Source organism: Chenopodium album, chromosome 10 (assembly GCF_948465745.1).
Source record: "Chenopodium album chromosome 10, dcCheAlbu1.1, whole genome shotgun sequence".
In the NCBI taxonomy this organism is placed as follows: Eukaryota; Viridiplantae; Streptophyta; class Magnoliopsida; order Caryophyllales; family Amaranthaceae; genus Chenopodium; species Chenopodium album.
In genome coordinates this window covers 60637276-60706579 of record NC_137843.1, presented here as the reverse complement: position 1 = coordinate 60706579, position 69304 = coordinate 60637276, and the positions used below count along the sequence as shown (strand labels likewise).

The window sequence follows — 69304 nt, the reverse complement described above, 5'->3', positions numbered from 1 at the left end:
AATAGACGAGCCTGACACTTAGACATGTGACGAGTAGTAGAGTCTAAATATGTTTATGAAACTGTGAGTGTATAAGCAAATGCCTTCTATTCTTGTGGTTTTGTGGATAAATTTTTTGTTGTGCATACTTTTATTATTGCCGTGTTCCTCCGCCTTAATTATTTCACGAGCCAATTGTAAACATTGAATGAATATAGATTTGAACACAACTTTTTGAATAATACACTATAATTGTCATACATAACTTGCACTGCTTAATTGAACATGTAGTCTTATCTGCCAACTGGTATCCTGAGGTAGACTTCAAGTTTCTTTGTGCCCCTGAAAATTATTAACCTGGCTTTGGAGCTCAAGTGTGATGCTGTTAAATTTTGTATAGTTCTCTGCATGTTTTGCTTATGAAGATAATTTTGTCATTTCAAAAACCTGGGATTTGTTGTACCCGTTTTATTGTTCTGATAAGTGATTACTGTGATAGGACATGATTCCAAGGCTGGTCAGGGCTTCATATCAGGGCAGCATAGAACTGAAAGAGAGGAGATGATTCAATCCCCTAAAAACAAGTTTCAAGGCGACTTTCAGACATTTGATCCCTCTACTACAAGATATGTTCCAGGGCAAGACGGGACCTTGGATTGGTCTAGAACTGATACCGGAAGGCTACATAGGTCAGAGGAACTAACCAATGCATCAACAAATACAGCGATTGCAGCTCAGGCAGGCAAGATTCTTGTTTGACCTTTTTTTTTTCTTTTGCACAAAAAACCGCGATGGAACCTAACATGTTAGCCTCTAGCTAGTTTTGAGACTTGGTTTCTAAAATTGTTTAACCATTGTTATAATTACAGGACATGATTTTGCAACTGCTCATAGTTTCATGCCTGGGCTGCATAGAAGTGAAGTAGATGAAAAAACTAAAAGGGAGGGTGTTATCCATTCCCCGAGAAGAAAGTATCAAGGCGACTTTCAGACATTTGATCCCTCTACTACAAGTTTTATTCCAGGGCAAGAGGATACCTTGGGTTGGTCTAGAACTGATACTGGAAGGCCACATAGGCCAGAGGAACCGTCCCATGCATCAAAGAATATACCGATTGCTGGTAGGATTCTTGTTCGCTTAATTTTCCCAGAAATTACTATATGGAACCCAACATGGCAACATGTTAATAGATATCATATTACGAGTATCATGAATTCATGATAAAACCGAATTTTCTTTGTGTATTGATAAGTGATTTATGTAAATTGTTTTAACTATTGATTTGTTCTTATAAATGATAGGATATGATTCTACAGCTGCTCAGAGCTTCATGCCAGGGCAACATAGAAGTAATTTGGGTGAAAGAACTGAAAGGGATGGGGTTCATCATTCCCCGAAAAGCAAATATCTAGACGACTTTCATACATCTGATCGCTCTACTACAAGTCATGTTCCAGGACAAGAGGAGACCTTGGGTTGGTCTAGAACTGATACTGGAAGGCTACACGGGTCAGAAGAACCGTCCAATGCATCAAAGAATTCACCAATTGCAGCTCATTCAGGTCGAATTCTTGTTTGCCTGCCTTTTTTTTTTTTTTTTTGCACAAAAAAAAAAATTTGAGATGGAATCTAACATGTGTGACTGTTATCTTTAAAAAACCTCTGTTTTTTTTTTTTTTTTTTTTTTTTTCATTCACATACTGTTAAGTTTTTAAATGAGTTAACCTGTTGTTTTATTTTTAAAATTGATAGGAAACGATTCCTCAGATGCTCACATGCCTCAGAGCTTCATGCCAGGTCAACATAGAAGTATACTGGGAGAAAGAACTGCAATGGAAGGAGGGCTTGATGACCCTGAAGACAAGCTTCAAGGTGATCATGTGACCTTTGTTCACACTACTACAAGTTATGTTCCGGGGCAAGAGGAGACCTTGGATTGGTTTAGGCCTGATACCGGAAGGCTAAACGAGTCAGAGGAATTGTCGAATGCATCGAAGAGCAATCCAGTTTCAGCTTACTCGGGTAGAAATCTTGAATGCCTAAATTCTACATATTTTTATTTTATTTTGCACAACTAAGATACTCAAAGCATCTAACATGTGAATTGCTATCTTGATTCTTGAAGACCCTTCAGGTTAATAATGGTTAAGCCACTAGCTAGCATTAGAACTTACTGTGATTTTGTGAAACTGCTTAACCATTGCTTTATTCTTATTATTGATAGGATATGATCCTACAGCTGCTCAAAGCTTCATGCCAGGCAATCAAAGAAGAAGTAAATTGGGTGAAGGCACTGTAATGGAAGGGGTGACTGATGCCCTGGGAAGCAAGTTGCAAGGCGATAGTCTGACCTTTGTTCCTACTACTACAAATTATGTTCCGGGTCAAGAAGAGACCTTGGATTGGTCTAGAACTGATACCGGAAGGCCAAATAGGTTAGAAGAAATGTCCAATGCATCAAAGAATACACCCATTTCTGCTCATACAGTTAGAAATCATCGGATGGGTGCTGATGAAGAGAGAGGCACGGGGAAGTTTGGTGGCCTCCTTGAGAATTCAGGGGAAATGTTGGACAAGGATCCTAATACTCCTAGAGGTATGGGGGAAAGACGTCACGCTGGAAATTATGAGACTAAAGTTGGAGATCCAACGGGCATGGGTATGATTTAATTTCACTTGTTTTGGCTAAAAAGTTGGCTCTCCAATATGGATTTCTTCAATCTTGTTTAATTTTTGTTTTTAACTATTTCGTATTACTAACAAATTCAGTAGTGGTATTGGTTAAAGAAAGTTTTTTAGTTAGAAGAGCTGATAAATGAAGGTTACTAGTTTACTACAACATGAGCATGTTGTACTGATGTGCTTCTACTCTCTTTCAGGTGGTGAAGAAGTAGGTGTTACTCCAATTCTGCATCAGTTTGATAAGATGAATGTTCATGACGAACGACATCAACATTCAAGACTTGGTGATGCGCAACTGAACAGAACAAAACACAGTCTACAAGACGAGAATGTCTTCACTGGAAGCCATGATCAGTTTTTTCCGGAGCCAGTCAGTTCTGAGGAGAGCATATTTCTTCAAGATACTGGCCCGGACAGTGAGAGATCACATGAAATGCCAGAACAGAAGCAAGAAAGTTACACCGAAAAAATATCATCTGCAGCTGCAATGGTTGCTGATAAAGCAAAGCAAGCCACTAGTTCTGTTACATCAAAGTTAGGGTATGGTGATAATTCTGATCAACACTCAGCTGATGTGTCTTCAGGAATGCATGAAAAATCGTCTGAGCCAGTGGGTTATGGGGAGAAAATATCGAATGTTACAGCTTCTATCACTGATAAGGCTGTACAAGCCAAGAATGCTGTAGCTACTACACTAGGCTATGGTGGAAATCAAGAAGAGCAGCCTCATGTGAAAGAAGGGGAATCCAGAGGAGGGGCATCTGTGTATGGTAATGTGGCAACGGTGGCCTTGAAGATGCAAGATTCAGGGACGGAACATGATGTCCATCCCACTAGTACCACCGGGCCTAATACTGAAATGGATAAGGGTGTGTCATTGAAGGAGTATTTGGCTGAGAAACTGAAGCCTAGAGAAGAAGATAAGGCATTATCGGATGTTATAACTGAGGCATTGCCCTTACACAAGCGTAAGGAGGATGTGAGCAGAGTTGGGGGGGAAGGGAAAGGAGATAAAGTGACAATTATTGGGCGAGTAACGGAGTCAGAAGAGGTGGCACGACAGTTTGGTAGAAGTGAGGAGACAAATTATGATAATGCTGGTACAGGTATGGCTAGTCCTGGGAAGGGTGTATTCGACAGGCTCAGAGATGCTGCCACTTTCTGGTATCAGAAAGGTACTGAGGTTCCATCACAGGATGATATGGTAGAAGGTAAGAAACTAAGAACTCAGTTATAGCATATACTTGGTATTTGGTTTGAAACAAGGAATTGTAATTTGTATGTGGAAGCGAAGTAACTTAGCTCGAATAATGTTAACTTTTGCTGTGTTTTCTTGTGACAGGTAATAAAGGATCTCCTGTAATTTCTAGCATGGAGAGTGAGCAGAAAAGAGAAGGGGGATCAGGGCTTCAGTAGTAATGCTCTTAGATATGCCTTGCTTGATCTGGGAGATTTGTGTTTGTAATCCTCTATGCACAATAGTTTGCTTTAGGTGGTGGGATAATGATACTCTACTAGACATGTACTTGAATTAGCGACTGCTGTAAGTAAGGAACTGGACCTTTTCCAGAGTTTGTGAATGTTATAAATCTTATAATGTCTTGTTGGTTATGTACAGTCTCGTTGAACCTCTTCCTTCATGTGTATGTATAGTCTAAATTGTGCTTCCATTATGTATTTGCTGCAGGAATTGAATTCAGATTAGTAAACAAACCTTGAGCTGTATCTCCCTGAGCTCAACATTACCAATGATAGAGCAGATCTATTGTCATCTAATATTATTGTAAATCGGTTGTACAAAAAATTAAGAGTGAAATATTACAACATTGGTTGATAGCGAATAGCAAAGCTTCCTTAGGCCCTATTCAGAACAGATTTTCGCAGAGCAGATTAAAGCAGAACAAAGCAAAGCAAAGCAGAGCAGATTTCATTATTATTATTATTATTATTATTATTATTATTATTATTATTACTACTATTAATATTATTGCATTATTATTATAATTATTAAATATTATTATTAAATATTAATTATTATTATAATTATTATTAAATATTATTTAATTATTATTATTTTTTTATTATTATTAAAAATTAATAATTAGTATTATATAGAAATATTAGTTATTATCTTTAAATATTAATTTTTATTATAAAAAATCAATTATTATAATTATTATTAATATTATTAATAATAAGTATTATTATTACTATTATTTTCATTATTTTTTTTTTGAGAAAATATTATTATCATTATTATTTTTACTATTATTATTATTATTATTAAATATTAATTATTATTATTATTATTAATTATTTATTATTATTATTATTGTAATTCAATATTAATTATTAAATATTAAATATTATTTATTATTAAATATTATTTATTTATTATTATTATTATCATTAAATATTAATTTTTAATAATATTATTATTATTATTAAATATTAATTATTATTATAATAATAATTCAATATTAATTATTATTATTATTATTAAATATTAATTATTTATTATTATTATTAAATATTAATTATTATTATAATAATTCAATATTAAGTATTATTTTTAAGCAGAGCAGAGCAGGGCAGAGCAGAGTTCAGCAGAGCAGATTTCAGCAGAGCAGAGCAGCTCTAAAGAACAGTGCCTTAATTAGTTACTTTTGTACAAACTAGACTACTTATGTAGTAAAAATTTTCAGACTATTTTCATTAAATACATATTCTGTCAACAAGTTTATATGTTTAAACATTAAACAAGCATTTTGTAATCATAGTAAGATTAGTAACTTAATTGCACAACCAACTGACCAACATAAATTGCCATGAAGATAAAAAAATTTAAAGTGTTTTCATGGAGTATTATTCTTCCTTCACAAATCCTAAATCACTCATGGATTAATACTCAGTATAGGAGATGGATTTATTATTGCTCATTTAGGGTGGAAAAAAAATCACATTATCTAATAACTTATTATCACATGCTAATTGAATTCAATTCATAAACACGGCTACCAACTGACGGCTACATACTCAGGTCGTGTTAATTTATACCAAAATCTTATCTAATTGGTATAATAAGACCCTTTTGCAATTTATCAAGTGAATTGCTATTTGCCACAATGAAATTACTCAAGGTATAGTATTAAAAGACTTTTATGCCCCTCATATTTTTGAAAATAACATGATAATCCAACCATTACTAACTACTAACTTTGTCCCACCTTGACCATACTCAAGCCTTAGCTCCACCTTGACCATCAGCTCCACCACCCATACCACCACTCACCTTGACTGTCCACCACCACGACTCCACCTTAACAACAAACTTGGCCGATTCCACAACGGTTGACCACCAACATTGTACTTGCCGTCCAATAAAATGAGTCGACGACGGTATGCGTTCATATCGGAGACACTTGGTGCGGACGACGAACCTTCGACGCCGTCGAGTCCGGTATATGTCGGACTTTTTTTTTCAATTTTCATTGTACCCGGTTGCATGTTATACGCGACTACACCACGGTATAGTCTCATGTTACATGCGACTATACCGTGGTGTATTCGCGTATAACATGCAACTACACCATGGTATAGTCGCATGTAGCATGCGACTCTACCGTGGTGTAGTCGCATGCTATATGCGACTACACCATGGCGTAGTCGCATGCTAAATGCGACTATGCCACGGTATAGTCGCATATAGCATGTGACTATGCGCACAACATGAAAATAAAAAATAAACTTACCGTCGAATTGGCCGGCGATTTCCCCGCGTTTCCCGGCAAACGAACCCCCTTTCCACGCCGCGATTCCATTGTCGTCAGCCTCTTGCTTTTTCCGATTGATTTGGTGTGGTAGGTGGTTGATTTGGTGTGATAGGTGGTGAGAAACTTGGATGATTCTGGCAATAGGTGGTTGATTCCGGCTACCTTCGTGGTGTACGTCGGAGTAAAAGTTACAGCCTTTGGTGTTTAGGGTGATGGTGGTGGAAGGGGCATGATTGGTGAGAAAATTGTAACACCCCAATAATTCTCTCTTTAAACCTGTGAGGACCCTGAACAATATTCGAGAGAATTACTGGCGTGCTACCGCCACGTGTTCAAACGTTAAGGCTTTATCAGAGAATAGTAGCGGAAAAACTAAATCAGTTATAAATAAGTTTCAAAACCAACGAATGAAACCAAATTAAGTCATACAACTTGGAACCATTAAGGCCCTTATTCAAAACCCAATAAAAGTAGTAAGTGATTAAATTCAGTGTTCAAATAAATTCAAACCAAAAGAAATAGTGTCAAATAAAATCGAATTAAAATAAATTCAAACTTGCAAAAAAAATAAAATGCAAACAACCAACTCTCTACTCAAGATCCCACAACCCTGATGAATGCTGCATGTGTAAGAACCTGTGGTAATTCTGCTCTCCAATATTACAAGTGTAAAAATTGGATCGTCACAGGGTCATTGAAAGGCGAAGACCATGACCAAAGAAAGACACACAAAGCACGCAATCAGCAAAGCTGAGTACATACAAGCTGCAAAATAAATTAAGAAATCCATAACATGGTACTAATAATCAATCATCATGCATCATTAAATTATAGACTCAACACACGACTCAACTATTTATATTACTAAGACTCCATTAATTAATAATAGGTAAATCATTATTTTTATTCATTGGATTACGCAATAGACAAGGTTGTCCAACCCATGCTCCATTTGGAACATCAATAAAAGAAAAACCCCATGCCTCCTTTCGGAAACATCACTAAACATCCAACGACCACGGGCGCGACTCCGTGACCGTAGTTAGTATGAGATCTCAACTAACTCCTAGTTTTGAAAAATATTTGAAATAAGAGACTCGTAGATCAGACGGCCTCGAGAAAAGTACACGGCTAATACCCCATGTACCCCAACCCCTGATTGTCATTACTCCAGAAGTGCACCAATCCAGAGTTTTATTGCTCATCCATCTTGCACTTTACGTGATTTACAGGTTTAGACTTGGTGATGACTCATATGCATAACAATACAATCAATCCAATGTCAATTCAATCAAGTAAAACAACTTTTCAATTTCAATTCTTGATTTATTAGTGGCAAGCAACATTTATTATTTATTCCTTTACTACCTCGGTGTATAAACACCTTGAGTGCATAAGGCACCCCAAAACCTCAACCTCGTCTTAGAAGACTTAAATTCTTCCTTTACTCATCCTGCTTGCATAATCATGAATGAGTAATAAATTAATCATTACACCAATCATATACCTTTGCCTCTAAGCGCACCTTGCATAATTAGAGCACAAATAATACTTGCAATATTAAATAGTGCACGTCATACGAAATTCACAATGTATAACCAAACAATTTAACTCAGTCATCCCTATACATGATACTAAGTTCTCGATCCGTCGTCCTTAAACATGCACCTAAAAGAAAGGTTTCGTAACTTGTACGTACCTTGAGCAAACGAATTGGTATGCCACTTTACTAACTAGAAATCACCTTCAATAAACTCCTCTCCTAAGCCAAATAATAACATCTCAATCAATACCCAATCAATCAAATTTACAACAATACTAACTTACTTTAACACCTTCAAAATCCAAATCAAACAACACTTTAAAACCTTTCCTTTTGTTAAAATTAAAGGCTTATATATAGTTCTTTAAATTTTTCTTCATAAAAACCTTAAAATACACTCTTATACATGAAATTACAACAAATTCAAAGTCTAATAAAAATCTGAAAATTATATAAAAACCCCTAAAAATCTCCCTTTTAATAGGTAATCACACCCTTTTATTAAAATCACAGTTATACTACTTTAAATAAAATTCCAGCATTTTAAACTAATCGAAAACCACTTCAAAACTTCATCAAAATACATCTTTATACTTAAGTTATCCATAGAAAAATTAAATTATCTCTTACCCTTTAAACTCAAGGATAAAATTTAAAAAAAACTTCGTTAAAAACCAAAAACTGCCCGAAAATCATATTTAGAGGCTGAATTTGGCCACTAAAGGGTGGTGCTCACTACCAAAGGTAGTGAGTCTTTCTTAAAACGTTGTTTCCACATGGAAAACACTACTTTTTCATCAAAATCGGATGAGTTTAGAATCTGATCGGGATTAAAACGGGATTAATATTAACGAACGGAAATCTAAAAATTAAAACACGAATCTATGTGTTCAAAATAATCTGGAATTAAGTTAAACTAATCAGTAGTTATAATCATTAAAATTTCAAAACATCATTACTATAAAAGCCCTAACTCAATTGTTTATAAAAACCCTAAAATCATAATTTTCAATAAATTGAAACCCTAGGTTTATAATTCATAAAATATGAAATTTATAACATAAATATAATCTGAAATTTATAATCTTTATACCATTAAAATATAATTTGATACTAAAAATATAATCTTTATACTAAAATCAAAACCCAAAATAATTAAATTAACATTAAGCAAAATAATGAAACAAAGGAGGATGAAAATATGACTAACCTTTTTGTGTGGGAAATTTTTGGAGATTCATGGGGTATTTATAGGAGAGAATTATTGTAGGGTAAAAAGAAAGATTGGGCCTCATAAAAATAATGGGTCGATTAAGTAAACAAATGGGTTAGGCTTGTGTGATTGGACATAAATTGTAGAATAAAGGTGCATAAAATAATTTGTTCAAATAATTTTCGACCCAGATTAATAATTTGAAACTTTTGAAATTAAATTATGAAAAATAACAAATAAATATTATAAATAAAATAAATTTTCATTTATAAAATATTTAAAAATACGGGGGATTACAAAATTGAATGAGGTCAAACATTGAATTTATAAGGGTAGATAGGTCATTCAATACCACAGCATGAGTAATTCTATTGTGGCATTTAGTAACCCCCTTTATCAATTCTTATTTTATACGAAGTACTATTAGTCTATGCATTATTTCGTACTATATTATCTAAACTTAGCCTATATATTGTACGGAGTAAAGGTGGGCATCGTGCCGTGCCGGGCCGTGCCAAATTTTGGCACACCCCAGCCCACGGCACGGCACGCCCCACGTGCCTGGCGGGCCGTGCCGGGCTGCGGGTCACCCGTGATATTTTTTTTAAAATTTTTTTTATAAATATATATGTATATATAAAAAAAATCGATATATATACATTTTTTTGAACAAGTTAAGTTTATATAAATAATGTTATTTTTTTTTATATTTATGTTAATGTTAATATATTTTTTTTGAACAGCTTTAATTTAATTAAACTTAAAACATAAATTATTTATATAAACTTAATTAAATAAGTTAATATAAATAAACTTAATTAAATAAATTTATATAAATAAACTTATTTATTTATTAATTAAATAAAATTATTTAATTAAATAAGTTTATATAAATAAACTTAATTAAATTAGTTTTAATATACTTGGGCATGGGTCGTGCCGGCGTGCCGATCCACGGGCCGACGACCGTGCCGCCCGTCATACCCGCGTTGGATTTCAATTTTTTGTTGACAGTACAGCCCACGGCCCACAAGTGGTCCGCCGCGTAACGTGCCGGAGTCGTGCCCATCTTTAGTATTATTGTATCTAAACTTATGTGATCTAAAAGACTAAAATACCCCTAAAGGAAAAATGAGGTAAACAAAACAACGTTTCACAAGCCATTTTGAGTTGGTTTCCTTTGAAGTGAAAAAACTTACAGAACAGGAACTTAGGAGGTTGTAAAAAAGGGAAAAAAGAGGTGGATAGTGGAGACCTCCACATTGGGGCTGTGCCGCCAGTCGGGAACCAGCATCTTCACTACACTGCATCTTCATCTTTTTTGTGATTTCCTTATCTGCTACTGCTATTTCCAGTTCTTCCGATATTCAATCAACCAACCAAGTAAGCTTTCTCTGCTTCTTTCTCTCTCTATCCCTTTTGAAAGCGCTACAAAACCCTTTACATCCTCTATATTGTTCGTATCTTAAACCCTAAACCCTCTTCGCGATGATTGGTGCTTGAAAGCTTCTAATTTAGTTTAATTTGATAAGAATATTGGTATATTTTTATCTTGATTTCTGAAGATGGTTTTGCATTTATGAATTGGGGGTTCTTAATTTTAATGGGAACACTGCAATTGATGATATACTTACTTGAATGTTCAAATCTGTTTCTGGGTTTCTCGAATTCGTTAGGTTTTGTGAATTTATTGAGATAATGGGATCTGCCCATTTGTTGAATCTTGTTGATTATGAACTCTGTTGCTCAATTTGGTCGAAGGGTTTTGCATCCGGGCCCGTTTATACGTTCTGTATCGCGGGTCTTTTGTAATTGTAGTTTAGATTGTGGTGAGGATGATGCTAGCAAAGAGTTTATCCCTATTGAAAAATTGATTAGGGAATTTGGGAAAAGTTTGGATTTTGATCCGGGTTTAGTAGATAAAGCAAGTAAAGAGGATGATGACGATAGCCAATTTCAGGGTAACTGTAATCTCAAGGAGAAATTTTTTGAGACTACGTGGAGAGATGCAGATAGGGTGTTTGATGTACTAAGGCAAGATGGTCCGGGTTTTAATGTGAAACCGGCATTGCTTGAATTGGATATAAGGATTTCAGGCCTGCTTGTTAGAGAAGTCCTCTTGAAGATTTTGAAGATTGTAAACCATGAAAATAGGACTTTGTGTGCCAAATTGGCTTACAAGTTTTTTGTATGGTCTAGTGACCAGGAATACTATAGGCATCCACTGAATGCATACCATCTGCTAATGAAAATTTTTGCAGCTGCTGAGGAGTTTAAAGCAATGTGGCGGTTAGTTGATGAAATGACTGAGAAGGGTTATCCGGTTACTGCAAGAACATTTAATATTTTGATTGGTAGTTGTCGTGAATTAGGATTGCGAAGAACAATTGTTGAAAGATTCATTAGGTCTAAGACATTCAACTACCGCCCATTCAAGCATTCCTACAATGCAATTTTGGTTTGCCTTCTTAAAATAAACCAGCACAGGTTAATTGATTGGGTTTATCAACAAATGGTGGCTGATAATCATTTACCTGACATCTTAACGTATAACATTCTCATCTGTGCACAGTATAGGCTGGGAAAGATGGATAATGTCCATCGGTTGCTGGATGAAATGGGTAGGAATGGACTATCTCCAGATTGCCATACTTTTAACATTCTTCTTCATGTTCTTGGAAAAGGGGATAAGCCATATGCTGCGCTTAATCTTTTGAATCATATGAGGGAAGTTGGAATAAATCCATCCTCTCTCCACTACACTTCCTTGATGGATGGTTTGAGCCGGGCAGGAAATATGGATGCTTGCAAGTACTTCTTTGATGAAATGAGCAAGAATGGGTTCAACCCCGATGTTGTCAGTTACACTGTTTTGATCAGTGGATATATAGCAGCAGTGGAGCTAGAGAAGGCCCAGCAGTTGTTCAGAGATATGATTTCAGATGGACTGCTGCCAAATGTATTTACATACAACTCCATGATTCGGGGACTTTGTATGGCTGGGAAATTTGAGGATGCATGCTCTATGCTAAAGGAAATGGAACAGAGAAATTGTAGCCCAAATTTTCTTGTGTACAATACCTTAATTAGTAACTTGCGAAGCAATGGGAAACTTTCTGAAGCACATGAAATAGTGAAAGATATGATCGAGAAAGGACAATATGTTCATCGCATCTCAAGATATAAGAGATATAGGAGATACTGAATCACAGGATTTTGGCATTGTAACTTTATTCCAGAAAGTTCAATGGTTGTTTACACACCACAGCTTGTAGCTGTATTGGATGTTATGGTATGCCAAACTCTTTCATTACCGCATTTTGCCTTATTTTTATATGTGCCTTTTGTCCCAGTTTCATCATGCCTTTCACCATATTCGATGTCCTCTTTGTCGGGTGGTTATTACCATATTGATAAAGCAATAATTCCACATGGAAAATGATATCTTTCCTATGCCTTTTAAGTTGTTTCCTTCCAGATTTTGGTGATTTTTGTTTAGTTTGGTGCGAATGTATGCTATTTTGTCTTTATTTACTTAGACATTGGGTAATTATATGTATGCTCTTTCCTGTTTAAGATGAGATTATGAGAACCTCTGCTAGTGTGGTTTGGTATAGTTGCAAAAGAATGATTATTCAAGATCTTAAAATATGTCAAACAGAAAAGAAATTCTCTAGTGCCCAACCTTTCTTTTCTCAAATTAGAGCTAGTCTTGCTAGCTTGTAGCTTTGCCTGGAAATTAAACTATCCGTTATTTTCTGAAAAGTTATTTTTGTCTCTGTTTCTACCTCTAATTTATGCTAGTAAGGAGACTAGATCTTGTAACCTCTATTTGTTGAATTATCATTGCTTTGCCAGTGAAATCGCAATTTCTATAGAGGATTTTCTTTTGAGGGCAAGGAAAATATATATTATCACCTAGTGGATCTGCTTTTAATATATCTTCCCTCACCCTAAGCTTTAGAAGCTGCAGTTTCCCTGTTTCTCAATTTTGATAACATCAGAGTTAGAAAATGGACTCACAAGGAAGAATATGTGGAGCATGAAGAGTGCTTTCCTGTGTTTCAGTGCAATTATTACAAAATTGCTCTGTCATGTTGTTCACAAAGATGAAACCTTATGGTTAGTACTTCTGTTTCATAGAAAATTGGCAATACTACCCCTTTTATATGGTCAAAACTTGTTATAGATGTCAGGTAGTGTAACTTGTAATTTAACAGGATGTGACAGGTTTTCAAATCTCAGAAATTAGAACAGTTGATTTTTTTAATGGCTTCATGGATAATTTGATGTGCTCATGCACTTTCACTCTCTCCGACAGTAATGCCAATTTGAATCAAGTTCATGCTTTGTCTTATGTATTATGAAGTACTTTACTATTTCGTACTTATGTAATACTGTATCTTGCTGCCAACTTGCCAAGTTCTGGTGTGTGTATCTTTTGTGCTATTAATCTTCATTTGATTGTTTCTTATCTTCTTTTATTTCTTTCTTTTCCTCTGAAAAACAGTTAAGAGTACATAAATGCTTCTTGTTCTTGAGTCTTATGATGATTGACCATGAAGTTACACAATCTTAGAAGCTAGAGGCCCACTTATTCGGCAAATATACTCATGATGCAATAACTATTAGACTGTTTAAGAAATTATCTCCTTTTTATCTTTCATAATTTTCATTTGGAAGAAGTGTGTAACTACACATGCATGTTCCACTATATCCATTGTTTTACGCTCTCATTTCTCCAGCCCCCCTATCTATTATTCTCTGTTAGCAGAACATATTACGATTTAAGACTGTAGTATTGAACTTGCCATCACACATGATTGGTCTTGTATATAGTTGTGAAGCATTTATCTGACTGTTTTGCAGCTCTCCATTTAAATCTTACCTCTATTGAAGTGCTGCAAAGTCTGGATTGCAATGTGCAACATCATCATATTTTGTGGACACAATCCCTATAAAGAAGAGATGCTTGTTTGGTATGCTTTCACAACTCAATTGATGGCTATCATTTAAAAGTACTTGGTATATGTATGCTTTATATTTTCAAATGTGCAGTCCAAGTTTCTTTGCTGTCAGAAAACATGAGCTTCAAACAACCTTAACCACATTTACCCTAACCTTCACTCCCACTCCCACTCCCACCTAGAAAGAAATAAAAAAAAATGAAACCATAATTAGAGCCTTTAGTGGTGCTGGAGCCCTGGAAGGCTGAAATGTTAAATGTTTTACGGTTTCAGGATTTTGACGTGTATCTAGCAAGATTTAGAGATGAAGATAAGCAACACTAAACTAATTTATGCGTCAAATTGCAAGTTTTGTTTTCAGCCACTGGAAGATCTCTATTTCATAGTCCTGACTCCTGAGTTATTGACTATACAGTTTCAGAATTTAAGTTTTGTGCATCGATGAAAAAAATCTCTGGTTTTTCCATAGCCAACAAGGAAGAAATCTTGATAGCAGAGACACCTGGAGCGATTGAACTTCGACAACCTCTATTTTGTGGAATAATCATACTTTGTGTAAGCCTGTGGATTTTCCCTACTCATCAAAAGATTCTTGGGCATTCCCTGTAGATTGACTCCACCATCTTGCTGAGATGGTTCTTTATTGTGATGGAGGACTCGTAAACCATAGATTCACATAGAGATTGGCAAAAGGTTGTACTTATAGATAGATATTTAGGGAACTTCTGGTCTAACAGATTCCTTCTTGAGCCACTCCATCAATAGTTTTATTAGCAACCTTGAAGAATTACTCTTCCCTCTGTTGCCAAAAACAAAAGCCATAATTTGATTCTAGCCTTCCAGGTCAGAACTTGTTAGCTTCTACAATTGAAGTTTACCATATGTACTATATTTTGATTAACAATACAAATAATGCTTTGATAGATTTGTCCAACTAATGCTTCCATGGAATAATCTTTATACTCCGTATATGTTTTACATGTTGACAATGATCAGAAATACTCTGTAATTGTCAATGTTAGTAGTGTTCGACTAAAAAGTTCAAATGTGGCCTATTATTTTAGTCCCGAGGAAAATGATTTCTCCGAGGGATGGCTTGCCAATTAACATTTTAGATATGAATAAGTTGAATTTAGCATCACCCAAAATGGAAAAGCAGCCTTTCTAAGTTATCTACATCGTATATGAAAGTCCTAAGAGGTTGGCGCTCTTGCCAACTTCTGGGCGAGTTTCATATTGGTATGCGATTTAGCTAGCTTCGTGTGAACTGGGAATTCAACAGGGAGTTATATATGGTATATTTATACCAGTAGTTTATAAAGACATACAGTACATATAATATTAGATTTTTCCTCCTTTTGGCCGACTTGTTTGAATATAGACATGTAGAATGTATATGAAGAATTAAGATGATAAAATGAAGTTCATCAAATGCAGGGGACAAAACTTGAGGACAATTGGACAATAGTCGCCTAGTCGGTTAACTAACTACTACGTAACTTATAGCCACTTAATACATTACAGGGTACAAATTAGTATTTTAATCAAAAAGTTAAAAAGTTCAAATTTAATAGTCGGTGAATCAAAGTTGGACTCCAATTGTTATTTCACCATCTTCAATTTGCGTCTATGGCCAATTTAACTATGTATAAACACTAACTTTTATATGTGACTGGTCACATGGGAATTATTTTGTTAGAATTATAAGGGTTAATTGGTCAGTGTTACAAGATTACTTTGTTAGTATTATAGAGGTTATTCAATCAGTATTACAAAGATTACTCAGTCGGTGTTATAGGTGTATTACACTGATATACATATAAAAAAATTTTAAATCAAAATTGCAAATTAAAGTTGAGTGATGAACCTAATAAGATCACACATAAAGCAAAGGTAGATATATTGTTATGAGCTTATGGGATATGGGAATGCAATCATTGGTTCCTGCAGGCGCCGGTACGCTGCATCGTACAGCCGTTTTGCATGACAGAACATAATATAGAAAAGTGAAGAACATATAACTATAATGAAAAGAACATACTCCCTCCGCTTTTTTTTTTTATTTGCATCACTTTTCTATTTTGGGTGTTTTTTTTAAATGCATCACTTCTATATTTGGTAACTTTATACTATATTTTTATCATTTCTCTCTTTCACTTTAAACCCCACTCAACTTATTTTATTATTTCTCTCTCTTCCATGGTCCCCACTAAAATAATAAAATATCTATCTTCTCTCACATACTTTCTTTTTCATGGTCTCCATCTTAGTTTTACTATAATAATTTATTCACCCACTCACAATATTATATTACTCTTCTAAAACTTTGTGTAAACCAAAGTGATGCAAATAAAAAAAAAACGGAGGTAGTACTATTAAAATGCAATGAACATATACTTAGAGTGAATAGAACATACTATTCAAATGCAATGAACATATACCCAGAGTGAAAAAGAACTTATTTACACCAAAACAGAGTGAAAAGAACATCTGTTCATGTTCTTTGATTATCAGTATAATGTGCTTTTATTTGTGACATAATACTCATTGCTTATTGTTTAATGTTTTTTGAATTTTGTCTTCAAATTATGGTGGGTATATATAAATAATGTTCATTATATAATATTATCATGTTCTTTATTAATATTACAGATGTTCTTTAGATTAAAAAAAAAAAAAATTGAATGTTCTTTACAAAATAACTATATGTTCTTTACAAAAGAGTTGTATGTTCTTTACAAAATAGCTACATGTTCATTCTGCGTTTTTTGTCTATACCAAGATTGGAATGATTCATTGATTCCAAAATATTTCTCCTTAAAAAAATTAGAAGATATGCAAGGAGAATAATCTGAATGCCTTATAATATGATGAGGGGAATATAATGACATCAGATAGCCATTAATCATATATGTGAAGCATGAATTAGGCAAAGTTGATCTTATTATAAAATTAATGTGATGACAAAATGAAGTCATTATCGAGCAATCCTGTTCAGAATGATACAATACATGAAGTCATAACATATCTCCATTGTAGAATATCATTTTCATGGTGAGAATGTATTATGTGCCTTAATTATTTTTGGAACCACCATTTGTTCGGATTTTATTGTTTCCTAGTTGCTAAATTTGTCCACACTCTGTCCACTTATAGTGGTTTAGTGGACGTTTTTATGGATGGAAAAATGACCCTTCTAAAATTAATTTTGCGTGAAACCTAAGAATGCCACTATTCTTTTTTCAATGGCATGGCTATTGACATATGTCAATGGTCACTATTGGAGTATTGGGGTGTCAATGTGTCTCGACTAAAAACAAAGTTTCATATAAATAACATAAGATGTGACAAACTTTAAACTCTAAGAGGATTTGATCAGGATTAAAAAAAAAAAAAAAAAAAAAAGTTGTTCGAGCAACTTCATCTCGTATGGAACCTAAATACTTGCAAATATTTATGATATCATGAAATTTGCTTAATAATGGTTGAAAAAGAGGGAACACTTTACACACAATCCTTGCAAATTAATCTTATCCCAATTGAGAACAAACTATCTTTACAAGGTAGTTACACCATGTTAATATTTATAGTGGAGTCTTTGCATCATATATTCATCATATATACTAAGAAAATACAAAAGCATATGCCAATATTGCAAAAATTAGGTTAATATTATGATTTTTCCATAGCAACTTGTTTTTTTTCATAAAAAAGTTTCAATAAGTTTATCACCTACCAAAAATAAACACTATCAACCAGCAGAAATTACTATATATAAATAATAACTCTGTATAAGATGAATTGAATATTTAGTATGTATTTTAATAATTTGAAGTAAATAATAAAATTAGGAAAATGAAATTATTTTTTCTCCTCTTTTTTTTCTTCCTTCTTCTCTTCTTTCTTCTCCTCTTTTTTCTCTTCTTTCTTTTCTTCCTTCTTCTCTTCTTTGGCTGGACCAACTGAAATCAAATCAACTTTTCCAACTTTCTTCAATTTCTTGACAACTGCTACTGCATCCATTAGTCCAATCACTGTCAATTTCTGCTCTTTAAGATCTGCTGCTATTGAATCCACCCCTGTTCATCAAATGTCAACACTATTTCTTAATATTATAATAATTACCCTGTTCGGGTTCAGTATTAATTGTCGCGTTAACAGTATAATTTAAACTAGTAACGCGACAACAAATTAGAAAATAATATAAAAATATGAAATTTTGTACCAAAGATATCAGCAGCAGCTTCAATTGCTTTCTGCTTTGTTTTCTCATCAGTCATGGTTAGAACCTTTAACACAACTTTCTGCTGAGAAAAATTAACCAAAAATCATATAAATTAAGTCAAAATAAGAAGAAAAAGAATGAAATTTTAGAATAGAAGAGGAGAGAGAAAATTACCTGTGCCATTTTGAAAAAAAAGGAGAAGTTGAAGAAACTTTCACCCTCAAAAAATGTTGAAAAGAAAGAGAAGGAAGATGAAGAGAGTTGAATTTAAGAGTAGAGCATTTAAACTAACGAGAAAACAAAAAATAAAGTGGGGAAATGAGAGGTTGGCGTGTGTGTAGGGTCTCTTTTGTTGATGTTACGTGCACTCGCTGTGCTCCACTTTGTAACTCTAATATGGGTTAATCGTAGGCTCGTACCAATCTTAATCACATACTCGGTATGTATCACTCTAATATACTCTACTACGTACGAGTATTTGATTATTATGTACATGTATTGACGTATTTCCTCTGTTTCGAATTAAATATTGTAAGAAAAGAATAATAATGTACGTGAGTTCGTCCAGTGTTGAATATGAAAAGTTGTACTGTATCAAAAGAAAATTAAAATGACAAATAAATCTATGTTTAAAAATTACAAAGTGTTAGTGTAACAATTATTTAAAAGCAAAATAACTTAATAATAAATACTCAAAAAAAATATATATATGGAGATACTTCTTGTAAAAAACATTGATCTCAAAAAAATGTAAATAATGAAAATAAATCACGCACATGAAAAAAAAAAAAAAAAAAGAAGCTCGTAGAAAACAACAAAATAACTCAATAAAGCAAAAAAAAAATAAAAATAATGAAGGTAACAAAATCTTGAGGCTACATTTTAGTTAATAAAGTGTGAGAGAAGAGTCCAAGTATGAAAGTGTACAAATTAAACAGACAAATGGAATCAACCTACCATTTAAAAATTGAAATTGTGTAATATTGTAGGGTATTCTCACAATTTTTTGTACTTTTGTAACAAATTCTCCAATTGCAAAACAATTCCACATTTAGTTTAATTAATTAGGTGTTGCTTTGTCCAAATGAAGAGGCTCAGTAGTTTCTTATGTTCTCTTTGAGAAAAGAAATTTGGTCATTGTTACTCTAGATTATGAACTTTGAATTTTACTGAATTTTTTCCATCCACTAGCTTAAATAATTAGGTGAATTACTTTTCAAACTTCAATAATACTCTCAAATGTTATCTAGTTATTCATATTAGTTAGATAAGATGATGAGTTAGGAAAAAATAAGTTAAGAGTTGATAAAAGTTACCTAGTTCATTTTACAACAAAGTAAGTTCTTATAACGTTTAATAGGTTTTAATAATAAGATGAGATAAGTTACAATAGGTAAAATTCGAAAAAGAGTGTAACATAACCATAAATTAGAGTTTGAGATTCACATTAAATATTCTCTATTTATAAGTTAGTAACCGATCCACCTTAAAAAGAAGATTCACTAGAGGAGGGAGATAAGAGAAATACCTCAAATGATTCTCATACGGTTTGATCCCTACACCTCATGGCCTCATGGATATGAGATGGAGAGTAACGACACTACTACACTTCCTAATAAATTTTCAATATACTTTTATTAATTTAGGCATACCGTATATGGTATAACAAAAAAAATAAACCAGTACTCGTAAATGATCAAAATCAACTAAATGTATAGGGTAAATCATATTGAGTGAAGACTTATAGTTTTGGACATCATGATCCGCATATTCTGTAGTCCAAACACAAGCGTGGGAAAAACTGAAAAAGAGAGGTGACCATCAAACTTTTGGAGGATTTTGGGGGTCCATTTTTGAGAGAATTGCCTCCTTTCTTTTCTATTGTTTTCAAAGATTCTCTGGGGAAGCATACCACATTGTGGATTTTATGCCTTCGTCTCTATATATGTTTTAATGGTAATTGTCTTATAAAAAAGAGACGGAAAGAGTATATACTCCATACTATCTTTGTCACCAAGTATATATTATAGAAGTCTAGAAGAGTAACATGCAAGCCCTTAAAGTAAAATTTCAAATTGTAAACTTTTAATTAATCTTACTTATATGCATTAATAGTCAAAGTAATACTTGAGTTAAAACACTCAAAATGTGGTAATTAAATCGGGGGAAGCATATACTTCGTATGTAATGCACTTGAAACTTTGGATGAAAAGAAAAAATTTAGAGATAAAAAAAATGGTCACAGTACACTTTCATAATACATAAAATAATCAATCAATACATCGATCATACACTTCCTAGAGCACAATGTGCAATAGGCAAAAGTGATCTAGACCATGCCACTAATTACTACTCCGTACTAAATTAAATGAATTTACATTATGCTACAAGCGTGAGGATTATCATCACTGAAAATGGAAGCCACGGCCTCATCGGATGCCACGGCCACAGAGTACACAGACGGAGTATGGAAGAAAGCGTGGACACTTGGGGCGGCGCCATTAGAAGTGTCATAGTAATGGTTAGTAATGTAAGAAGGGTACTTGTAAAATGAAGCATAGTGAGAATGTGAAGGAAAAGGCCATGGTTCAGCTGCTTTTCCTGCTCTTTTAATAGCCTTGATTACTTTCCTTTCTTCTAGTCTATACCCTTTTACTGTCACCTTTTGTGTGTCCATTTCTACTTCTATACCCTCAACTCCTGCAATTATAACAAATAAACTACTTTGTTATTGGATTGCATTTAAACAAATACACTTCAAGACTAAACAAATGGGCCCATGGTTGTAAATTGGGCCGGTTTAGAGCCAATATATGGGCTTAGTGGACCAATATAGTAGGGTAAAGTGTAACATGATCAATATGACACAGTATCTCATAACCACTGCATGTCTTCATGAGTGTGTAATAGTTACCGCACTATTAAAGAGTACATGCGTAATCAATCGATGCAATATGACTTGCCAACTTTTTCACATAAGATGAACATAAAATTATAAGAAAAAAAAAAACTATACGGAGTTGAACGGGATCGAGTCATGTCTATATCATACAAGTAGCTTTTATGGCTCTATCTATACGGGCTACACCCAATACATCTTCCGTGCTTTTAATTATTTGCCAACTACTCAGTATTATTCTAACAAGTGATGCATTATTAATTACTTCATATATAATTAGCATGGCATTATGGCAACATACACACACATTGACACATGATCTTGTTTTCTCATTTTGAAAGAAATAAGTCTCAAAAGAGTTGAAAGTTATGACTTAGCTAGATAGACGTTGTAAACTCAATGATTTGACATGGTCCATGTATATCATGAATAATTACTACAATATTAATTTATAATCCATATATATTTTATAATCATAATTATGCTGGTACCCTTTTTATTTTTAAAATTTCCGAATATATATGGAAAAATAAAAGCAAGAAAATGAAAAAAAGAAGATGCCAGTTAACAACAGAATGCTGGTCACCTAATTACAGCTTTTCTCTTCAACTGTCATGCATTTCCATTTGTAACGTTGCGAGAGGGGGGGGGGGGGGGGGGGGGGGAGGGGCATTAGCCCAACACATTTTCATTTGGTCTTGGTCAAACTTTTTTCCGGCGCCAAAAATTTTATGACCATTTATTATTAATTTCATTTTTTTTTTTATCATTACAATATACCCTAGCTATGGAATGAAGAAACAGTAACACCATATCGATAATACTTAATCATATACTCGCTCGGTCCTAAAATAATGTTTAAGACTAAGTTTTAAGAATAAAAACTTGACCACATTGTGAATAGTCTCTTAGCACATAATAATTTGAAAAAAAAAAAACTTGAGGCTAACATAATTACTTGAATAACTAAAAAAATTTGGATAATTACTCAAACATAATTATGATTTAACTCTAGAAATATAAGGGTGGCAAACAAAAATAAAAGGAGGCCATCATGTAGTCTGGAAGAAAGGAAATGTATGTGCAAATGGCAATAATGGCCCCTACTATAATGACCTGTTTTTTGCGCTCCAATTTACGTTTCATACCAAGTACAAGACAAAGATCTCACATATTTATACGCGTATTAATAATTATAATTATAATTAAAATGAGTACGAATTAATACGACAATTAAATTACTAAAACAAATTAAACAAAATGGAGTACCTTTGAGCTTGTAAAGAGCCTTCTTTAATTTAGATGCACATCCTTCACAATCAAGGTTTGGCACTAAAACTTCCACCATCTGCTCACCAAAATAACAATGTTAGAAATTTGAGAAGAAAATTATGTAATGATAAACCATTTTTAGCATTCATGAGTTGCATGTTTAATTTATGTCACTAGTAAAAAAATTTGATTAATGTAAAACAGTGGACACTACACACTTGTAAGAGAACAAATTGAAGAGATTTGGACCACGCTTAAAAAAAAAAAAAAAAAAAAAAGGCTGAGCTTAGTTTAATTTCTTGGAACAAGCAAATACAAAATTGTGTCAAGTCCTCATTAGCTACATAGTTATCGATTAATTTAGTTACTTAAAGTCTTTTAGATACCATTTGACTATTAAGACTTAAAATCAAATTCCGTCTATATTATTACCCTCTACTGGAATAATGAGTTAATAATTTGTTACTCATACTCTAATTCAATAATATGAGTTCGAAACACATGGAAATTAAGCTCATGCATGATGTTTAAATGAAAGAGCTTGCAAACTAGAGCATGCAACAACAAAAAAGAGAGAGACATAAACAAACTTACAGACATCCTTAAACTATTCTCCAAGTAAATGTATGTAGTCTTCAAATGTGAGTAAGAGTAGAGACAAAAAGAACACCAAATTAAAACCTTGTTAATTAGTTTCTTAATTTAACAATTTGAAGAGAGATTAATAATGAGAGAATTAAGAGAGAAAAAGAGTTGAAGTAAGAAGAAAAAAGAGCAGGTAATTTATAGAGAGAATTAGGCAAGTATTTATGGAGGTAGTATGGTAGTTGGGGTTAGACAATAATATGAAGTTATTACAAGTTCACTAGCTAGAGTCTAGCTGTACTTTGTTAGTAGGAGAGAAATAATGTAAAATTGGGTTTTGAAATTTGGAAAAATTTTCCAAGGCACGCGTGTTTTCAAAATCCGTGAGAGAGTATCCTCTTTTGGGGTTCCATTTTAAGAGTATTATCATATCAAATGATCAAGTGTATGTGTGATGTATATTCAAGTCTAGGAACCCAATGATGCAAAGTGCTAAGCCTTTTGATAAAATCTTTTGTCTTTTCATGTCTATGTATCACCATTCTATATGTTGCAATGGTGGTGAACATTGTTGAGTATAGAGCTAAAGGCCTAAACTCTAAAGTACTACATCCTTAGCTTTACTGTTTTTGGCCCATGTGTCTTACAGAATAAGCGGTTTTACTCTATAGAGAAGAGGCGGTTAAGAATTAAGGAACACTACGTAGTAAGAAGTTATGTACAGTTAATGTAGAGAAGTTTAGAGTGTCTTCTTATTTTGTTGTTGCGAATGGACTTGTGAATATCTACTTTAGTAACTTATCAATAGTCGATATTACAAATGTAAAATTCTTAGAATTTTAAATAATTATTTAAGTTATTTTTCATGCTCGCATGTGCTCCGTATAAAATAAATAAATAAGAAAGACAATATCAATTATATTAACCTATTGGTTTACTACGAGTGCTTAAACTCTTCTTTGTATTTTATGTACTTCATTATATTATACGAACGTTGCGTCAATGTTTTTACACTCATTGTATTCTCAGAACAGCAAAGTGTTAGCTGGTTCCTGTTTTCTTTTCTTCTTGATTAAACTATATAATATGGCTTTCTAATTCCATGGATCATAGTTTGGGACAACCTGGATTGATGTATAGATACAATGCTTGAATTTTGCCTCACTCGTTTACTTGTTGACTAAGGTTAATATTCCCCTCTAATCTGCTTAATATATCTCTCATTTTGGTAGATATAACTATAGTAAATATGATTGATTTCAAAGAATTTAGGAGTCTCTAGTCTCATACTCTCATACCAACGTGGCAACATGTATCCTGCCATATGCCTTAATGCCCATATGTACGAGTTTTTTTTTTTAAAAAAAAGGGTTTGACGTTACTCTATAAAAGTCTCAATAGTATCTTAGCAATTTTTAAGTATTTTTTTTCCTTACTAACGATCATTTTAAAGTAAGTTAACCTTTAATATTTTTAAATCAAACTCTTTTCAAGTAGATATACATAATCCTTGATGCATAGATGGCAAAATTTGCAAATGATTAGTGCCAAAAAAAACTGTTACTGATGTCATTTGAATAAGTGCAAAGTAATAATGAAGTCAAATCCACGCTTAATGTTGATGGGATTGATCCTACAAAATGAATGTTTGTTTGGTTGACTCTTTCATACTTGTAGGACGAGATGGATGAACTAGCCAGTACATACTACTAGTACAGTAATTTATTTTTGTAACAAGTTACAAATGTGCATGTCAGAACATAAAAAATAGGAGGATGATGCACAGTTTATTTGCTCAAGTGTTGTTGTACGAGTTTTCTGTGCTCGTGGCCTTGTGCCACTTTCTCAAAAAGTTGATGAATTCGGACTTCAGAACATACTTGCTTTGTTTGATAAGTTTACGGAGTAGTAGTAGAAGAACTTTTACTAGTATATGTGTTTGAAATTTGATACGGAGTATATTTTATCAAGATGGCAACTTGTTGTTATAACTTGTCAGGTTAAAAAAATACGATTATCCTTAAAATAGAGTAAATATTTGATGCTAGAAAATAGTTTACCATGTAATAGCTTTATAGTAATGAAGATTTATCCTTGAAGTTTCCATTTATCTTAATAAGTTGGTAATAGCGGTTTCAATGTTTCTAAGGAACATCATCACTGTCACACTATATAGGCAAAATGGTTAGCATGTACGTATGTAGATTCCTCAATATAACAAGGATTTTATATAGTAAACAATTGTCATTAAACCCTAATAATTCAAAATTTAAGAAGGAAGTCAATATCCATGGAATCCAAGGCTTATCTAAAACCAACAAACAAACAATTAAAGTCAAGTAATTTTACATTAATTATAAAGAGTAAATACTCTTTACTTAAGAAGTAAAAAAATATGCCAAATTGCCAATTGTACAACTATATATGAACTCGACTCCTTTCATAATACGGAGTATACGATAATACTTGTAAAGTACTCCGTATGGCATATTCGATTTTTCTATAATAAGAAAACATTGCAATTATTTATGATATCTTACATAGCAGATAGCACAATATAGTTGTTATTAGCATAATATTTTTTTGCATGTATAAAAATAAAATAAATTGGTTCTATATTCTCATTTTAACCTTAGATTCTCATATGATCTCAATTATATATTATAATTCTTTTTTTTTTTTTTGTTTGAAATGAATTGATAAATAAAAGTGCCTTTGAATAAAAAAAAAAGAAAAAGAAAAAAAAAAGTGCTTCGTAATTGTAAAAGATATGGAATACAGTACAACTTTTTTTGAAACCTCTCTTTCACTATTTTAATTAAGGGTAAGCTTGTATTTTCACTAAAGCATAAGATAAGCTAGATTAATCAACCCGGAAAATTGGCCCGCGGCCCGTCCAAGAATAATCAGCCCGACAATAAACCCCTAAAAAACCTTCTATTTCCTTCCTTCCCAAGAAATTTTTCAGACAAACAAGATCAAAAACCGACAATACTCAACTCAATTTCATCAGAAAATCGAATTGATCAAAAAAATCTTGCCCAAATTAAAAACCCTAATCGAAGCAATGATGACAGAAGATTCAGTAATGCTGGTAATAAGAGCATCTAGACCTAATTTCCGAAACAATCACGACAAGTTAGCTTTTGCCGTCCACTCTTCATTTCTTGCGGCTGGTTACGTCCTCACTGCCACCGGTCCCCCCGCTTTCGCCGAGAATTCTCTCTCTTCTTCCTCTTCAAATGGTATTATTCTTATTTATTTTCTTAAATTTTTCTGGATTTTTTTTTGGTTGTTTTTGGGAGGAAATTGGAATTGATTATTGGAATGATGTTGATGGTTAATTTGATTATCTGAATTTATTTGTTTTGATATTTGTGATTGAGGGGTTTTTTCTGTTTAGTTTAAAGTGGTAATTTTTCTGGGTTTTAGTGGGTTAGAGGAGGTTGGAATTGATTATTGGAATTAAGTTAGTTATGATTATACTCCACATTTTTGTATTATATTAATCTTTTAAGGGTTTTGGTTGTTCACTGAAGGTTGGTATTGGTCGTGTTAATAAAATAATGTACGATTTTTTTTTTTTTTTTTTTAATTTTTTTAATTTTTGTGATTAAGAGGTTTGTCTTGTACTAGAATGTAATTTTCATGAGATTTAGCATTTAGCTGCTCGTAGACGGTTGGAATTGATGATGTTGAACAATGTATTCTTCACTTTGTAGCAATTTGAGAGATTTGTGTAGAATAATAAAATAGTTGTGTTTTGAATGTTCAGATGAGGTTGGGATAGATCACTGGAACGAAGTGGAAAACGGGTACGCTTTTGTGTATAAAAATCCTAAGAAGGGTGACAAGAAGGTGTTGGTAAAGTGCTTGGTGATTGGTGATAAGCTGATGGTTGATGCTTTAAGTGATGGTGCTTCTGAGCCTGTGCACCTTGGGATAAGGTATACTTTTCTTCTAACTAGAAGTTTTGTTCTGTTCATTGGATATATTACTTGAATTGGAGGTCAGTATTGCGCGGTTGTTTCTTTATTGATTATTGATGGATGTTGTGTTTATGGCAGTGTTGATGATTATGTTACTGAGACTGCAGCAAGTGATTATCCTGCTCAGTATAAGAATTTAGGGAAGCTTGTAAGCAGTTTGGAGTCAAATGTGCTTTCTAAATTGGATGGATCTTCACCAGGAGGTTCTGTGTCTGCTCCCTCAAGGTAAGCCCTTTGTCTATTTCATATAGCTGATATCTGATTCTGTGGATTCATGTCCTGAAAAATGCTTCATTGTCTAAAACTCTAAACCCTTAGTGACTGCCATTTAAACTTTTGAATTTTTACTTAAGCTATAGTCTTGGCATGCAGTGTTGCTCAGATTGTTCATGGTGAGCAAAAAAAAAAAGTCTTATTTAGGACATGTGTTCAGATTTTTTTACTTTTAATGTGAATCGTTTACCAATCTTGGATTCTAAATAATTACATAAGTGATAAATAAAGTTTATTTGAAGTCAGAGAAGTGAGCAATTGACTTGCATTTTGTTGCGGATATGAGGTTGGTTTCTTTATACTGCATCTTTTGTCACCTTATAGGTTATCTGCAGATGAGGAAGCAAACAGGTATCCTGATGGATCTACTGGCTCTCAGGACCCACAGACAGGGTAACTTTTAAACACTCAAAATTTTTAAATCTCATTTGAGCTAAATAAGGCTTGATGATTTATCTACTGCTGCTAGCATGTTGGTTCAAAGTTTTTGTTGGCATTTTTGTTTATATGTAAGAACTATGCCATATACTGTATGGAAGATTGATACATAAACTTATAAAGTTATAATCATCAGTAGCACAATGAACTACATGGTTTGATTGGATTCAACTTCCAACAAATTTATTTTATAGTGATAAATGACTAAACATTACTCTGTAATTGTTAAAATTTTACCCTGAAGTTTCATCTAAAGGTTAATGATTTAATGCAGTAGAGAAAAGTTTCCTCTGATAAACTTTTCCGTCATCTTGTGACAAATAGTGATAATGATCTTGAATTTTTGTAACATTATAAAGGAAGGTCAGGTCCAAGGTAATTGCTTGTCCTTCCCCTAAGTACTCCTTTCTTTTCATAAATGTATTATACTTCGTATGCATAGTGCCACTCGATAGACGATAACAACTCTAAAATGGTCATGAAAATCTTGAAGATAAATAACTTACCCTATAAGCTTTTTCCTTAATTCCCCTCCCCCCCTCCTCTTTTAATTTATCTTATACTTTGATTTCTTTTTAGGTTTGTGGTTCCTCCAGTCAGTCCATTTGGGGGTAGTGATCTGTATCCAGGTCCTGGTGCTGGAATGTATCCCTCTAGGTTTGTGCGTCCCATACTTTGACACCATCCTATATACTTGAATACTTCCGTGTTTGCTCCATTAGTAACCTGTGTCTCATTTACACTTTTGCAGGGGTGATTTTGGCAGTGGATCCATGCTCATAGGTTTGTCAGATATGGCCACTCTGTTTATAGTTTTTGTGAAACTTCTGTAGTGATTGACATAATATTGTGTTTGAAGGTCCTGAAGATCCTAGATGGCTTGTCGACAGAGGTGGTTTCCCTGGCATTTCGGGAGGACCTGGAGGACTGTGAGTATAATAATAAAGCCTGATCCATCCTATGCATCTTACCTTATTTACATTTCAAGATTTTCTCTTGGTCACAATTCACAACTCAATTTTTGTTTTTTGGCAGTGGTATTCCACCTGGTGCTCGATATGATCCTTATGGTCCACCAGGAGTCCCTGGTTTTGAGCCTGATCGTTTCGGAAGGTAAAGATCTTATCTTTCTCCTTAATATATTTGTTTGATAATTGATGGATATCATCCTTCTTCCACTCTGGTTTAGAGGTCTGTGTTAAGCATATTTTTGTTGTATTACTCTTTATTTATCTCTTGTTCTGTCATTTTTGTACAGGTTCCCACGAGGACCTAACCCTGGACGCGGTGGTCGCCGAGGAGGGATTCACCCAGATATAGAGCAACCTGGAAGTGGTGGTTTTGATTACATATAAAGTTTTCATATTTACAATACTCTTCATAGGTAGTTTGGGGGATGCCGAACAAAATGTGAGTATGTGGATCTAAGTCCAATGTTGTAAACTTGTAAATACTTCAACTGTTTCACTCCTGTCGGATTTTTAGTGATTACTTATTTCCTTCGTATATAGCAAGTATGATGGATTTCTTGCCATTTTTTTTTTTTTTTTTTTTTGGGTTTGGTGCTTACTTGACAGGATCATAGTGTTCTTTAATCTGGTAAATATGTCACATTCCACCATTTCGCTCTCTTGAATTATAGATTATCTGTGTTGAAGGCGGTTTTGATTGCTCTCAGATACCAATCTATGGTTGCAGGCAGCCAGGCAGGTATGGTCAGGGGTGCGATTCTCCCATTCTTAACTCGCTAAATGTAAAAATTTATCAGGGAAGATGGTAACATAGGCTTCCGGTAGATTGGATCTATTGGTCTAGCCACGATAGAAATGCTACCAACACCTTTTGAATTAGCACCACAAGAGTGCATCACTATTAACTCTACAACCATCCAAATTTTCAAAGTACTACAAAGTTGAAGTCTGAATGATGAAAAATACCATTTGAGTTTTAAAGCACCACCAATCAGAAATATATTATGATTAAATATACACGTTTTTCATTAGGTGAATAATGAGGGTGAGGAAGAGAGATATAAAGGACTAATTGACGAAGAAAGAGAGAGATAATATACAATAATAATAACATTTCAACTGCTCTAACTAACACGAGTACTATTATACGAAGTAGTTTGCTAGACTAGCACTAATACTAATGGTAAGAACATAAAATAGCGTCATTAAACTTTAATAATCGAGTGCTTTTGTTCGTATAACCAAAAGTAAGATTGTCAGCCAATAAATAAGGTTTAAATATTATGGTTGAACCAATTATCTGTTTGTTTATTGTTTGGCCTCTTCAAATAAATCCTTGTTTTTTCAATAGGTTAAGTTTAAGTGGTTGATTATATTGCATGCGTAGAGTAGTATATGATTGTTGAGCAGTTGAGCTGAAGTAAGTTTGAGAGAGATTACTGATTAACGGAAGATGATGAATTGTAACTATGTGAATAATTCGAGATGTTTAGCTCGAGTTTGTGAGATGATCTTGCGGCCATTGACACAGTTCCCTGCTACTTCTGCAATCGTTGTTTTCTTCTTTCTCTCGCTTCTTGTTGGTGCTTTCTTCTCTGATCATTCTCGTAATTTCTCTGTAAGTCTGATTTTCCTACGGATCTCCTTTGCTTCCTTCTCCTCCTTCGTATCAGTATTAATACTTCATCAATTTATTTTCAGTACAAGTTTGATGTAAGAAAAATGATATTCATTCTTATGGACCTAGGAAAAACAGAATGAAAGTAAAGACATTCTAAGGAGAGCATATAGAATGAATATACATTGTTCACAAGAATCACTACATTATCTATTGTCCACATACTTCACATACAGTGTTTGAAATCAGGCTTGGTATGATACCTTACAGTCAAAATTGTACTGTTGTTAACAAATTCTTTTATCTTGTTTGTGGTTTCAGCCTATTGAAGGGTCCGTGCAGCAAACAGTTTTAACTGTCAGTATCAACACAACTACTGAGACTGCCAATAAGGCTCACAGAAAAATTGGAATTCCGCTAAAATGCTCTAATGCTAACATCACACAAACCTGTCCAGCTGATTACCCTGAAACACTAGAGTTGGATCCTGATGCTCCAGCTCCTCCTACATGTCCCGAGTATTTTCGATGGATATATGAAGATCTACAGCCTTGGGAGAAGAATAGTATTACAAGAGAGATGGTGGAAGGAGCTAAATCAACTGCCAATTTCAGATTGATTATCTCTAATGGAAAGGCTTATGTTGAGAAGTACCATGAGTATTGGCAAAAAGATAGAGATATTTTCACTCTTTGGGGGATTTTACAATTGTTAAGGCGGTACCCTGGTAAAGTGCCTGATCTAGAGCTCATGTTTGACTGTAATGACTATCCGAGAATTAAAAAAAACCATCGTTGGCCCTTCAGTATTGCTGCTCCCCCTCCGTTGTTTCGTTATTGTGGAGATGATAAAACATGGGACATTGTTTTACCTGATTGGTCTTTCTGGGGATGGTAAGGTTACAGCGCTTTCATATATGGTTATGCTGCTATTAACTCTTGAATCTGATGCAAGTTAATATTTAATGTTTGTACATATGTAATGTAGGTAGCAGGAAGAGAAGTAGATGTTTCATCTTTCATATTACCTCACATGTAATTGCTCACTGAAGAATATCTATTCACAGGCCAGATGTAAATATAAGGCCATGGAAGTTTTTATCGAAGGACCTTGAAGAAGGCAACAAGAGGGTGAAGTTTGCAGTCAGAGAACCTTATGCTTATTGGAAAGGAAATCCCAATGTTGCACCACACAGGAGGGACCTTCTTAAGTGTAATGTCTCTGACACGCAAGACTGGAATGCTCGCTTGTATAAACAGGTAAAATGCTGTTCATTTCTTTGTTATTTCCAAGATTATTACTCTTTTCATTAATACAGTGTAGAAATATACCAGTGTATATCTATTCTGCTGCTATGGGCATGATTGGATTGGGGGTAACGCGCCAAGAGGGTGGTGCTAGATAGGATGTGGCAGTCATCCTATCTTCGCCAAACAATCAGAAAGGAAAATAACAGCCAACATATATACTGATAGTTCCCTCAAAAAAATAAAATTTAAAAAAAAAAAAAAAAAAATACTGATAGTTTTCCTCCAAAAACAAATGCAGGATTGGGCTAAAGAAAGACAACAAGGATTTAAGCATTCAGATTTGGCAAGCCAATGTTTAAACAGGTACATGACGTTCATGATTCATGGAGTGATTTCCTAGTTTCTCAAGATGATCTTTGCCTTATTAAAGGCTACATAAATATTTGATGTTACTTGTATGGCTTGGACTAGGTATAAGATCTACATTGAAGGATCAGCATGGTCAGTCAGCGAGAAGTACATCCTCTCGTGTGATTCTGTTACCCTGGTAGTAAAGCCACTGTACTACGATTTCTTCTCACGAAGTTTGATGCCTATGCAACATTATTGGCCTATCAGGGGGGATGACAAGTGTAGGTCTATTAAGTTCGCTGTTGAATGGGGGAATAAACACATGGATAAGGTAACAGATTTTCCTAGTTTTCTCATACGAAGTATATGGTATTTGATGCATCTTGTTGGTGGAGTGAACTTTTACAAACCAAAGCTATTACATTTGTTGCTGATATTCTTTTGCATCCAAGTTTTGACAATTTTACATTAGGAATCTAGGATGAAGAGGAAGTACAACTTTCTGTTGTTTGTATTTTATGGTGTTTTAAAAGCTGTTAACCTCAAAAGTGTTTTCATTAACTTTAGTCAAGGTTTCTTCTAGGAAATTTAAAGAGTCTGAGATTTGCATTAGTATTAAACAATTAATCTTGTAAGTTGTTGAATTGATATAATTTCATGACCTTATCAGGCTGAGGCCATTGGGAAGGCAGACAGTGATTTCATTCTGGAAGATTTGAAGATGGACTATGTATATGATTACATGTTACATCTGCTCACAGAATATGCCAAACTCTTAAAATTCAAGCCCAAGATACCGAAAAATGCAGTGGAACTTTGTTCGGAGACCATGGGGTGCCCTGCAGTGGGCTTACAGAAAAAGTTTATGATGGAATCACTGGTGAAGGGTCCTTCAGATACAGGTCCATGCACCATGCCTCCTGCTTATGACCAGGCTGCTCTCCAAGCCCTACTGAAGACTAAAAACAGTGCAGTGGAACTGGTGGAAACGTGGGAGAAAGATTATTGGGTTAATCAAACTCAGTTTCAATAGGCAGGTCCGAATTTTATGCTCATTGGTTAATATACATACAAGTATACTATTCTGACTACTTTTAGTTAAATTTTCTAATAGCAGTTTGTATGAACCTTCTAAAGTTTACTGTGTTTGCACCAGGCCCTGAAGATCCTAGATGGTTTAGCGTGGAGGTAGACTGGTGGTTTCCCTGATGCCTCTTTAGCTTGTTTACCTTACTGTAAAGGTATTATTTCATGATCACAACATTATTTTTATGCTCTGAGTCTTTTGAATAGTGTTACTGGTATGCCAGTATGCCACCATATGCTCGATTCAATCCTTGTTGTCCACCAGAAGTCCTTGGTGTTGAGCGCGGTCATTATTTATCCTTATGGTTCACCTGGAAGGATTTGTGCTGGTCAGAGTGGGATAATTTCTGTTGAGGAGAGCTTCATCCAACAGAGGCAAATAGATTGACCCCATTTTGATCCTACTAGTCTCCTTAGCCTCGTCGCCATGATATATAAGCCCGAGACATAACACAACAATACGCTTGTGCACGTACATTTTAGAACATTACATACTCCTTCCAATACCAGTTTCTCCAATAGAAGTCTATGATTCTCATCTAGCTAGATGGCTAAGGAAGTGGTGCAGGACCAAATAAAAGTACCTTAGCAAATGAATTCAAAACAAGTTGCTTGTCATTTGTATTGTGAATTAGTAATTTATAGGGGCCACTTTGCAGGATTATAATTTGTAGTTATGTAAACGTACAAGGAACGTAACTTAGGACAATTTGCTGTTGTGGGGCTTCAATATTACGAAGATAAGTCCCTGTTTATTTGAGGTGGGTCTAATATTAGAGAATAAGTACATAAAATGATGTTAATGGTAGGGTAATCGGTGCTAACATGCATGCCTTTTCATTTGTCTCCGCCCATGGGATTAAGAATATTATTGGTATACACTATTCAAACTGATTTGATAAGATTTGACCTATTGTGATCGTACTGGATCTTTACTTATTTAATTGTAATTTTTTTTTCTTTTACTTTTTTTTTTTTTTTTTTTTTTTTTTTTTTTTTTTTTTTTTTTTTGTTTGATTTGAACATTGTTGCTCGTAAAAGAGACTTATTAGGTTTTCACTTCATAAATGTCAAATTCATCTCACGATTTTAACATGAAACTCCACTCTATAATCACTACAAAACTGTCATACTTGTTCATTTGATAGAAGACTAAACATTACATTGATATAGACCTTGTGCTTGAAATTCCAAATACTTGCAATATCAAATAGATACAAATCGTCAAACGTCACCGACACTATACACCTTAATACAAAATACTCTCCTCCAACATATGCTTATTGTTTCCGTATACTTACAACACTTCTCTTATTAGCATAAAAGCACAATAATTGGATTGTTTCTATTCCCGCTAACACCTCTAATTCTCTATTATTTTTAAACAATAAAAATACGTCTAATAACCTCATATTCATATTGATTATAACTCATAGTTCTTCTTAAATTTAGGAGTACATGTAAACTCAAATGTTATAAATTACAAGTATTTATGAATGGAGGGACTTATAAACAACGAGAATGAAAATGAAATATTACCAAACATTCAAAGAAAGGGAAGAATTCCAATATATTGCCAAACCCAACAAACAACTCATATTAAATCCTTTTTTGGCAGCACACAATAGACCAATGTTGTCCAATTAGCCATAATTGACTAGTTGTACATCGCATTATTAACTTCAATCCTTAGTTTTCTTCCGCTCACAACAAATAACATTGATTTCTGGTTTGACTTAACTACTAAGAATTTGGGGTTGTGATTGATCGATCGAGTATTTAACTAAAGTACTTGTATAAATTAATTATAACAACTTATAGAATTTAATGTTGCTCTCAAACTAAGAATAAACCCGTTATGTAGCATGTAGCTAGGTCATGTACTAGTACTAATAAACTATTTAATACCTCCCTAAAAACCAAAAAACACACCCTTAAACCAATTTCTTCCATTAGTAACGTAACAAACCATGTTAGAATGCTTCCAACATTAATGGTTATGACATATCTCCGTAGAATTGGGGGGCGGTGATTGACCTTTTGTGCATTTACATCAACTTCTATACAACAATCTTAAGAAGCTAAACTTTATACTATAGGCCTTTTATACTTTTATACTATAGGAAAATGATAATACTTTGTATGTAAATTTCTTAAATTTGCAAATATGACAAACCAAAAATTAAAAAAAACAAACATTAATTACATTGATTGATACTTGATTTTGACATACTCTGTAGACTTTAAACTTATTTAAATTTAGAAAATTTATTTAATGCATGTGCTTTACATCTCTAAGGGCCTGCTCATTTCAGCTTAATTTTAGTTCAGTTCAATTCAATTCAGCTTCAATCAATTCAGTTCAGTTCAGCTCCTAATTTTCTTTTCTCATAAAATATTCATTTCATCTCAGTTCAGTTCAGTTCAGTTTAGTTCAGCTTCAATTAGTTCAGTTCAGTAAATATGAACAAGCCATAAGAACTGAACTTATATACTACCTCTATTTCATATTATTTGCAACGATTTGATAAAAAATGGTAGAAAATGTCTAATTATTGTAAATAATATAAAATGGAGGAAAATTACTCTTGTGTTATTTTTCTATTAATTTAATTTAATATTAGATTTCACTTTTACTCTAAATAGTGACAAATCAGTCAAGCTATCAAAGAAAATTCTTGATAGCGGCAAGGGAAGATAAGATAATACCAATCACAATTATTGTCCAATTAAATCAAGCAAGTTAAGCCTCAATCAATTCCGTTTGTATCTATTCACATATATTTATTATTTACCAAGAAATAAAATTACAAGTCCAATCAATAAAACTAAAATTAAGATCATATAAATAATACGAGTAAATTACATATACTAGTACGAAACAAGTCAAAAAGAGTGAATAATAAAAGCCATTAGTATCCAAATTGATTAACCCCAAAATAACTTAAATAATTGACACTAACAACCCATACTAATCACATCTATCTAAGCAAAAAGACAAACCATATTACAAAAGTATACCCCACTTTACATTTTTAAATTTCTCACTCTTTTTTGTCTTTTTATTTCTGCCTTTTTTTTCTTTCCTCTTCCACGTTCTTCCATTCTAGTACAGTTTCTTTCTCCTTTCCATCTCTTCGTCAAATATATCACACTCTCTCATTCCACCCCTTTTCTTCACGGATTTCCTCTTTCTTTCTCTCAATCAATCAATTTCATTTTAATTTGTATTTGTTTTTCTTCTGATCTGGTTAATTGTTTTCAATTCATTTTCTATATCGTAATTTGATTGAAGCTCAACTTGATTTCTGGGATTGATGCTCTTCAGCTCGAATGTAAGATGATGAATGGCAATTTTGTGAATAAATCGAGTAAATCGGGGTATTTTGGGCAGATATTCGAGATGTTTTTTCGGCCATTGATACACTCTCCTGCTAGATCTTCGATCGTTGTTTTCTTGTTTCTCTCTCTTCTCGTCGGTGCTTTCCTCTCTACTCGTCTCCTTGATTCTTCTGTAAGTCTTTTCTCTTTTTTTTTTTTTTTTTTTTTTTTTTCTTTTTAATTTGTTTTGATAAAAACGTTTCTGTTTGGCGGATTTTAGTACGAAATTTTATTACTCTTATTATAAATATAATTAAATTACTCTGTATGATTTCTGATTTTTTAATATACAAAGATATTTGTATGAAGAGTTGATAAATTTTATCTCGGGCACGTAAATGTTGCAATTAATAAAAAAAACGGAACGTTCGTATTAGATTTGTAATATTCGTACAAGTGTGTTATTAAACACAATGTTGGAAAAACCTGAAGTTGGATTGGAAGAAGAATCTGGAGTTGCGTTTTAAAGAAGTTGCACCCAAAACGGTGTGAATTAGTGACGATAGAGGTAAAAACGACGTCGTATGAAAATTTAGGATTTTTTAATTTTAATAATAGAAAGGAGTACTTTTTTAGGGAAGAGAGAGAAGAATGTGGTGAGGGAAGAAGATGGCCGAGATCTGCTGCGTGGAGTAGGTTAGTGGGGTCCACAATGAGGAACTCAATGAGACACGTGGACAAATCACATGTGATTCTTTGAAAAAGTGTGGATCTTCCAATTTTAAAAAGAAAATTAATTAGCTAGTTTGACTCCACGTGGACTCATAGTTATTACCCCTTTGTTGTTTTGTACTGCGTTAAACGGTAATAAACCAATTACGGAGTACCAAACACTCAAACACTAGCATGCGTGACATTATAGTACGGGTACAAGTTATTAAATGCATTGATGTAGACGGGTCAAGGTGTTGATTTGGGTCATCGATCAGGTTTGGGTTAAAGGATTTTGGATTGGGTTACTTTAGACTAGGTTGAGTTGTTGCGGGTTGGTTTAGTTTTTGACACTTAGAATCACAGGATTGATGAAAGTTACTCATATGTTAGTGTGAGTGCTTTTTTTTAAGACAACATTACTCGTAGGTTAGTACGAGTACATTCTAAATCACCCATAATGTATCTATGAAAATTGGACTGGTGTTAGTTATGTAATGCAATGACGTAAATGAGATTACTTAAAATTACTTGTTGGTTAGTATGAGTACATACTAAAGTGCCCATGTGTATTTTGCAAAAATTGCATTTCATGAGGGTGTATTAGGAATTACAGTGGTTGGTTTTTTTTTTTTTTTATTCCCTACATTTCTAAATTGATTACAGATTTCCATTTTTTTGTATTTTTATTATTTCCTGACAATCTAGTGAAAGTAGTGATCCAAAAGACCCTCAATTATTAATAGTGCTTCCACATCTTTTTAAACTATATTTGATAGTCAAATATAGTAATGACACTTCATAATCTAGTGCTCTAAAGATCTGGACAATTATTTTCTTAATTAGAGGGTTATGTCATGAAGTGATGAAGGCCATGTATAGTGCAGTGTGACAGATTATTGACTCTAGAACTCATACATAACTACATTATCTTGAAATTTCCAGTATAAGTAGCGTATTTTTGAGAGGAAAAGGAATAGTTTACGCATGATTAGCACATAAACAAGATGTCTGGAACAGTTTATTTTACTCTGATTAATTTGTATTTTAAATTTTACTTAAGATGGGGTGGTTTATGGCTAACGCTTTCTAGATTTGGAACATGGTATGACAATTGTTTCATGCTTCTTGTTTGAAGTACATATAAAAGACAAATCAATGCAAATTTATGTAAGCTCTGATTTAGAATTGTCCCTTGTTTGTGTCCTGGTAAACTAACACTATTTAACGCATTTAATTAATTGAATAATGCAAATTAACTCACTCTACTGCTAGTCTATAAGTAGCCAAGATTGGAGCTCTTAACATGACTGGATTGGTTGGATTCCTTGCATGTATTTTACTGTTAACATGTATCTTATCTTGATTTTGATTGCAGTCTAATGTTGAAAGATCCACACAGCAAGCTTTTTCAACTGTCATTTCAAGTAGCTCTAACAACACGACCTCTGAGACACCCAAAAAGGCTCACAAAAAAATTGTAATTCCACTTCAATGTTCTGATGATAACATGACACAAACCTGCCCTGCAGGTTATCCTAAAAAACTAGAGTTGGATCCTGACGCTCCTCCTCCTCCCACATGCCCTGAATACTTTCGATGGATATATGAAGATCTTCGGCCTTGGCAGAAGGACGGTATAACAAGAGATATGGTGGAGGCTGCTAAAAGAACTGCCAATTTTCGATTGGTGATATCTAATGGGAAGGCCTATGTTGAGAGATATCAAAAGTCATGGCAGACCAGAGATGTTTTCACCCTCTGGGGAATTTTACAGCTGTTAAGGAGGTACCCTGGTAGAGTGCCAGATTTAGAGCTCATGTTTGATTGTGTTGACTGGCCAGTAATAGCTAAACGCTTTCATCATCCCAATAATGGGGCTCCTCCTCCACTGTTTCGTTATTGCGGAGATGATAGAACATGGGACATCGTATTCCCTGATTGGTCCTTTTGGGGATGGTATGTTTACAAATTTTGCATAGCTGTTATGTTGCTATAATACAAACTTGCGATTCAATATAGAAATTACTTTCCAGGTGGTGAATATATGTTGTCTGAATTTTTATTTTGAGTTGGAAACCTTTTTCACTTCCCGGGGGATTGGGCAGGATGGCTGTATTACTTGACCTTGACCTAATTTATGATGCTCAATAACACATTCCCAGAGCCTAATGGCTTCACCTTGGCAAACATTAATATCTTTGTCATTACATCTTTATATTTTAAACCACCTTAGGTTGGTACCTGCTGCATACTTTCATTAGACTCTTTTACAACACTTTGCCACTGCCAATTAGGTTGCCTCTAAGGTCCTTCGTGGTTCATTTAGTATTTGATTCAATGTTCATTTTTCAATTAAATTAAATAGATGATGAATTTTCTTATACAATCCAGTTCTAACATCAACTGATGCATGTGAAACTTAGTAGTAATGCTTTTTTAGGGTGATACTGGCTGATTAGCCATATCCTAGTTTCACCAATATTTCAATCTGCATGTGAGCATAACAGCTGCCAGTTTCCCTGTGTGATACACAAGAAATTTGGGTAGCCAGAATTGCAATAGCAATTTCATATCTATATTATTTTATGCGAAATTTAGCACTGAACATTATGTATACATAGGGCCGAGATTCAAATGAAACCATGGGAGTTTTTATCAAAGGACCTAGAAGAAGGAAACAAGAGGATGAAGTTTAAGGAGAGAGAACCTTATGCTTTTTGGAAAGGAAATCCCTTTGTTGCTCCACACAGGATGGACCTTCTCAAGTGTAATGTCACTGACAGGCAGGACTGGAATGCTCGCTTGTATATACAGGTAAAACATTTTTCAATTTTTTGTTCTTTCTAGGAGCTGTAAGTTTCCTTCAGTATTCCACAATCCACACTAGCTATTACTCTGAGTTATTACCGATTTTGGTGCCTGGTGCGAATTTTGATTATTATATCATAGGATAACTTCCTAAATTGATAATAGGAATTTTAATCTTGCTTCTTAACCAGTCAGAATGGGAATTAACATCCTATTGACAATTTTCCATAAAAACAAATGCAGGATTGGAATAAAGAAGCACAACAAGGATTCAAACAGTCAGACTTGGCAAGCCAATGCGTAGACAGGTACATGCCATGCATATTTCATGAGCGATTTCCTAGTTTCTCAGAATGATCTTGCTTTACTAGAATCTACTATCTTAAAATTTGGTGAATATCTTTCTTGTATGTCTTGACTAGATACAAGATCTACATTGAAGGATCAGCATGGTCAGTCAGCGAGAAGTATATCCTTGCATGTGATTCTGTTGCTTTGATAATGAAGCCATTGTACTATGACTTCTTCTCGAGAAGTTTGATGCCTTTGGAGCACTATTGGCCTGTCAGTATGGACGACAAGTGTAGGTCTATTAAGTTTGCTGTTGAATGGGGGAATAATCACATGCAAAAGGTAAACCTTCTTTACAAAGTTCTATTTATTTCTTGGCCTTTGATGTGGACTTTCAAACTTAATATAAATGGCAGAGTTGGTCTCTCTGTGTGATAGGAGTCAGAAATGTTGCACAAGGGGGATCTTGTTGAGCAGAGTAATTAGATTGAAAGATAGTGGAGTCGGGGAGATGTGTGCGTGTCCTCCAAGCATATTAAAAGAACCTTGAACAACAGTCTCACATGAAATATACACTACCCCCTAGTCCTGGGACTTACGTAAAACATCTAAGATACCTAAATCCAGAGCTGACAAAGATAGGAAAGAATGTTTCATAATTTAACTAGGAAATCTGTAATCACAATCTATCCTCTTTACGTACCTGTTACACTATGCAAGATGATGTACCAAAGGCCATTAGCAACCCCACCTTTTTTTTTTGTCATTAGTGTTCCATCTGTCTACTTATGCTGTCTAAAGCATCTATTTTCCTTGTTCCAATGGGTTTCTGTAAATTAGTTTTCTCAGAAAAAATTTCAAGTAATCTCAAACTGTTTTATTAGGATGTAGGGAGCATAACTATTGTATCTTACACAAAATTCAGGAATTTTTCATTGCGGTGATGAAACTGAGACCTTAAACATGGATCAAATACTCATCTAAGTAATTCTTTCAACTAACAGTTCAGCTTTTGTTATTAACTACTAGAATTCAACTAAGTGCAAAAACTGCTAATTGCTTAAGCAGACTTTCGCTACTTTCTTAATCCTGATATCACGTTCTCCTCCAAAAAAACACTAATGTATCAGTCTTTAGTGGGGTTGTCATGTACTGCAATGAATTTGGATGAAAATGCATTAGTATAAACCTTGAAATCTGTTTAATTGATTTTTCATGTACTTATCAGGCCCAGGCCATTGGGAAGTCCGCCAGCAATTTCATTCTAGAAGATTTGAAGATGGACTATGTATATGATTACATGTTGCATCTGCTTACTGAATATTCTAAGCTCTTAAAATTCAAGCCCACAATATCCAAAAATGCTGTTGAGCTTTGTTCAGAGACTATGGCGTGCCCTGCAGAGGGATCGGAGAAGAAGTTTATGATGCAATCTCTGGTAAAGGGTCCTTCAGATACAGCTCCATGCAGCATGCCACCCCCTTATGACCCAGCTGCTCTTCAAGGTTTTCTGAGGAAAAAAACAGATGCGGTGAAACAGGTAGAAAAGTGGGAGAAAGATTATTGGTCTAATCAAACTCAGCAGCAATAGATAGGTCTTTACGCTTTAGATATGTAAATAGAAAATCATAAGAGTTCTTGTTATTTATTAGACCAAGCGCCTTATGCTCAATTTTTTTGTTATTATTATCATCGAAGTGTAGTTTACGGACTATACATGACACTAGATGGATATATGTTGAGATTTTAGTGAGACTGGAAAATTTATTCCTCTATACTATTATTATTCCTACTTATATAAAATGATTTCCACGAATAAGGTGATACACTAAAATGTACATAACTTCAGCTTATTAGTAATATATAGGTAAACAAAAGTAGATTTTTATTTATTTATTTATTTATTTTGCATTCAAATTTGGATGCTACACCAGAACCTTTTAATGAGAAAGTTATATGGACATGCATAATGCAGAAATAGTTGATATTGGGATTTGGGAGTGCCAAAGGACTGGACTTTGTTTAATACTACGTATGACTAATTTGTGCTATTTTCTTTTTTGTGGTCTAAACCTTTAGTTATTTACACACTACTATAAAAGAAAGAATGTGTTCATATTGTATGTAGTCTTCAATTTGTGAGTTTTATGTGAGAGAATTGTCCCACATGGAAAGAATTTGAAAGGTTGGTCTTGTTTATTAACTAGTGTGTGCTCTGTGTGTTATGAGTTATGGACTTTTTTGTGTGGGCTTGATCATGGGCTTGCTAGAAAATGATCAGCCTATTCAGAAAAAATAATCCAATCTAAATGGACTTTTTTTGTGTGGGCTTGATCATGGGCTTGCTAGAAGAGGTAGGTAATGGCTTTTATACAATCTAAATGGACCTATTTATCATAATTTGTAATGATCCAAACAATTCAAATCACTCGACTCAAATAACCCAAACTTTGACCCGTTGACCCGAATTGACATATTTAGTTGTGACCCATGCCTAATCCAAACCATAGTAAAACAAGTGAAATTTGACTTAATCATGCAAATACAATACTACATGATCCAATGGTAAGTGGACTTCAGTCTTGGGTTAGCCATTTTTTAATATTGTAATTCAACACGTCAAGTGGCTAGTTGAGTGGAGAAGTTGATTAGGCTAAATTGAGTGTAGCAAGGACCAAAACATGTGAGGTCGACACTATGTGGCTCACAAGTCACAACCATCTACTTGTAATAAAAACCAAAATGGTGAAGCAGGATGACAGAATCGGTCCATCACTTCCTTTTCGGGTAGACCCGGTCCATTACTTTTCATCACTCGCAACTCTCGCTACAGCAGCACTGCTTCAATTTTGTTTCCCTGATAAAAGAGTAGGGTTCTTAAACACCACTAAATTCCTCATTGCTCAAAATCCTGCAAAAAGATGAGAAATTTCGCAAAATCTCTGCAAATTTCATCAAATCTATGGCGTTCTTCAATAACCCACAAACCACTATCTTCATCTTCAACCTTCTTATCTTCTTCAGAACCCTTAATTACCCAGGTACCAGTCTCAGAATCTTCGTCATTGAATCAATCCCAAATCTCAAATGATTTAAACGAGGCAAATTCCCAAATACCCATCTCACAAAATCATCAAAATCCCACAAATATTTCTCACTCTGATGATGCAAATGAATTATTGAGCTCAAAGGAACAACCTTCTGCAATGTCATACTTCAAATGGGCTGAAAATCAACCAGGTTTTGGTGATGGGGTTGAGTCTTTCTGTTTATTGCTGCACAATTTGAGGGGTTTAAAGTTTCAGCAATCAGCGGTGAAAGAATTGGTTTCAACCCCGAAATTTCCTGATGCTACTACTATGATTCAAGGCCTCAACGATTGCTCTAAAAGGTTTGATTTCGAATTAGATTCACGAGATTTTAATTACTTGTTATTTGGGTATCTTGCAACTGATAGATTTGATGATGCAATTAGTTGTTTTAATTGGATGCTTGATAATAACATTGACGTGTGGGTGTCATATGTGAATGATATTATCCAAGTGTTAGTGTTTCAGAAGAATATGATTAAAGAAGCTAGGGAGTTGTATGATAAGGTGTGTTGTAGAGGTTTTGTTGGGAATAGTGCTACTGTTCGTTTGATGATGAGGGCTTGCTTGAAAGATGGGGAGCTGAGTGAGGCGGAGCGATATTTTAGGTTAGCGAAGGATCAGGGGGTTGAATTAGATCCAGGCGTGCTTAGTTGTGCTGTTGGAGTTGTTAGTAAGAAACCTGATTGTAATGCAGCTTGTGAGTTGTTGATGGAGATGAAAGAGAAAGGTTTTGTGCCCTCTGCCGGTACCTACAACCAAGCTATTATCGCGTGTGTGAAGCAGCAGAATTTGATGGAAGCTTTGAGACTGAAAGATGAAATGATGTCTGATGGAAAACCGATGAATTTGGTGGTTGCTATGAACTTGATAAAGGGGTATTGTTTATCGGGTAACTTGGAGAGTGCTTTAGGTCTGTTTGCTGAATTAGCTGAGCATGAACTTACACCAAATTTAGCCACTTATTCAGTTATAATTGATGGATGCTGTATGAAGGGGGATATGGAGAAAGCATCTGAGCTTTTTGATCAAATGACTGAAAAGGGTATCAAACCCAGTGTCTATAATATTAATTCAATGATTAAAGGGTTTCTGAAAGGTCGGTTATTGGAGAAAGCCTATGAGACGATTAACAAGGCGGCTGAATCTGGTTTGGCTGATGGATCCACATTTAACATATTAGTGTCTTGGCTTTGTAGAGATGACAAGGTGGATGAAGCTCAAAAGATTTGGGATAAGATGATAAGATGTGGAATCAGAACTAATGTAGTTAATTATAACAACCTAATTTATGGTTATTGTAAGATAGGAAACGTCGCTATGGCACATAGCATGTATGTTGAGATGATTGCTAAGGGTGTGAAACCCAATGCTATCACCTTAACAGTATTAGTAAGCAGGTATTTCAAGAAAGGCGAGGTAGAGAAAGCTCTGAAGTTGTTTGATGAGAGGGTGGACCTAAGGATTGATTGTACAGATTACACTTACAATACTGTTATTGATGGATTGTGCAAACATGGGCAAACATCATATGCGAGGAATCTACTAGAGAATTTTATAAAGAAAGATAATTTCATACCATCTTGCATGACTTACAATATGGTTATTGATGGATTATTGAAGGAAGGTGATCTGGATTCTGCATTTTCTGTGTATAATGAGATGAGTGAGAAAGGAGTCTACCCAACTGTTTTCACATACACAATTCTAATTAATGCATGCTGCAAGAGCAATAATTTTGATCTTGCTTTGAAAATGCTCAATGAGATGATAAGCAAGGGTCTTAAATTGGATATTACCGCATATGGCACACTTATTGACGCTTTTTGCAAAAGAAGGGACATGAAGAGTGCGTGTAAACTTTTTGATGAATTGTGTGAAGCAGGGTTGTCTCCAAACATATATATTTATAACTCCATGATCAGTGGTTATAGGAATATAAATAACATTGAAGCGGCTCTCTCATTCCATAAGAAAATGACTGAACAAGGGATATTTTGTGATTTGAAAACATACACCTCTTTAATAGATGGACTTCTGAAGGAAGATAAACTGCAATCAGCTTTAGAATTCTATGCTGAGATGGTAGCAGAAGGCGTCGTGCCTGATGAAATCACTTACACAGTTTTGGTGAATGGCCTGTGTAAGAAAGGCAAGGTGGAAAATGCACGTGAATTTTTCAAAGAGATGGAAGAAAAGGGAGCGACTCCTAACTCCCTTATGTATAATGCTTTGGTTGCTGGGTATTTTAAAGAGGGTAATTTGCCTGAAGCTTTCAAAATGTACGATGAGATGCTTGAGAGAGGTCTTAGTCCAGATAGAATGACTCTTGATTTTCTCATGAACGCAAATTTCAAACCAAGTTACCAATCATCAAAGACTTCAATTTCTTAGCCGTCAGACATACCTATATTCTGCAAAGAGGCCATGTGGTCTGCTTTGCATGAGCTTTTTGGAGACTTGCAGACAGGTAATGTGCTTGAATATTCTGCTTACTATTATTAGCCTTGCATTTTAGCATCATTGCATTACTAGTATAATAATAAATTTTTTGCATAAGGGTAAATAACTAAATAAGAGGTTGAACAAAATAGCTAGTGTTTGTCAATTGTTTCAATAAATCCTATTATTATATTGATGCTAGACTGTACAATTACCCAGGTATATCTTTTCCACCATGGGTGGAGGGAATGCCATTGTTCGAGCTTAGTGTCATAGCCGCTCTAGAAAAGTCTAAAGCCTCGAGGTTAGAGTTGATTTTTTACTGCTGATTATGAAGTGTCATTTTATGGGTGTGAGGATTTTGCAACTCTTAGATTACCTCTGTCATTTAGGATCTCCATCGTATCTTATTTGATTATAATGATGAAAATATTGTGTTGATTCAAATTTTAAGGCAGATTGTTTTCACTTTTTCAAAGGTTTCCAGCTCCTATTACTGATTCTTCACTACTCTGCTGACTTCTGTATTAGTATTATAATAAAAGGCAATTCTATTATGTGTGCTAGTCTAATCTGCTTACATTTGAATGAATTAATTAATTGAATTGCATCGACTATGAAGAAAAATGCAGACATGTTATTTTTAAGTCCCTACAATTACATGTATGATTTCTTAGCTAATAGCTACGAATCGATTTATTTAAAAAATAACATGCCAGATTCATGCATAGTGAGCTGCTTGTCAGGCTTGCATACACAGGTGCTGCTGACTCAAGTTCCCATTTTGTTGCTCAGTGCATAATTGTTCAGCCTGGATCCTATACTAGAGTCTTTCAGTCGGATCTTTCTGAGCCCATCTGTTAAGGGTTATTCACGGAATGTGATACAATTTGAGTCCTTAACCCTGGAATATATGTGTGCAAATTTACTTGGTTGAAGTATCACCTTCCACCCATCCTCACTTTTTGTAGCTCCTCATGTCCAAGTTTTCATAGCTTTTATGTGCGATCATAATCACTTGTTATAAAAATTCTGCAACTCTTGCTAAAATCCTTTCCAGTTTACCTATGAGGCTATGATGCACCATCTTAAAAGTATTAAAATTATTGACCTGTATGCTGACTCTGTAGGAAAAGAAAATTGGAAACTCACATCAGCAAAGTACGAGAAGAATGAAGATGGAGAGATATCACAGAAGTTTGCACTCCCATCAGCTTGATCAAGCACAAGTAATTGACTAACTGGAGAATCAGACTACTATAAAAAGATGTGGGCATGCTTTGTTTTGTCTGGCAGATGGCTATCTTCATTAATTGAGGTGCGATGTTTGTGTTTTGTCTGCCTTTTAAGAACTTTCTTCATAAGACATATTTGCTGCTGCATTTGCCTTACAGTTTGAATGCTACTATATGGTCTATTTTAACCTCAGCTTTGTATTACCATTGGTCAAGGTTATCTAAAATCTATTTTAACCTCAGCTTTTAGTTAACATTGGTCAAGGTTATCTAAAAACATAACATAACCAGAATAAAGTAGTTCTTGACTTGGATCCATAAATCTATAGTTAAATAAATTGCCCCATCTCAATTCCAAATTTCTACCCTGATCTGGTTGATTATGCTGAATTATTGTAATAGCTCTGCCGAAGTACAAGTCATTTAGTAGGTACCAACCCTTCTCAAAATAGACACACAAAAGAAACGTTAACAGACCTCAAAATTTATCTTGAAAACAATTGTATGTCATCATGCCGGATTGCGGGGTTAATCGAATCTTACCATCTTCCAGGGGTATAGTTAATCAATGAGTATAGTTAATCACACTGATTTTGCAATTCAATTATAGTACTATGGAATCTTGCACTTTGGTTTGATATTGTGGAGGGAAAGGAACTCTCCCATTTTCCTTCCAAATCTTTCCAACAATGGACGGATTTGGCTATTTTAGATTGTAGTGGTACTATGCTTTACTAGTATTGTTAATTATGTGAATGTACTCGATTACAGGCTGATGAAATGAAGTGTACTTGTTTCAGGTTTCTTCTGGTGGTAAACGACGTTTCTGTTTGGCCTGGTATTATCATATACTCTATTAACTGAAGGTGTTACAGGCTCTATATGATTCTCTCTACACCAGAAAATGATTATTAGATAATGCTGGTTAGATATTATTGTAATTACCTGCTGCAAATCTGCAAGTCTTGCGCAGAAAAGTGTACAATGTAAATGATAGTTCGTAGATATTTGTAATTTCAAAGTTGTGTTCAAATGTTCTACTGTATTGTTGTTCACTTCACTTCTTGTTTCACATACTCCATATAAAGTTTGATTTTTTGAGTAAACTTTTTTTTTTTCCATTATAAATTAGTATGTCATTTTGTCTATTCTTCTTATACAAAGGATACATATGAATCATAGATGAACTCTTAAAAACCAAAGCTAATAATAAAAAAGGAGATTAGAAAAAAAATAAAGGAATAAAATAATTAAAAAAAAAGGGTATTTAAAACATGTTGTAGCAGGTGGAATTCGGACAAATTGTTAATTTGTTCTTTATTTTTTACTCATGGTCAAAGTTATGCATTGAAAAGTGTAATACTGAACACCTCTTTGTTACATTATTAAGATTATAACAGTTTAGTATAAAATTAAGCTTTGTGAATGATTTAAATGAGTACTAGCATTAGATTCAAGGGTCATTTAACTCTATTTCATATGGGGAAATCCAAGTTTCTCACTGTGATAAACTTGAAAATATATTACCGAGTGTTTTAATCATTTTACCTTTAAAATAAGGCCCTTTTGCCATGTTTAAGAAAAGAAGCTTCATAGCCGCTTCAATAGAGATTGGAGCAAGAAGATGAATAAGCTCATGAGCACCGTCAATGGTGAAATCAATAAAGGATGAAAATCACAAATAAACGACAAACACCTTCCCTTTAGGGTTAACTATTCCCTTAGGGTTTTTTTTTTTTTTTTTTTCCTTGGGGTATTCTTTAGAAATTTGTTGGATTTGGTGTTCTCCATTGAAACAACTTAAAGAAGGAAACAAAGAAGGTGAAGGTGGGAGTTGGATTGGAGGAGAAAGAAGAAGATGAACGAAGGTAAATTAGCTGGGTGAGGAAGGAAGGAAAGAAGAGGAAGAAACCATGATGGTGGATCATGAATTCACGATCGAGGGAGGAGGAAGATGATATTTTTTTGAAAAAAAATAATTAGAATGTAATAATGTTTACAATATTGCCACCGAGATAAATGAATCCGTTTATCTCAACGACAAACTTTTTCATTTTATATTATAGTTAGGATTGTAAATCTTGGGAAATTAATTAGTGAGAAACCATTCTAATTCATTGTTCTATTTCTCTCCTTCTCCTTCATCTTTTGTGATTTTTATTTATTTATTTATTTTTGGGCAAATGAATTACAAGGCTTTAAATTTTTTGTAAATTACAAATGAGATAGAGAGTTCTGAATTTGTGACCTATCATACACATACCCTTGATACTAACCACTATCCTTTGGTTGCGAATTGTTATACTGCCTCCTTTTATGCCTCTCATTTTATTTCTAAGTTAGAACAAATAAGAATCCAATACAAAAGATAATATATAATAACAAAGGAAACAATTTTTTTTTTTTTTAAAAAAATAGATAAAATTTAACTTGCACCTTAAATGCCTCATCCAAGTAATAAAGAATAATTTCATACAAATCACAATTAACAACTTAGGGCTCGTTTGACATTGTTGTGGTTTTTCTATTTTTTGTTTTTCAAAATCATATGATACATGTCATAAAATTAATCAAAAATTATTCAAACTTATTAAAAACATTAATTTTGAACTGACAACAGAAAAGTAGAAACACCTTTTTCTTGTTTTCTATTTTTGGTTTTTTGTTTTCAAAAAAACAGAAAACTAAAAACCAAAAATAATGTCAAACAAACCCTTAAATGTCAATATGACAAAACGTTAAATTTATACCGATTTGATTAATCGACTAATCGAATGCATACTTTTTTTGCAATTTATATGCCACTATGAAAGTTTTATACCGATTCAATTAATCAACCAATCGAATGATCTCGAATGTGTACTATTTTTTGCCAATTCATTTGGGACTTTTGTTTTGGCTACCCGTGCAAGTGAACAAGTAGTGAAATTGGCTTCAAAAAAAAAAAAAAAAAAAAAACCCTAGTGAAATAGGGTTTTACTTTCGGCTATCCTTCGCACAAGTCGCTCCCATGGTTGCTGCGATTAGGAGAGTTCACTGGAAAATGAAATCTTTGAAAAATTCTCTTCTAATTTCTTCATTGCTTCTCCAATCTTCAACTACCCATAAACATTTTTGTTCATCTTCAACCTCTCTCACTTCAATTCTACACTCTAAACTGAAAACCCTTCTTCCCATTTCAAATCCCCAGAAATCCCAAGAACCCATTTCAGATTCTTCAATTTCAAATGACTCAAATGATCTTGATTCTGCAAATTTACAAAAACCCTTTTTACGAATTCGTCAAGATCCCGAGACTCTTACTCAATCGCAAGTAATCAGTGCTTTAGTTATCAAACAAGTTAAGCCTATGAATGCCTTAAATTACTACAATTGGGTTCAGAATATACCTGGGTTTGATTCTGGATTTCAAGCTTTTTGTGTTTTGCTTCAAATTCTGGCAGATGCTGATTTTAATTTTGGGAGGAAGAATATGATTGAGTTGATTGCAAGTCAGAAATGCCCCAAAGATGCTGCCATTGTCGTGCAAGGTCTTGTGGAAACCACCGAGAGGTTCGATTATTGTATAAAACCTTCAACTTTTGAGTTGTTAATTCATAAATATGTTCAAACTCGTAGAATAGATGATGCACTTGTTTGTTTTAATGCTATGGTTGAGTATTTTGGTGCTGATTTAAAACCATCATTTGCAAATTTTCTATTAAGAGTGTTGATGAAAAGGGGTCGTTTGCAGTTAGTTGAGGAGTTGCTTAATAAGATGATTTCAAATGGGGTAACTAAAGATGTCAATACCCCTGTTGAGCTGATAAAATACATTGTTATGAAAAAAAAGTTTGAGGAAGCCGAGCAATTGTTTAGGATGTTTAAGGATTTGGGGTATGTCTTAGGTGCAAATATATATAATTGTGTTATTGGAGCTGTTTCTATGAAACCTGACATGAATGCAGCTTATGAGCTGTTAAAGGAGATGAGAGTTAAGAAATATGTGCCCTCTGCTTCTACCTTCGCGAATGTTATAGTCGCGTGTGTGAAGGAAAGGAACATGGAGGAAGCTCTGAGGATCAGGGATGAGATGGTTTCGTGTGATATACCGGTGGATGTGAATGTTATGACTAGCTTGATAAAGGGGTATTGTGAATTGGGTGATTTCGAGAGTGCTTGGAGTTTGTTCAAAAAAAGCATTGAGGATGAACTTTCTTTTCATAAGGTTACCTACTTGTTGTTATTCAATGAATACTTTAATAAGAGTGATATGGAGAGAGCAATGGAGGTGTTCAACCTAATGATTAAAAAGGGCTTTTATCCAGGAACCAATACATCCTTTTCATTAATCAAAGGGCTCTTGGATGTTCAATCATGGGATAAAGCTTATGAACAACTCAAAATTGCTGTGGAATCTGGTTCTATCAACTATTTCCAATACAGGTTTCTGATGACATGGCTCTGTTTTGAGGGTAAGGTTGATGAAGCTCGGCAGTTGTGGGATAAGATACTGGAAACTGAAAGCTTACCAACTGTAATGTCTGATCAATATTTTGGTTCTAAAAAGAAAAGGAATGCTGGTAATTCAGAGGATATGGTTGGCAGGAAGCTTAGACCCAATGCTGCCACCTTTACTGCCATAATGTGGGGGCATTTCAAGAAGGGCGAAGTGGAACAAGCCCTCAAAGTGTTTGATGAGATGACGAACCGAACGATTGTTTGTGAGGCTTACACATACAACACCATCATTCATGGATTGTGCCTCAATGGTCAAACTTCTGAGGCGAGGAAGATGCTGGAGAGTTTCACAGCAGTTGGAAATTTCATCCCATCTTTCTCAACTTACAATTTTATTATCGAAGGATTTATCAAAGAAGGTAACATGGAATCTGCATCATCTGTCAAAGCTGAGATGAGAGAAAAGGGAATTTATCAGGAGAATATGTTGAAGAAAGATCAAATTGACATGTTGTGCAAAAGCACACACTTTAATTGTGTTGTGAGAATGGTAAGGGAGAAGGTAAACAAGGGTTACGAACTGGAAGTCCCTGCATACGAGACAATTATCAGGGGTGCATGCCGTAGAGGACGGATGAAATTTGCGTTGATGTTTTATTTTGAACTTCTTGATACAGGATTGTATCCTAGCCAACATATTATGAATTCCATAGTTGAAGGTTATCAGAAAATAGAAGGAAAAGTTGAGATTTCACCGCTAATAGCTCTTCCTCAGATAAAAAAGAATAGGAAAAAGAAAAAGAAAAGGATAGAGCAGATGATTACCTGTGATTCAGAACAATTTCTTTCTGCTTAGATTGATAGATTTCACTTTTTTAGTAATTTCTTTTTGTAATCATTGTTGATTAATGGTGGATAGGTTATGAGCAGCCGTGCAGGTTATCAACATATACCTTTCTACAAGATCCATGAATCACTGCATTTGAGAAATTGCTTTGATTATTAGTTTCTGTCAAATGTGATGTTTTTTTTTTTTTAAAAAAAAATAATTTTTCTACTGTTAGATTTGATGGATACATTCCATGTATTTTTTGGAGTAATACTTTTCAATAATTTTGGACATGTTAAAGCCAATTACTTGCTCCATCTCTAAATAAAATTTTGATTTATTTACTTTTTTATTTTTATTTATTTACCTATATTAACTGAATTTCACCATCTTTGTTATTCAGCAACTCTTTGAAGTAAGTCATATTGAGCGAATTAGACTATTATTTGGGGTGAAGGGAGTACAAAAAAATTTGTATTGCAATAATGTCAGTTCTTGTAATAGTACTCTGTAGATTGCTCAGCAAGTAATTGAATAATAAGATGTTTTCAAGTGGGATTGGTGGTGATATAGCAACCATACGCGTCATGATGGATGCACGTTTGAGAGGAGCTTGATAAGGTTGAGTGATGGTTTATAAACGGGAAAATTTGGGGTTAATATTAATTGAGTGAAATTTAGTTTATGTTCGAAGTTGTTTGCAAGAAATGTAATTTGAGTGAAGCTCGTGAACCGCTGGAGATGAGAAAGGATGATGAAATAATTTCTTGTAGGGATCATATGAACTTGGTAATTGAATATGCACATTGAAGTGTCACTCTGTATTGTGTGATCAAGGACTGGTTAGCAATTTGAGATTTTAGGTTTGCTATAAATCAGAGGATGGACTTCTGGCAAAAGATCTACTTTCATGGTTTCACTAATAGGAAAAGGACTTGAGCTGCTTGATCAAACCGATTGGAACATATCGGATTTATAACCACCTGATCTTAGTTATTGCAGGGAAGAGATTATTGCTGTAGTGCTGTGACTGATAGTGGCATACAGGGATAACTTGTGAATGTTGTGGGAGAGTCAGAGTGTTAAAACTAAGACCAACATTCAAATAAGGAACTAAAAGATTATACAGCATCCTCATTTCTGAATTCTGCAATAATGGCTGATTATTTCAGATAAGGAAGATGGCGGAGGATTTTGATGGTCACCAGACAAGGTATTATACGAGCTTCAATGAGTTAACATCTTAGTGTTGACACTGAAGGTGTCCGTGTCCGGGATACTGCATTGCCTTCCTGCACTGAAACTATGTAGGAGTCCACGCACATGTTTTTTCTCATTTTGCATTGCTAAACATAATTTCATTACAAATGGTAAGACACTTGAAATGGAGAATCAACTTTAGTTATGGCTGCTTAATACGGAGTAGGTGCTTTACATGATTGAATGATTGATAATATACTGAGTCATCAAACTTGATCCATTTTCCCTGTATTAAGACATAGTTGCTTAATCACATGGGAATCCAACATCAGAACCATTCTAATTATTCTCTGATCAATTTAAAGATCAATCAATAACATTTAAATCTAGTAACATTGCATACACAATCTAAGGTTCTGTTCTTCAAACCCAGCAAGTCCTTATTCCAAGTTATTGTTCTTAACCTAGACTAACATCGTTTAACTTGTTTTCAGAAAAAAAGCACAAAGCAAGACCCAGAGACAAGTGGTTTTGGATATCAGCAAAACTTATGGACTAACCACATAATTATACTAAGAGATCCAAACAACTACATATTTCTACAAGTGGTTTTGGATATCAGCAAAACTTATGGACTAACTCCATATTTCTACAAAAATATCCAAAACAACACAATCAGAAAGCATACAAAAATGAAAAATCTAACAACAAATTACAGAATGAATGTTCTATTATTAGTTTTCTATCAACGCACTTGTCTAATACACTTAATGATTTTATCTGGGGGGAAGGGGAGTACATCATGGTCCTGGAATCGAAACTTCCTCTAGATGATAATTTAGCTACGGTTGGAACATTAAATACCTTTGACAAAAATTATACATTATACTATTTCTGATGAAGGTGGAGGTAGAATTTTACTTGCCTGGCCTCACCTCTGTTAGCCTCAAAGCCCTCAAGTGTGTGCCAAAATCAGGCCACAACTCTCAGTAACCACTGAAGTCTAGCAGTAATTCAAGGCCATATCAGACTGCAAATTAAGACCTCCAAGGATATAAATTATATACAAAGATCAGCCTTTGCATACTTGATTGGACACTTGAGGAACGACTTGCTGACACAAATACAAAGCACTCAGATCACTATTAAGCAGTAGGAGATGGTTGTTGTTGATCGGTTGGGACATTGTTGAATTTTCCACTATATTGCCTTCCTTTAAAGCTGCTATATCTGCTTGGTTTAGGAAGAAATAGGGCCATAATCATTTTTTCCAGAGACTGAGCTGTATACTTTGCATACTTACTAGAACTAGAATCTTGTTCTACCAGAGGACCATAGTTCTGCATGTAGCTACGGTATACAGGCACTATTGCCTGTACAATAAGCTGCCATGTTTTCTCTCTCAATTCCTTGTCTGACACAACCCAGCTTGACTGCTTCTTATACATTTCATCAAAAGTCTCATTGAATTTCTTTAGGCGTCGTTTAACAAGGTCCCGAGCAGTAGCACGACCACCGGAGAATAGGATCAGACCTTCCCTGCTCAACAAAGCAGGAAGCGTCATCCACGTTTCTCTCAAATAATTAGCAGCGAAGCATTCCTTACACTGTTCGTGTTCTTTCAACCAGGTCTCTCCCAGCAAACCCCCCAGCTTTGTTCCCTTTAATTGCTTATACAAATGCCAATGGTTATTCATCAAGAAAAGATATGAAAGGATGGGATCTTCATACATCTTGGACCATGCATCCAAGTTTAGCTCAATGGCTTTTATTATATCAAGGATGGCATTAATAAGGAGCTTCTCTTGAAATTTTTCATTTTTCCAACTCCGTTGGATGACTAAAACCTGGGTTAAAAGTGGTTTATAATCATCCCCAAGTAATCTATTACAGTAGTCAGTAACAAAACTCACCAGCCTTGGAACACTCCCATCAACAGGGGGTGGCGTTTGCCTCTGCAATTCAACTTGAACCAGAAGTTCCCAGAATATCTCGCATGCGCCCTCAATGACCCTCCTGATAAGATCCCTAGTCAAATTTTGGATTTCAGCACAAGCTGCTCCGCCGAACAGCCGGTTGAAATCCAGCCTTAGTTTATTCAAAGATGCAAAAATGTCCAACAGCTTTAGAAGCTTGATGGGGTCCTTCTTGCTCTCAGTCACAGTCTTCCCAAATTGAAGAAATGCCAGAATTCCAGCCTGAGCTGCAATTTTAGCAAAGCAACCCATCCATACATCCAATCCTATCCTCTCAAATACATCAATGCATAGCTTGTACTCCGCTTCAAATAAATGCTTCACAGCAAACTCCAAATGCTTCCCCCACTTAGCTATGTACCCCTCAATGCTCTGTACATCATTGAATTCAGCTATTGAGATCTCAAGATAATCCAAGTTAAGAGCCCGCAAACTCGCCCGTACATTTGCACTTCGGACCTCAACATAGATTGATATGCATTTATCAAGCCTGTTATTAGCAATCAACCTTCCAAGAATAGCTTGGAGCTTCTGAATCACTGCTACAGGAAGAGGTGACGGGGCAATACAAGCTTGATCCTCAACAGAAGACATAGGAAGCGGAACACTATTTTCTGTAATTAGATTTCGAAACTCTTCCTCCAACTTATCTAAGGCTGCCTCAAGTAGTCCACCATCAAGAAATGTCTTCTCCCCATCATTCTGAATTTCTCTAAGACCCTTCAAAGATTTCTTCAATTCTGATAGATACCGCTCATCAGCAAGCACATTATCCTCCAAATACTCCACTATATCCTCTAACCATTGAATGGCCAACCCACAATTATCCCCTAAAAACCGCAACGCCTCCTCAAGTCTCTTAAGTACCGCTAGGTACCCCGGGAGATCACTCCTGGGGTCCGACAACAACGACTTCTCAAGTCCATGTACAGCATCAAACACCTTCAAAACCGCGGCAGCAGGACCGACAGCACGGTCAATGTGGCCAACAACAGCAACAAGGGCTTCCTCATTTGCCCTAATAGGTCTAACAGCAGCCTCAAGAGAAGGCAACCTCTGATTAATTTCCTCCAATCTAGGCCCAGCTTTCTCTAGAGCTAACCCTAAAGATTTCGACTTTTCTAAGCTTAGGTTTAGTGATTTCCTAGCTGCCAACAATCTTTCACTGCTATTACTACCCATAGATTATTCACAATTGAGCAACCTACTTGCATCAGAAACTATCAAATTCAAAAATGGGGTTCTTCTAATTTCTTTACTTTTTTTCAAAAATTTCAACCCCAACTCAAAAAAATCAAGAATCAAACTGAAATTTATTGAGATTCAGCTCAAACAATCAACACTCTACATAAAATTAATGGGTTTTACAGTTGCTAAGAATCAGTACAACAGATAACTCGAAAACATCGAAAATAGAAAGATTCTAGAGAGAGAAAGTAAACAGAGTACCAAATCAACGGTGGCGGAGACGGCGGAGGTGGAATGGACGGCGGCGATGAGAGAGAAAAACAGCAAAAAGCAAAGGTCTTGTTAAGAGAATCTGGGCAAAAGCTGGTGATATCTTTTGGACAAACTCTTTTGAGTTTTGAGAGAGAAAGAGAGAGTGTGAAAATGGGAATTTTAAAGTTTGGATTTTTATTTAATTTTGTTGAATTGTTGTTGAAAATATTTAGGTATGAGTTAGCTCCAACATACCGTTGATTTTTCTATTGTGTGTCTTAAATTAAATGCATATGAACCTTAAAATGTGGGTTGCTGCAACTTTTGGCTGATTATCACTACTTGCATCTTGTAAAGCTATAAAGCTAGTTTCTTATTTGGGAACTTATCGAGGTTAAAAATTGGAGATTTTGAAAACTAAGACGGGGTAGTTTTGGGAATGCATACATATTGCATTATCAGTATTATAAATTTGAAGTTTTTCTTCTCATACCCAATTATGTTACTTAAAATCTTATTAGATTCGTCTTGATTTTTAATTTATATTTAATTTTTACATTTGTTTTGTGAAAAATGTAAAGAAATATTTCATTGGAAAGTATGCAAAATACAAATTGAGCCAAAAAACAAAACAAAACATGACATACATTATACATGATAGGTTTGTCCCAATTTGCCTTTTCAAACTATTCAAAGTGTTCAATGTGCATCTTAAAATATATATATTCCGTATCTTTATTTCCATACACAAAAAAAACTATACAAATTTCATCATCTATATATATATATATACATACATGTTATGAGGTAAACAGATAGGAATGGAGGAAATATTTCCTTTATATACTTTGTATGAATTTACTTTTTATTCTTCATTTTTACATGGAGTAGCTCTACAAGAAAAAAAAATATAATTTATTTTATACTTTATATTTATATGTGAAGAACAAGGTATACTTCATTATTAATGTTTAGTTATACTTCATTTGTGCAAGCAAGGAACAAACCTGTCAATTCTTAACCCAACTCGATAATTCGACTTGGGGCCTGTTGAGCTTAATTTAATTTCAGTTCAGTTCAGTTCAATTCCAATCAGTTCACTTCATTTTTTAATTTTCTTCTCTCATAAACAATTCATTTCAGTTCAGCTCCAATTAATTTAGTTCATTTCAGTAAATCAGAACAAACATTTAATCCAATTTCAAACTTGAGTTATTAGGAAGAACCCAACCCAACCTTACCCAATTGACCCAATTTGATTCATTCATCATATTTTGGGTGACCCAAATAAACTAAAACACTTAAATCAAACGACCCAAAATTTAACTCCAAACTCGACCCATTAACCTAAATTGATAAGTCTAGACATCCTAAAGAGTACAGTATAGTCATCATTCTCATCCGTAGGTTTTTTTTATAAGAATCCGTCTAAAAAGTCACTACATTACCATTTCTAAATTTCTTATACTTTCACAGAGAAAAATAGTTAAAAAGAAAAAAAAAATCTATCTTTTTCCGAGTTGCCGGAGCTCAAGTGGCCGGAAATTGCTTCCTATTGGTACAACCTCTCTCCTCTCTCTGGGCAGTCTCATTACAGCTGCAATTGCAATTAGTTTATGCTATGTATACTTTAATTTTATTTGCTGATTTATTGATTAATTCTTTCATATTATCATGATTATATAGTTTTCTGGTTTTCCATTACTTGTGTATTTGTGTTTAAGCTACTTTTGTGGAGTAATTAGTATTAAAATTGTGTAATTGCCTAATTGGCCCGTCCATTATCAATATCCTTTGTTTTCTAGTTAAGTCACTAAAGCTTAATCAATAATGATGTGCAAAATCAGAAAAATATAATTTTTACTGTAATAAATTGGCCTAATTTAATAATAATTAGTCTTCTATTGTCAATGATTCAATATCTCTTGGTCTTTGTTTTGTTAATTTTTAGGTTGATGGAAGGGTTTTACAATATCACTTTTGCAATGTAGAATATATTTCTCTGTTATTCATTCATTCATTCATTCATTTGTAGAGAGTCGCAAAGGATAACAATTGATATAGGAATTTAACCAATTAAGATAGATGCCTCACTGTTTTTCATTAATTGGAAGTACAAAGACAGTAAACACAATATCACACTCAAAGAAAACATAATCTACCATTCCATACATGAAAGGTTTACACTTACATAGGTCCATCATCACAAAGAACATACCACATTCTCAACTATTAAGATCTCACTCATTCGAGTTGTCGTGCTTGATCATCATTTTCTTGAGCTTGGACACCTTGAGAGCAAAACCCACGTATAGCCAGTTGGATGCATCCTCAACACGCCTAAAAAGAGCATGTCTCCACCTTTTATTCAGCAACAAAGTTCCAACAACACCCCAAAATCCGGTAGCAAAGCCTAACATCACATCCAAGTAGAACCACATCATCTCCAGCTTGTTAGTCTTCTCCTCATCATCCTGATTGTCAGAATGATTAGGCTTCTCATCATGGGACAAGCACTTGGGTAAGGGATCTCCACAAAGATATGGGTTTCCAGCGTAAATTGAGGGGTCATTCAAAGTTTGGAGCTGGGTGCTGGTTGGGATTGGACCGGAGAGGTTATTGAAAGAGAGGCTGAGGTGGTTTAAGAAGTTTAAATGTCCCAAACTTGTTGGGATCCTTCCAGAGAGTTTATTCCCTGACAAATCAAGTGTCTCCAATGCCTTCATGTCACCAATATTCCCCGGGATCGTGCCTGTGAAACTGTTGTTAGCCAAGTTTAAGGCTATTACACCAAATAGCTTTGTAAGCTCCTTAGGAATGACTCCAACAAGATCATTGTTGGAAAGATCAATGGTTACCAAGTAGTTGAGGACACTACTATATTCCCGTGCAATGCCTGCGATGGTCTCATTAATTTTGTTATCCGTCATTGAATCTGGAGAAACAAGGAGGTCATTGTCTGAGGTGGTGTTAACTGGAAAATTCATACCTACAAGTTTGCCAAAACAGGAAGGAATATTTCCAGTTAACTGGTTGTTGGAAAGGTCCATGACATGAAGTCGAGAAAGGTTGCATAATTCCTTAAGAACAGATCCTCTGAACTTGTTTCGTGGCAGCCTGAGTACTTCCAAGCTCGAAAAACTTGTTTCAAACCATTTGGGTATAGCCCCTGCTAACTCATTTCCACCGAGATTGAGAAGTCTCAATTGTGTGAGGCTGCTCAAGCATGAAGGAATGTGACCGCCCAGTTTGTTATCACTCAAATGCAAATATTCCAAGCTGGAAATATTTCCAAGAGAGCATGGGATGACACCAGAAAGATTATTGGATGAAAGATTTATAACCTGCAGCGTAGAAGATTCCCAACAATTTGGAATTGTGCCGGATAAGCGGTTGTTCTGAAGGTCTATTATGTTTAAGCTTGTTAGCTTACACAGATTCTTTAAGATGGTGGAATCCTCTTTAGAATTGACTTCACCAAGCTGATTTTCTTGAAGCCTAAGGACATACAAATTTAATAATTGATCACTTGTCCAAGGTGGTATTATTCCGGAGAGTTTATTTCTGCTAAGATCTAGAATTTGCAATTCGGTACAATTCCCGAGAGATGAAGGAATATGTCCTGTAAGACTATTGTTGTTCAATTGCAAACTCGAAATTCTACAATAATCTTTCCCGAAGTTAAGTAGGATGGGACCTGAGAATTGGTTTGAGGAAAGATCTATAAACGACTCTTCATAATCCTCCGACCGACTTAGAGAGAGTTTTTTTGGGAGAGGTCCAGTGAGAAAGTTGTTGGAAAGGTTCAACCTTAGGAGGCTAGTTGTGTTGATAAACCATTCATGTGGCTCGCCCGAGATGCCAGTATTAGAGAGATCTAAATCTTGAATCCTAGTTTGTGTTTGAAGCCACTGTGGAGATTGATTGATTTTACAAGAAGTCATCCTAAAGGTATTAAGTTGGAAGGGAGGTAGCCAGTTAGAAGTAATGTCGAGAGACAAATTGTTGTAGCTCATATCCAAGTAGGACAGCTTGGAGAGGCTTCCAAAGTGCGAGAGTGAGACTTTGCCTTGAATATAATTTTGTGAAATATCTAGATGCTCAATTTCAGTCAATTGTCCTAGGCAATCTGGGATCTCTCCACTTAATTTATTATCTGAAAAATCTAAGTCTTTCAGGTTAGTCAATTGTCCTAGGCAATCTGGGATCTCTCCACTTAATTTATTTTCCGAAAAATCTAGTTGTCTCAGGTTAGTTAATTGTCCTAAAAAAGACGGCAAATTGCCACTAATACTGTTGAAACTAAGATCAAGGGACTCTAAACTGTAACTAATGCAGCTGGAAATATTTGCTCGAGGCTCTAGAATCTCTCCATGGATGTGATTGTTAGATAAATCCAAATGTATTAAGCTGCATAGATTCCCCATAATTCCCCAAATTCCATTTTCAACATGGCTAAATCCATTTAGAGAGGTCAAGAAAGCTAAGGGAGCTAAGGTTTCCAAGAATTGTGAGTGGGTTTTTGAGATGATTACTGCTAAGATCAAGATAATGAAGGGTGTTGAGGATTATTGCTGAGTCATTGGAGAAAACATGAGATAAGTGGTTATTTTTAAGATTACAATCTGAGAGATCAAGATGAGACAAAGAAGGAAGTTGGCTTAGTATCCGCCATACATCAACTGTTAATTGAGACAAGTCTAATTGGGATGGCTCAAGGAATTGCAAATTAGAAAGACTAGATGCCCACCTCATATTATTTATCCGCAGGGGGGCATTATTTCTAGAGAGATCAAGGACTTTAAGGTTGGTAAGATTACCAATTTGTGGAGGAACATTCCCTTCTAAATCATTATTAGAGAGATCAAGGACTTGAAGGTTGGTAAGATTACCAATTTGAGGAAGAATTTCCCCAACCAACCCAACAGAAGAGAGATCGAGATATCTCAGTTGAGTCATGGTTCCAATGACTTTTGGAAAGGAGATGTTTGCTTCTTTGAACAAGAGGCCGTGCCCTTCTAGGTGGGTTAAGTGCTTCAATCCTAGCAAAACTGTGATTATCGAACCAAAGATATTGTCCTCACCATACTCTTTTAAGGTTCCGCTGTAGCACGAGCCATACACAAAAGGTTCGCAACGACGAACCAAAGGCCCGTTGAGCTTGAGAAGAATAATGTTGCCAGTGACATTATCACAGCCCACTCCTTGCCATTGACAACAGTCTTCCCCAACCCATGAACCAACTTCTACATAGCTATTATGGGCTGTGAGGATCTGCTTAATCTTAAGCAAAGCTTGTCGCTCGTGCTGTTTGCACAAGATACTGCTCGAGTTTCCTGCAGCAGCTGCAAACTGCCCGCATTGGCACAAGAAGTGAACTACTAACCATACCACAACACATAAGTAGTGTAAGCAAGAATATGATTTTCCCATCAATCTCGATGGTAAGGAATATGGTTTTTTTTTTTTTGGAGATTATTTTATCGTGGAGAAAAACAAGAAAAGAAATTAGTGTTTTAATTTGTGTTTGTAGAACTAAAATTCATTATAATTCCCAATTTATAAGCAAAGAGTAATTGGACGTATGTACCTAAACACTAGCATAGTTTGTTAATTTTGAAAATTTCATCCACATGTCGCATTGGCATACTTTTCAAGTCCTGAACGTCAACGCTTGAATAGAAGGATGTCTACTTGTAATTGATAGCATGATCATGGCATTATATTTGTTTGTTTTGCATAGCAAATTAAACTCGCTAAATTTCCTGCGATGATAAAGTTTATGGGCCATATTCATATATATGCTGGCCATGCACTTGGTACTAGTAACTAGTTGCCAAAAAGGCAAAAACACAATGTTGTGTAAGGACTTTACCCCGTAGCATACGTTAGGGTGTTTCACGAGTCACGACTACACGACGACGACTACTGATTTTAATTAGCGTATTTCAAGGGCTACCAATAGTACCTTAATATCATTTATTGGAAAGGTTGATCAAACTAGCACTTCTTGCACGTCCTGTCAATATTTTGAAAGGAAGTCCACACCTTTAAAATACATTATACATAACGTATTTGTTTAATATCATATGACGTGTTTAGGTGTATCCTATATTATTTTACCTATATTAATCTTTTCATAATGAATAATACCCATGTTACAAATAACTATGGCTTAGTTAGCTAAGCGGTTTTTTTTTTGTTTTTTTTTTTTTTTTTTTTTTTTGAAAATGCTTTTGAGCAAAATATATTAATCAAGGGACAAATTGTCTGAGAGTACAAGCGGAGTTGCATATTATGTAATTCCTCTTCTATAAAGGACAAGTCTTGTATGTGGCTAGCCATACGATGTAAACACATTAGTTTACAGGAGTATATATATGTGTGTGTGTGTGTGATCTTATTTTTTCATATGAGTAACTCCATGTTGCTCATAAAAAGAACCCAAAATCATTATACGAGTAAATTCTAGTAATTTATAAATAATTAACCCCATTTGTTTCTTTGAGTAACCTCCTATTATTTTGTTTAAAAAATAAAAGAATAATTCATCTTATTTAAGAAAATAACCCCATTTTCTCATTTAAGTAACCTACATACGTTAAGGTAACCCTATTTGCTCATCATCGTGACTCCTTATTACTTACTTAATTAATTAATTAATTGTCTTGCATATGATTATGTAAAGTAGCCACATATAAGACTTTGTGTTTTATAAAATATAAATTATAAATCAATTTCATGAATTAAAGAATATAAATAACAAATCAATCTCTTAAATCAAGGAGGAAATCATTTTGATTTTTTTTTTCTCATGTACTTTATATTTGTATGTAATGTTCTTTTTGCAATTTTTAAGTATCCTTTGTATTTTGACCTGAGTGTGATATACTCATGGTACACACGGGTGTATGATGAAATTTCATCTTCTATTACTCTATAGTCTACAATAAGCAAAAAAAATTTTTTGAAGGGACTTTTCCAAAATCAAATCCACAATCAGTGCATTGAACAAATCAATAAACCCATAAAATCAAATCATGGGTTGTGAGGATCTGCTTCATCTTAAGCAAAGCTTCTCGCTCGTGCTGTTTGCACAAGATACTGCTCGAGTTTCCTGCAGCAGCTGCAAACTGCCCGCTTTGGCACAAGTGAACTACTAAGTACTAACCATACCACAACACATAAGTAGTGTAAGCAAGAATATGATTTTCCCATCGATCTCGATGGGTAAGGAAAATGTTTGTTTTTTGTTTTTTTTTTTTTTTGTGAGATTATTTTATCTTGGAGAAAAATAAAAGAAATTAGTGTTTTGATTTGTGTTTGTAGAATTAAAGTTCATTATAATTCCCAGTTTCTATAAGCAAAGAGCATAGTTTGTTAATTTTGAAATTTTCATCCACATTTCACATTGACATACTTTTCAAGACTTCACGCTTGAATAAAATGATTTCTACTTGTAATTGATAGGCATGATAGCATCATTCATGGAATTATATTAGTTTGTTTTGCACTGCAAACTCGCTGAAATTTCCTACTATGATCTGATAAAGTTTATGGACCATATATATGCTTACCAAGCACTTGCTAGTTGCCAAAATCACATCGTTGTCCAAGGACTTCATCCCGTGGCATACGTTAGGGTCATTCTAGACTAAACGATTACTTCTGAGTTTAGTGTAATCGAGGGCTAGCATCTTCTTTCTTTTATTGCTTTTTATTTCTTTTCTCTCTCTCTTATATATATATATACTAGTTTTGTGCCCCGTGCGATGCACGGGCTGTTTATGGAATTTTAAGATAAAATTATATTATAATTCAATTTAATTGATTGAAAATAGAATTCTAAATAAATTTTTTTTTTCTACAAAGTCTATCTTTATTTATCCAATGTGGTACGACACTTGACGAAAAGTTAAAATGCTATACGACGTTGTCTTGTGGCTTAATTATAAGTTTATTATTTGGTATTTTATCGAAAATAAAACTATAAACTAACCATCTTATTCTAAAATTCTATCCTAATTTGCTTGAAAAAAAAAATTTAACTAACTTTTTTTATCTTATGAATCTATTTTAATCTATCCAAGGTGGCGCGACACTTGGCGAAAAGTTAGAATGCCAAGTGTCACAATTTCGTGACCTGGCTAAAAGTTTATAAAGGCGGGATTGTTTCCATAATACGCAAAGCTGGAATATAACTTTTTTAGTCCATATATGAAGTTTCTCTTCTGTTGGGCTCATTTTGAGAATATGGAGTATAAAGGCGGGATTGTTTCCATAATACGCAAAGCTGGAATTGTTTTGAGAAGATGAGTTAAAGGTGGAATTAATAGTTTTAATATTTACTACTATTTCATACAATTGTTGATTTTTTAAGAAAAAATTACACAAAATCAATATCACCCTTTTTTAAGAGAAAGATGATTAATCTATTGCCATTTGTGGTTGTCAATCCTTTTTTTTATTTGTTTGAAAGATCATGGTTTGACAATCCTTTCTCATATCTCTTGGTCAATCATTTTAAGGGAAAAAAAAAACTTTTATTATGTACTCTTTTCATGTTAAAAACTAGTGTGTAGCCCATGCATTACACCAGATTGCTACATTAATTATTTCTTGTGATTATATATATTTTTTTTGGCAGGTGATTAGTATAGAAGTATAGATTTGACACATATATGCGTGTAAATCAGTGTAATTAGTGTTTATATATATTAGTATAGAAGTATAGATTTGACACATTTTACCTCGATCAAATACATCACTGTCACATTTAGAAACTTGAGATATTCCATGAAAAATGGAATCTAACAAATTCACGATTTTTTATACTTCAAAACATAATCACGATAAAGTGAATTCTTATTAAATATAATTGTCTCGATTTTTAGTTTACTATTATTAAAATTTTACATCATTGGTAATAAATAGATATAAATATTATGATTATAATTTTGCATTGAAAAATAGTGAAATACAAATGAATTTAGTTGATAACAACTAGAGCTGTCAATTCGGGTATTCAAGTCGAGTTTGGGTCGGGTCAAATTAGGTCTCGGGTTAAATCATGATCAGGTTATGTCAGTTCAATTTAGCTTCAGTTCAGGTTCAGGTCGGGTCAATTTCAGTTCAAGTTATAACGGGTCTTTCACCTTTTCGGATATAGGTCGCGTTCGATTCGAGTTAAAAACAGATCGGGTTTAATTTCATGTTCGGGTTGTATTGAGTCGGGTTTGGATGGGTTAACAAGATGGTACATTCGGGTTCTGGTTCAAGTTCAATTCTAATAAATATCGATGTGGCCAAGTTGAACTATATAATTACACCTTCCATAATTTGATCAAGCATCATCAAGATTTTATTAACCTATACACGTAATAGAGAACAAAAGTTATATAAGCTGAACAAAAGATTTTATTAAATCGGATTGAGGGTTTACAGAATTATACCTGTATATAAGCTGAATAAAAGGTATATAAAATTTTATTAAACCTTCCATGAGTCGGGTTCATGTTATAATTAGGTCGGGTACTAGTTCAGGTTCGGATTGTTTTCGGGTCAGATTAAATCGGTTGACGGTTACTATCAAGTCGGGGGCTGGTTCGGGTTCAAGTCATAAAGTATTGGATCAAATGGATTTTCGGTTAAGATCAGGTTCAGGTCAGGTTACAGGTCACTAGTTTCACCCCATTTTTCGGTTAAAATGACCGTTTAAGGGCATATTGGATTGTTTCACCGACCCAGTTGGACACCAGGGAAGTATTAGGGACAATGTTAAACATCTTGGTAATTTTTATTTCAGGGCGAAAAAAGGCCAAAAAATTACAATATTTAATGCTAAAATCCACGCTTTATTAGGAAATTTGAGGTTTAGGAGCCTGTGGCGAAAAGCCTTGAGATCCTAAGGGATACATATCGGGCTAATATAATGCCGTTTGAAACCATATATGATCATTATATGTTGTCATAAACATCCGTGGTAGGCTTGAGTTTACAAAATCAGTACAAAGTTGCGAACGGGTAATAATGTAATATGACTATTTAAGGGCATATTAGTTGATTGGTTCCACCGACCCAATTGGACTCTTGGAGGGTATTAGGGACCATTGGTAAACATCTCAATAATTTTTATTTCCGACCGAATAAAGGTCAAAAAATTACAATATTGAAGACTATAATCCACGCTTTTTAGGAAATTTTGAGATTTTGGGGTTCGGTGGCGAAAAGTGTTGAGACCCTAGGTTATATATCTTAGTGTCATATAATGTCGTTTGAAACAATATATGATCATTATATGTTGTCATAAACGTGTGTGATAGGCTTGATTGTGAACGGGTAAAATGACCGTTTAAGGGCATATTGGACGGTTCCACTGACCCAATTTGACTCCCAGAGGATATAAGGCACCATGGTAAACATCTTGGCAATTTTTATTTCCGGGCGAAAAAAGGTCAAAAAATTACAAAATTGAAGGCTATAATAATCCACTTTTTTAAGGAATTTGAGGTTTCGAGTCTGGTTGCGAAAAGCTTTGAAACCCTTAGGGAAACATCTCGGGGTCAATTAATGTCGTTTGAATCCACATATATGATCATTATATGTCGTCTTAAACGTCCGTGGTAGGCTTGAGTTTACAAAATCACTTCAAGTTGTGAACGGGTAAAATGACCGTTTAAGGGCATATTGGATGGTTCAACTGACCCAATTGGACTCTTGGAGGGTATTAGGTACCGTGATAAACATCTCGGCAATTTTTATTTCCTGGCGAAAAAAGGTCAAAAGTTAAATTGAAGGCTATAATCCAAGCTTTCTGAGGAAATTTTGAGGTTTTGGGACCCGGTAGCGAAAAGTCTTGATACCCTAAGGGATACATCTCGGGTAATATAATGCCGTTTGAAACCATATATGATCATTATATGTTGTCATAAACGTCCGTGGTAGGCTTGAGTTTACGAAATCACTACAAGTTAGGAACGGGTAAAATGACCGTTTAAGGGCATATTGGATGGTTCCACCGACCCAATTGTACTCCCGGAGGGTATCATTTTCAGGCGAAAAAATGTCAAAAAAATTACAAAATTGAAGGTTATAATGCACGCTTTTTAAGGAAATTTTAAGGTTTCGTGGCACGGTGGCGAAAAGCCTTGAGACCCTAAGGGATACATCTCGAGGTCATTTAATTTCGTTTGAAACCACATATGATCATTATATGTTGTCATAAAAGTCCGTGGTAGGCTTGAGTTTACGAAATCACTTCAAGTTGTGAACGGGTAAAATGATCGTTTAAGGGCATATTGGATGGTTCCACTGACCCAATTGGACTCTTGGAGGGTATTACGTATCATGGTAAACATCTCGGCAATTTTTATTTCCTGGCAAAAAAAGGTCAAAAGTTACAAAATTAAAGGCTATAATCCAAGCTTTTTGAGGAAATTTTGAGGTTTTAGGGCCTGGTAGCAAAAAGCCTTGATACCCTAAGGGATACATCTTGGGGTCATATAATGTCTTTTGAAACCATATATGATCATTATATGTTGTCATAAACATCCGTGGTAGGCTTGAGTTTACGAAATCACTACAAGTTAGGAACGGGTAAAATGACAGTTTAAGGGCATATTAGATGGTTCCACCGACCCAATTGTACTCCCGGAGGTTATTAGGGACCATGGTAAACATCTTGACAATTTTAGTTCCGAGCGAAAAAATGTCAAAAAATTACAAAATTGAAGGTTATAATCCACGCTTTTTGAGGAAATTTTGAGGTTTCGTGGCACGTTGGCGAAAAGCCTTGAGACCCTAAGGGATACATCTCGAGGTCATTTCATTCCGTATGAAACCACATATGATCATTATATGTTGTCATAAACGTCCGTGGTAGGCTTGAGTTTACGAAATCACTTCAAGTTGTGAACGGGTAAAATGATCGTTTAAGGGCATATTGGATGGTTCCACTGATCCAATTGGACTCTTGGAGGGTATAAGGTACCGTGGTAAACATCTCGGAAATTTTTATTTCCTGGCGAAAAAAGGTCAAAAGTTACAAAATTGAAGGCTATAATCCAAGCTTTTTGAGAAAATTTTGAGGTTTTGGGGCCCGGTAGCGAAAAGCCTTGATACCCTAAGGGATACATGTTGGGGTCATATAATGTTGTTTGAAACCATATATGATCATTATATGTTGTCATAAACGTCCGTGGTAGGCTTGAGCTTACGAAATCACTACAAGTTGGGAATGGGTAAAATTACCGTTTAAGGGCATATTGGATGGTTCTGCCGACCCAATTGTACTCTCGGAGGGTATTAGGGATCATGGTAAACATCTTGGCAATTTTAGTTCCGGGCGAAAAAATGTAAAAAAATTATAAAATTGAAGGTTAAATTATAATCCACGCTTTTTGAGG

The 69304-nt window shown here is 34.5% G+C and overlaps 13 protein-coding genes across 16 annotated transcripts in view; 9 read left to right on the top strand and 4 right to left on the bottom strand.

Annotated features, from left to right (window-relative positions):
- Positions 1–905, top strand: part of LOC145565635 (uncharacterized) — a 2671-nt gene extending 1766 nt beyond the window's left edge. The window contains exons 4-5 of the mRNA XM_081625572.1: positions 479–732; positions 849–905. Coding sequence (XP_081481698.1) covers positions 479–732; positions 849–905 — 311 coding nt within the window. The remainder of the gene's footprint in view (positions 1–478; positions 733–848) is intronic.
- An 843-nt stretch (positions 906–1748) lies between these two features.
- Positions 1749–2650, top strand: LOC145565634 (uncharacterized). Its single transcript, XM_081625571.1, has 2 exons — positions 1749–2002; positions 2205–2650. The coding sequence occupies exons 1-2, from the start codon at positions 1756–1758 to the stop codon at positions 2648–2650; spliced, it is 693 nt and encodes a 230-aa protein (XP_081481697.1). The 5' UTR covers positions 1749–1755.
- A 145-nt stretch (positions 2651–2795) lies between these two features.
- LOC145565632 (uncharacterized) lies at positions 2796–4252 on the top strand. The gene is made up of 2 exons (XM_081625570.1): positions 2796–3873; positions 4005–4252. The coding sequence occupies exons 1-2, from the start codon at positions 2796–2798 to the stop codon at positions 4076–4078; spliced, it is 1152 nt and encodes a 383-aa protein (XP_081481696.1). The 3' UTR covers positions 4079–4252.
- Positions 4253–10384: 6132 nt separating this feature from the next.
- On the top strand, positions 10385–15092 carry LOC145562802 (pentatricopeptide repeat-containing protein At1g55630-like). Of its 2 annotated transcripts, none has more exons than XM_081623204.1 (3): positions 10385–12483; positions 14061–14170; positions 14574–15092. In XM_081623204.1, exon 1 carries the CDS (start codon positions 10924–10926, stop codon positions 12394–12396), a length of 1473 nt encoding a protein of 490 aa, XP_081479330.1. In that variant the 5' UTR covers positions 10385–10923; the 3' UTR covers positions 12397–12483; positions 14061–14170; positions 14574–15092. The 2 variants fall into 2 exon arrangements, with proteins under 2 accessions (XP_081479330.1, XP_081479329.1); XM_081623203.1 differs by having other exon boundaries at positions 14432–15092.
- A 2808-nt stretch (positions 15093–17900) lies between these two features.
- LOC145564430 (heavy metal-associated isoprenylated plant protein 39-like) lies at positions 17901–18667 on the bottom strand. Of its 2 annotated transcripts, none has more exons than XM_081624734.1 (3): positions 18558–18667; positions 18384–18462; positions 17901–18237 (listed from the first exon to the last, which is right to left on the bottom strand). In XM_081624734.1, the coding sequence occupies exons 1-3, from the start codon at positions 18564–18566 to the stop codon at positions 18020–18022; spliced, it is 306 nt and encodes a 101-aa protein (XP_081480860.1). In that variant the 5' UTR covers positions 18567–18667; the 3' UTR covers positions 17901–18019. The 2 variants fall into 2 exon arrangements, with proteins under 2 accessions (XP_081480860.1, XP_081480859.1); XM_081624733.1 differs by having other exon boundaries at positions 18384–18465; positions 18558–18630.
- Positions 18668–20627: 1960 nt separating this feature from the next.
- LOC145564428 (heavy metal-associated isoprenylated plant protein 31-like) lies at positions 20628–23360 on the bottom strand. The gene is made up of 3 exons (XM_081624732.1): positions 23149–23360; positions 22552–22630; positions 20628–21083 (listed from the first exon to the last, which is right to left on the bottom strand). The coding sequence occupies exons 1-3, from the start codon at positions 23152–23154 to the stop codon at positions 20758–20760; spliced, it is 411 nt and encodes a 136-aa protein (XP_081480858.1). The 5' UTR covers positions 23155–23360; the 3' UTR covers positions 20628–20757.
- A 2749-nt stretch (positions 23361–26109) lies between these two features.
- On the top strand, positions 26110–29345 carry LOC145564427 (putative proteasome inhibitor). Its single transcript, XM_081624731.1, has 9 exons — positions 26110–26384; positions 26915–27086; positions 27207–27353; positions 27726–27794; positions 28419–28496; positions 28591–28622; positions 28699–28768; positions 28875–28952; positions 29098–29345. Exons 1-9 carry the CDS (start codon positions 26207–26209, stop codon positions 29192–29194), a joined length of 921 nt encoding a protein of 306 aa, XP_081480857.1. The 5' UTR covers positions 26110–26206; the 3' UTR covers positions 29195–29345.
- Positions 29346–30978: 1633 nt separating this feature from the next.
- Positions 30979–33062, top strand: LOC145565631 (uncharacterized). The gene is made up of 5 exons (XM_081625569.1): positions 30979–31321; positions 31495–31687; positions 31977–32041; positions 32150–32360; positions 32700–33062. Exons 1-5 carry the CDS (start codon positions 31008–31010, stop codon positions 33060–33062), a joined length of 1146 nt encoding a protein of 381 aa, XP_081481695.1. The 5' UTR covers positions 30979–31007.
- A 3134-nt stretch (positions 33063–36196) lies between these two features.
- LOC145562801 (uncharacterized) lies at positions 36197–42068 on the top strand. The gene is made up of 6 exons (XM_081623202.1): positions 36197–36629; positions 38526–39106; positions 39772–39964; positions 40202–40266; positions 40381–40591; positions 41478–42068. The coding sequence occupies exons 1-6, from the start codon at positions 36456–36458 to the stop codon at positions 41838–41840; spliced, it is 1587 nt and encodes a 528-aa protein (XP_081479328.1). The 5' UTR covers positions 36197–36455; the 3' UTR covers positions 41841–42068.
- Positions 42069–43108: 1040 nt separating this feature from the next.
- LOC145562800 (pentatricopeptide repeat-containing protein At3g54980, mitochondrial-like) lies at positions 43109–48121 on the top strand. Of its 2 annotated transcripts, XM_081623201.1 has the most exons (4): positions 43109–45808; positions 46000–46084; positions 46911–47098; positions 47816–48121. In XM_081623201.1, exon 1 carries the CDS (start codon positions 43171–43173, stop codon positions 45730–45732), a length of 2562 nt encoding a protein of 853 aa, XP_081479327.1. In that variant the 5' UTR covers positions 43109–43170; the 3' UTR covers positions 45733–45808; positions 46000–46084; positions 46911–47098; positions 47816–48121. The 2 variants fall into 2 exon arrangements, with proteins under 2 accessions (XP_081479327.1, XP_081479326.1); XM_081623200.1 differs by lacking the exon at positions 46000–46084.
- Positions 48122–50025: 1904 nt separating this feature from the next.
- LOC145565630 (pentatricopeptide repeat-containing protein At3g54980, mitochondrial-like) lies at positions 50026–52311 on the top strand. Its single transcript, XM_081625568.1, has one exon. It carries the CDS (start codon positions 50026–50028, stop codon positions 52309–52311), a length of 2286 nt encoding a protein of 761 aa, XP_081481694.1.
- Positions 52312–54047: 1736 nt separating this feature from the next.
- On the bottom strand, positions 54048–57145 carry LOC145564426 (exocyst complex component EXO70A1-like). Its single transcript, XM_081624730.1, has one exon. The coding sequence runs from the start codon at positions 56640–56642 to the stop codon at positions 54630–54632; it is 2013 nt and encodes a 670-aa protein (XP_081480856.1). The 5' UTR covers positions 56643–57145; the 3' UTR covers positions 54048–54629.
- Positions 57146–59036: 1891 nt separating this feature from the next.
- Positions 59037–61341, bottom strand: LOC145562908 (receptor-like protein EIX2). Its single transcript, XM_081623329.1, has one exon. The coding sequence runs from the start codon at positions 61325–61327 to the stop codon at positions 59141–59143; it is 2187 nt and encodes a 728-aa protein (XP_081479455.1). The 5' UTR covers positions 61328–61341; the 3' UTR covers positions 59037–59140.
- Between the last annotated feature and the right edge of the window lie 7963 nt (positions 61342–69304).

Excerpts from the sequence above, each read along its gene's own strand:
- LOC145565634 (XM_081625571.1), top strand. The coding sequence starts at position 1,756 with ATGCCTCAGAGCTTCATGCCAGGTCAACATAGAAGTATACTGGGAGAA. Across the intron at positions 2,003-2,204 it reads TCCAGTTTCAGCTTACTCGG|GATATGATCCTACAGCTGCT; the intron begins GTAGAAATCTTG and ends TATTATTGATAG.
- LOC145565632 (XM_081625570.1), top strand. The coding sequence starts at position 2,796 with ATGAAGGTTACTAGTTTACTACAACATGAGCATGTTGTACTGATGTGC. Across the intron at positions 3,874-4,004 it reads ACAGGATGATATGGTAGAAG|GTAATAAAGGATCTCCTGTA; the intron begins GTAAGAAACTAA and ends TTCTTGTGACAG.
- LOC145562802 (XM_081623204.1), top strand. The coding sequence starts at position 10,924 with ATGAACTCTGTTGCTCAATTTGGTCGAAGGGTTTTGCATCCGGGCCCG.
- LOC145564430 (XM_081624733.1), bottom strand. Across the intron at positions 18,238-18,383 it reads AGCTGCTGCTGATATCTTTG|GGGTGGATTCAATAGCAGCA; the intron begins GTACAAAATTTC and ends TTTGATGAACAG.
- LOC145564428 (XM_081624732.1), bottom strand. Across the intron at positions 21,084-22,551 it reads GGCTCTTTACAAGCTCAAAG|GAGTTGAGGGTATAGAAGTA; the intron begins GTACTCCATTTT and ends TTATAATTGCAG.
- LOC145564427 (XM_081624731.1), top strand. The coding sequence starts at position 26,207 with ATGATGACAGAAGATTCAGTAATGCTGGTAATAAGAGCATCTAGACCT. Across the intron at positions 26,385-26,914 it reads CTCTTCTTCCTCTTCAAATG|ATGAGGTTGGGATAGATCAC; the intron begins GTATTATTCTTA and ends TTGAATGTTCAG. Across the intron at positions 28,953-29,097 it reads GAGCCTGATCGTTTCGGAAG|GTTCCCACGAGGACCTAACC; the intron begins GTAAAGATCTTA and ends ATTTTTGTACAG.
- LOC145565631 (XM_081625569.1), top strand. The coding sequence starts at position 31,008 with ATGGTGGAAGGAGCTAAATCAACTGCCAATTTCAGATTGATTATCTCT. Across the intron at positions 31,322-31,494 it reads GATTGGTCTTTCTGGGGATG|GCCAGATGTAAATATAAGGC; the intron begins GTAAGGTTACAG and ends ATCTATTCACAG. Across the intron at positions 32,361-32,699 it reads GGAATAAACACATGGATAAG|GCTGAGGCCATTGGGAAGGC; the intron begins GTAACAGATTTT and ends TGACCTTATCAG.
- LOC145562801 (XM_081623202.1), top strand. The coding sequence starts at position 36,456 with ATGATGAATGGCAATTTTGTGAATAAATCGAGTAAATCGGGGTATTTT. Across the intron at positions 39,965-40,201 it reads ATGCTCGCTTGTATATACAG|GATTGGAATAAAGAAGCACA; the intron begins GTAAAACATTTT and ends AAACAAATGCAG. Across the intron at positions 40,592-41,477 it reads GGAATAATCACATGCAAAAG|GCCCAGGCCATTGGGAAGTC; the intron begins GTAAACCTTCTT and ends TGTACTTATCAG.
- LOC145562800 (XM_081623200.1), top strand. The coding sequence starts at position 43,171 with ATGAGAAATTTCGCAAAATCTCTGCAAATTTCATCAAATCTATGGCGT.
- LOC145565630 (XM_081625568.1), top strand. The coding sequence starts at position 50,026 with ATGGTTGCTGCGATTAGGAGAGTTCACTGGAAAATGAAATCTTTGAAA.
- LOC145564426 (XM_081624730.1), bottom strand. The coding sequence starts at position 56,642 with ATGGGTAGTAATAGCAGTGAAAGATTGTTGGCAGCTAGGAAATCACTA.
- LOC145562908 (XM_081623329.1), bottom strand. The coding sequence starts at position 61,327 with ATGGGGAATCTATGCAGCTTAATACATTTGGATTTATCTAACAATCAC.